The sequence below is a fragment of the Lampetra fluviatilis genome, chromosome 74, assembly GCF_964198595.1.
Source record: "Lampetra fluviatilis chromosome 74, kcLamFluv1.1, whole genome shotgun sequence".
NCBI classification, from domain to species: domain Eukaryota; kingdom Metazoa; phylum Chordata; class Hyperoartia; order Petromyzontiformes; family Petromyzontidae; genus Lampetra; species Lampetra fluviatilis.
The window spans coordinates 355640-427728 of NC_136348.1; the positions used below are offsets into that span (position 1 = coordinate 355640).

General features: G+C 48.8%; 1 long non-coding RNA gene across 1 annotated transcript; it reads left to right on the forward strand.

Annotated features, from left to right (window-relative positions):
* Positions 1 to 5491: 5491 nt before the first annotated feature.
* On the forward strand, positions 5492 to 45476 carry LOC144953317 (uncharacterized). The gene is made up of 3 exons (XR_013640798.1): positions 5492 to 5531; positions 12045 to 12246; positions 45385 to 45476. It is a non-coding gene; the product is annotated as an uncharacterized LOC144953317 (long non-coding RNA).
* The last annotated feature ends 26613 nt before the right edge of the window (positions 45477 to 72089 follow it).

Here is a 72089-nt window from a genome sequence, read left to right on the forward strand (position 1 = left end):
ACATCGGCAGGTTATCTGACAACAGAATAGCTCGGAGTAAGGGCCTGCGACGGTGCTCCTTTTCCGAAGATCGTTATCTTATCAAGTTTACTAATTGGGGACCAGATCACCTGATAAGGATCTGGTGGGCCACCACTCCCCACGTGAGCGTGGCTCGGCGGAAGGAGGTGCCAAGAATCAATTCGTATTGATGGATCTGTTGGGAATTTATGCGATTAAGAGTACAGCCCACTAAATATTAAAGATAAAAATTACGAATACTCTTATAAACGACGGATGGCCATCACTCGGTCTCGTTGATGATGCCTTCACAGCCACGGATGGCTTATGGGTTCGAGTGTGTTTGAGTGGTAAGAGTTGTCTTGAATAGTCAGTGTTAGGAGTCGGTTCTTTATGTCAAACAGACGCCTGGTGGTCGTGTGGTGAGGGGGCGGTGCGCGTCATACGTATCAGTCGCTCCCCTGTCGCCGTGGTGAATTGGTTGGATGCCTGTTGATACGCTGTCGTAGTTCGGAACCCGGTCGGTAGGTGGCGCCCACAGCTCGCTCGCAGCGTGCAGTGTTGGGTCGTCGCCTCGTCGCCAAACCGCGACCTTCAGCTGCAGAGACCTCCGACTCGGCAGAGATTGACCCACGCAGGCCGAGTTGAGCTGTCAAGCGGGTCTTGCCCGCCTGCAGAGGAGATGGGGAGCCGCTTGAGTCGAGCCCCGAGAGCCGGCTCCGGTGAGCCGATCGAACTCGGCTGAGTCTCAGACGAGCTGAAGATTCGAGCCGACACACTGGTCGAACTCCTGAACCGACCCTCCCGGTCGAGCTCCTGAGCCGACCCACTGGTCGAACTCGGCTGATGAGTTGACCCTCCTGGTCGAACTGGTTTCCAATGCTCAGGGTCCTTTCTTTTATGCCGAAAAACCCCTTTAGACCCTGCCCACAAGGCGGGGTTTCTTTTGATTTACTGTGTCAGGATCTGTCCGTGTGTAGGTGTGTCCATGTGTGTGTCCGTACGTCCGTGTGTCCTTGTGTGCATCACCCACGGTATATTCCGTTGTCATATTCCCTCCATAAAATCCACGAGCAAACAATCAGGTGTTACAAATTGCCTCGAGGTCGTCTCTCTGTCTGGGTGCGATATTATCTCTTGTTTGGCCTTCTTCATGAACCAAAACACAGACGTTACAAATCGTCTCATAGGCGTCTTTTGTCCGTGTTGCACCACCTGGAGGGAGGGGCACTCCCTCCGACCCTCACTGACGCACAAAGAAATGATTAAAAGTTTTAACATTTGTCCCTTACCATTTCACAGTTATGATTCTGTATGTAACCTAAGGTCTGTCATTTCCCATCGTGGTGCTTGACTCAAGTGGAGGTGTTTCCCCGAGCGTATACACACTCATATCCCGCGCTGCGGGGATACAAAGACGGCCGGGATCTCCCTTTCTCTCCGACCCTGGGTTTAACATCGCTCTTTTATTATGTATTTTATATTCGACCTGGTGGTGATTCATCCCGTTATGCTTCGGGTCGAGTTGTATATAAAGTATTAAGGTATGGAAATTACATTTCATATCGACAACTTTAGCCTACCCTGTTGTTAAATTCCGACTTTAACGTGACTTTAATAGCAATACAGAATAATTGAGCTTTTTGACTTAACTAGGCGAACACGAACTTCTGGTGACCCCCGCAGCCTCGCTGTTCAGCTGAGCCTGCCCTTGAGAGAGGCACAACACCCTTATTCTCGTCTCACTGTGGTCATCCAACCTTCTGCTCTGGGAGTGTGATTAATTTCAGGACAAGGCCCCCTCACGTTCAGACGGGCAGGGTTGTTAATCAGCTCCCTCCCCTGTGTACACAGCCTTGAGCTGGGTTTATCTTGGCTCCCTCAGCTGCAGGAGAACAAGGCGTATTTCTCCTCCCTGTGTGCACGTGTTCCATTTAGCTCGAAATCCCTAAACACACAATCAGTGATGACCCCCGGCCTTCTGTGGCCGTGATCCAGACAAAGGCGCCTCTGCTTCCTTTCATTGCCTTCGAGTCGACACTGCCCCATTATTCGCCCATGTGCTGAGGTCATAGATGGTTGGGCTTTTTGCCTTAACTCTGTCTGGCTGACTCTCCCACTGTCTCTGCCCTTGCACGGGCGACAGGTGCCCGTTCATCAGGCCTTATCTTTCCTTGAAGCAAGGTTGCAAATTCTGCCATCCTAGCCCTCCTCCCGTTCATTACTTAACAACACCTGGTGTTTTGCAGTTTGCTGCGCTTTGGTGTGTTTTCATTCATTATATATCAATGATGGAAGAAGGCTAGGACACAACAGGGGGCTCCAAAAGACATGCCTCATGGTTCCATGATCCGGCCCTAGCCTTGGGCCCCAAACTGTGTTTGGGCTTCCTCTTATATACCCTCCTTAGGCCTCGCCCTCAATCAGCTAGTGTCTCCACGTGGACTGGCCACCTGTTCCTAATTGACTCAACGTTTGGATTCCATAAAATTATCCTGGACAGTTTCCCACGCCTACGCGTCCATTGTACACAACATGTACCCCAACCATAACTCTGATATACAGTCCCCTACATCTGTACAGAGACATGTCTCAATTGTAGAAGGAGGTGACGTCTCTGTCTAAGTGTATCTGTCTGTAGAGAGATGTCTCGGGCGTAAAAGAAGGTTATGTTTCTGTCTGAACTCTACCTTATTCTATATAGAGAGCAGTCTCAGCAGTAGAGGGAGCTGACATAACTACCTGTGTCTGTGTCTCAGCTCTATCTGTGTCTGTAGAAAGATGTATCCGTTGTATAGGTAAGTGCAGAGGGAGCTGACGGATCTGTCTCTTTCTCAGCTCTGTCTGTCTGTAGAGAGATGTCTCACCTGTAGAGGGAGGTGTTCAAGGAATCATGTTTACATTACCACAATACCTGTAGTCAAAATGCAAAAAAACGGACTGATAATGTATGCACTGTCCTTGAAATTGATTGGTCCACACCAGAGGCAGCTTTTGTTAGAGCGCAGTCCCATATGGTGTTCGACCAGATGACGCCAAAAGGCGCACAACTCAAAGACAATGCACTATCAGAGTATTGAGGGTACGGGGTAAGCATTTACATCATGAGACCTCCTTTGCCAGTAGCAAAATATAATAATAGTTCTTTTACCCTTTTTTCTGGCAACAAAACTGACACCTTTTTACAAGGAATTATCTCTGTCACTGTCTCCGTGTCTATTTTTCTCAACTCTGTCTGTCGAGACCAATGTTTCAGTTATAGAGTGAGGTGCCATCTCTGTCTGTGTCTCTGTCTCAGCTCTGTCCGTGTCTATGGAAATGTCTGAACTATAGAGGTAGGTGACTTCACTCTGTCTGTGTCTGTGCTGTCTGTCTGTAGAGAAATATCTCTGCTGTTAAGGAAGTTGACGTATTTGTCTCTGCGTCTCTGTGTCTCAGCTCTGTCTTGTTGTATATACCGTTATATATTTTAAAAAAATATGATAAAATAATAAAAAAAAACGTTTAAATTATGTAAAATATGTTCATGTATGTGTTGTGTCAATGATTCGGAGACAAAGTTTGTAGGAGGCACCATTATTTAACACCGTTCATGATCTCGTCCGCACACTCTCCACAGTAGCTTAGCCTAGCCTGTACACAACGCTAGCCATCTAACACTGACGCTGCTGACTGAGATAGCAAACTACTATTTTTGTAGCGCAATATATAGCGGAGACGGCAGCGACGATGGTGACGAGACGAAAGCAACAACGAGACGAGTTTATTCCCAGAACTGGCAGCCTCAAGCTCCCGCTCTCAGCTCCTTTTATTCTACCAGCGTGGCCTGGCTCTGCCCTGACCGTACTTCCCTTCTCGAACCCGCTAGCAGGTTCCAGGGGCCTCCAGATGGGGTCCTCCGTGATCCTTGCGCTAGTTCCCCTCTCTGCCAACACACCGTGCTCACGCTCACCAGCGTGTGTACTGTCTATACACCACAGTTGCCGCTGCTGTCCACCAGTCGGCGCTATTACACTACATATGTAATTAAGTGTGACGAACTAAACATGTGTGTTAAGTGTAATTAAGAATGTATGTGTTGAAAAAAAGTAATGTGTGTGTTTGTGTGTATGTGATTATGTGTGTGATTATTATTAATAAAAACTGAATGTTGTCTAGGGGTATGTATATGCGATTATGTGTGTGTATGTCTGTTCTTATGTGGTGTGATTATTATTGGTTCTCTCGTTGTCTAGGAGTATTATATGTAATTATATGTAATTATGTGTGTGTGATTATGCGTGAGTGTGATTGGTGCGATTATTAATGTCTTGGGGCATGATTCAGTGATTATGTTTGTATAAATGTTTAGTTATTAGCTCTCTTGTTGTCTAGGAGTATGTGTGTGTGATTATGATTGTGGGTATGAGATAATGTGTGTGTGATTTATATGTGTTTGTGAGCTCGTTGTTGGCTCTTTCGTTGTCTAGGGGTTTGTATCACCAATCGTGATCATTTCAATGATTCTCGCTTGAACAATTATGTGTGCAATTATGTCACGTCTCGGGATTCAAATCTTATCGCAGGACACAGTTCGTCATTACGACAATAATGCACGAATTTAGGAAAGAAGCACTCGGAACCTTTTTTTAATCTAAGCAGCCTCGAATGGCTCCTGCCGGGCCCCCGCCGACTGAGTTATGGGGCCCCCCGTGCTTGCGCCCTCTCTGAGGGACATACTCGTGCTGCTAGCTTTGGAGCCACACGGAGTTAGACCACACACCCGTGCACACCACAATTATCGCTAAAACAGGGGGGTACGAACACGCTCGCACCTGCGATAAATTACCTCTTAACACGCGCGCACGCCGTGGCTGCTCGCACCGCAATGTAACCTGTCCTGTGAGGGTCGTCCAATCCCCTGGCACCGGGAAACCGTGGGACTTTCATCATCATCGGGACCCTTCGGATTAAAACCAAGCAAACGTGTGTGCACTGCGTGTGTGTACTCAGTCTGGGGGCCAGGAGAGGGTCGTGGCACTTGCAGAGTGGTTTCGAGGCCGTGGCACCACAATGTCACTGCGTCTGTGTCTCTGTGGCTCAGCTGTGTCTGTCTATAGAGAGAGACGTCTCAGATGTAGAGTAAAGTGGTGTCTCTGTCTCTCTGTGTCTCAGCTCTGTTAGTGTCTGTAAAGATGTCTCAGCAATATTTGGAGGTGATGTCTCTGTCTGTGTGTCTGTGTCTGACTCAGCTTTGTCTGTATCTGTAGAGAGATGTCTCAGCTACAGAGGCAGGTGACGTCTCTTTGTCTGTTTTTGTGTCTCTGTTCTCTGTGTCTGTAGAGACGTCTCCACTGTATAATGAGACGTCTCTGTCTCTGTGCCTCTGTCTCTGTGTCTCAGCTATGTCAGTGTCTGTAGAGAGAGATGTCTCAGCTGATGAGCGAGGTGATGTCACTCTGTGGTGCAACATCACGCGACCGGAGGATGAGGAGCGTGTGTGTGGTGTCATGTGGATGCTCCCCTCTACATCGGTGACCGTGAGCCTCAACGTGAGTGTCACAAATGGAATGGATATTTAGACTGTCACAAATTGGTATAACTGTGTGTATGTGTTAACAGTAAGTCACAGAAACGGCAGTTTTATACATTTAAACAGTGCTTCAGTTTGGGTCATTTCTAGAACTATATCCCCTCCCATAACCCAAGTCCTGGCTTAACTTCACTGGGTTCATATCCACAAGCATGTTGACTACAAGATAATAGTCCTTGAATTTAAATTAATCCATGGCCTTGCCTTTTCCTTGTACCTCTGCAAAGTTCTCCACCCCCATGTCTCAGCAGCCATCCTTATTTCTTTAAAAAAATACGCTTCCACCTGCGAGAGATTAACTCTTAACATGCACACCCGCGCACACCGCAGCCACACTAACAATAGAAGGATGTGAGTGCACTCACACCTGCGCGATTACCTCACTTGCGCAAACATGGTAGCGATCCTGCGATCACCACCCTGCGCTCACTCTCGCCGCATGTTCCCCCACCGCTACCCAGGACTCAGCTTGCACACGCAGTCGCTCCACACAGAAATCGCAGACACCACACCACCTATGCTCTGTGCTAACTTTTATTCTCGGCTTAAACCACAATCCCTTAAAGTAAGCTGCCCAGTCGGCACTACCTAGGGGGAGTATCTTTCGAGAAAAACCTAGCCTACTGCTGTCTATGCTCCCACTCACTCAAGCGTCCTATCACGTACCTCCTAGCTGTACTCACAGCATTGCACGGACGCTGTGAGAGGCAGAGAGAAGATGACGAGAAAGCCTTGACTAACACTGCCTCGTAGTGGCACTCGCTGGCATCACACAGATGCTGCGAGCGGCTGAAAAAGCCAGGATGGCAGAGGGGTCTTGATGGCCAAGATGTTGAAGATCAACTGTTCGAATGGCCCCCGGGCTCCCCTTTATACTCCTCTGACTTCAAAAACCTGGGGTCGCGTCGTACCATGCGGACAATCATGCGCCTACCTGTGATTACTGCTCGGGTTTTTCCTTTTTTTTTACCTTACATGGATGGCCGTGGCCGGTGCTCCTGCGATCCATTGTCAATACACGGGTGTGTATTTGGTATAAGGTTTCAGGGAGGGAGGGTCGTGGCGCTGCGCTCCCCTGACCTCATCGTCTGCCTTTCTCGTTTTTTCCACCCCGGCTTCTCCCGATGTCGTGAATGACTTATCGCGACTGGCCAGGTAACCTTTTTGTGCCCATACACTGTTAAGACAACTCAGGGGCACCGTGATGTGCATTATCCCGTGAGGGTCGACCAATTCCCTGGCACCGGGAAACCTATGGACCCTTCGGATTAAAACCTGGTGTGCCAAGCTATCCCACGCCAGGACACTACATGTGTGCGCTGCGTGTGTGTATTCAGTGTGGGGGCCAGGAGGGGGTCGCGGTGCTTGCAGAGTGGCTTTGAGGCCATTGCAACACATAGCCGCCCAAGGTGCCCGTCCCCGTCCTGGGCTGACTGGAGCAACTCACCTGGGTCGGTCTAACCTGGTAGCGCCGCAGAGTCCGCGGGACCCGCTCGGGCTCTCGTAGCTGGTCTCGCGGGTAGCAGCTCAGCTTCGCGAGGCCCCAGCAGCGGTCTCCGTCTCCATGACAGAGGCTTCTCCTGCCCTTCGGCGTCACCTGGGTGGGAAAAAAACTCATGGGCAGAGGGGTTTAGGTGGGCTCGAGGGGTGTGGGGCGTTTGGGGGGTTCGGGGTTTCGGGGTACCCGAGAGGCGGGCTCCTCTCCGGCAGGGGCCGCCCTCCAGGGTTTCAATCGGCGGACGTTAACCACCATCTCTCGACCCCTTTCCCTGCCTTGAATGAGCACCATCCGAGGGGAGATCTGCCACACCACGATCCAGGGTCCTCACCAGTAGGTTGTCAGCTTCCCCACCTGTCCGGCCTCTACACACGGGATATGCAGCCACACCTTAGAGCCTGCCAAGTAGAAGGGAGACTCCACACAGGGGAGGGGCACCCTGCTCTTGCCACTGGCCAGCGGCCTCCCCTTGCTGGTAGGCCTAGTCACGGGACACGCGCAGGGTCCTCATCAGGTGCTCCATGGGCTGCTTCCCCTTTTCCGGCTGTGGTGGGGGAACGCCGAACAACAGGCGAGACTCACGACTAAAATTATTCGGAACAGGGTCTGCCCAGTAGAAGTGTGTGCCATGGTGCTATAGGCAAACAGAGCATAGGGGAGGTGTTCATCCTAATCCGTCTGATTGGCGGCCGCCATGCATTTGAGCTTATTGGCCAAGGACTGGTTCATGCACTCCATCATACCATTCGTCTGGGTTGTTATGCTGTGGTTCGGTCCTTCTGGATTACGAACTCCCAATTACAACACCTGAAATAGCTCTGCCACGAACTTACTTCCCTGGTCTGTAAATACTCGTTCGGGAATCACATGTTTGAGCATGTAATGCTCAACAAACGCCTGGGTGACCACAAGGGCCATCTTATCGGGGATGGCCACTGCCACTGGGTAGCACGTAAAATACTCAACAGCCACGAGTATGTACCGGTTGCCTCGGTGGGACCACGGGAACGGCCCCTGTAGGTCGACCCCAATCAACTGGTTTGTCCGGCTGACGTGGAACGGCCTCAGGGGTCACCATGCTGCTGCCCTATATAAGAACAGGCGACACAGCAGAGCCTCACTATTCTGGCGAATTGCCCGATGATGCTGGATGCAATTACCAGCGAAACGTTGTACTCAAATTGTAAATGTTGTGGTTTCACGCTTCAATACACCGGTGGGCTAAAGCAGTGAACTATTTGTCTTTTGTCAACGTGACACTTTTTTACTGATTGGCCGTGTCGGGTGGTGGAGGGTTACGACACATTTATAAATAACGCGATCTAAACCCAAAAACGTTGATTATGGTATTTAATCCTCGTGCTTGTCTAGTGCGGGCGATCTGAGGACAGTCTCTCACGAAATGCGCCCATTGGTTGCACAGACAGCACGCATGGGTACAGGTGGTGGCTCCATAGGAGGTTTCTTGACCACTCCCTCTTCTCCTCCCAATGCGCATATGTCCGAGCTCTGTCTCTAATTGACACACTCACCTGGTTAGCCCCCCTACCGTGGAGCGTAGTCCTCCTACTTCGCCCTGGACTGCCTTCACTTTGGACTGCAGCTTGGTCATATTACCTGCAATATCTCCTATGCCGGTCTGTAACCCTGCCACCCATCACTGAGTCCCAGGGGCTCCCTTGTCCCCCTCCTCACCAACCTGGTGAGCTTCTCCTCTGGAAGGAGGCTTGTGCTGGCACACTCCCATACAAGCCCTCAGAACTGCGCACGTTCTGAAAAAGGAAACACACATCATCAAGTGATATTTCTGCTATACTCGTTGGTTCTTTCGGTAAAGTCACGTAGATAGAATATCAATAGATCACGACGTTTCGATCGCAATACAAGCGACCGTCTTCAGGTGAAAGAGAGAAAGCTACATATAGGCCTGTGGCCAGATGACGAACGTGTTATCTACGTATCTCTTCCACAAGGAAGGACGGAGGGTGGATGTCTGGATGGCATCTGTCTCAAATTTATCCATGAAAACATTCGCTACCACTGGCGATAAGGGAGAACCCGTTGGGGTATCCTCCTCTTATTTGTAGAATGTACAATTCCAGGGGAAGTATGTATTGCTAAGGCAGTGCCTCACCAAAGTTGGCACGTCATAATTCAGTCCCTGTTGGACCAATGATTGCAATGATGTCAGGCACAGTACCTTTGTGAACAGCGAGACTACATCGAAACTGACAAGCTAATCATCTGTAGACAGTAAGCTGTCTTTGATCAGAGAAACCAAGTGAGCTGAATTTCGATTTAAAGCTTTTGTGACTGCAGGGATTTATCTTCTTGGTTCTTTCGGTAAAGTCACGTAGAAGGGAAATAATAATATAATACAAATAAAGACAGCATCAGACGCTGTATTTCTGACAGCACTGTTCTTCACCTGAGGACGGCTGCTTGCGTTGCGGCCGAAACGTCGTGAGAATTGTATTTTATTATGTTTTATTTTTATTATTTTATTATTTCCCTTCTACGTGACTTTACCGAAAGAACCAAGAAGACAAGTGAGCTGACTTAAGTACAGCTGAGGTGGTCTTGTTAGTGAATGGAAGCAGGGTCTCAGACAGAAACCATGCCAGTTTGTGGGTGGGTGAGTTAATGGTGGAGACGATGGGACGGAGCGGTGTACCTTCTTTGTGAATTTTTGGAAGGCCATAAAATCGGGGTGGTCTAGCAACAGAAGGTTTTAGAGAGAGGCTTGGTTGGTTCGATTAGAGAAGTCGAGTTAGTGATGACATTGTTAGTTTTCGTAGCAAGCGATTTGTAGGATCTCAATTGATTTTGGTACAGCTACCATCCATAAGAAAGTCCTAAAATTTGTTGTTGTATATGGTTTTATCAATGATGACAGTGGCATTGCCCTTGTCAGCTGAGAGGGTGACAAAATCATCTCTCTTTTTAAATTGAGCAAGTTGAAAACGCTCGTCCTTGCTGATGTTGCTAACGGATTTCTTAGCGTTTTTGAGGATAGCAGCGATTTCAGATCTTGCTACGTGTGCCGGCATGTGTCCCAAGCCTTTGAGGGCTACATCGACCTGGGCAATGATATCATCCACTGGGATGTGTTTAGGGGTGACTGCGAAATTCAACTCTTTAGCTAATACCGATTTTTGGCTGTCGAATATATCCTACTGCTTCCATTTCCGACATTTATTACCCACAATTTACCACCGCAGTACATAATATAATCTGTCTAGTGGTCTTATTTACTTGACAAGAAGATGACAACCTGCTCATTGTCTTCCCTGCCACATGCGAAAGCACAATGAATGTTCTTAAATTGGTGGCCGAATGCCTCACAAGGCATCCCAGCTTGAAAAGCAGCTGTAAAAATTGTCATTTTCAGGGGCAAAGTAATGTGAATATCGACCCATTGCTGAGAATCATGCAGCTGAACTTTGAGCATGTCTGGTGCGAAATGCGTTTCACCATTAATCTTTGTGGGGCTGATAGCAGTCCACTAAGTTTGAACAATGGACTGCTGTGGGAATCTGTTCTTGCCCCAGTGCAATTCAAGCTCTAGACCGACGAGATTCCGGCGACATCCTCCCGTAAGTTCACATACGTGGACGACATCGCATTGGCAACCCAAGCCCGGGCAATAGAGGACACTGGAAAACTTATCTAAAAATATCTCAAAATCTTCGAAGCACACTTCACAAATTGGTGCCTAAAACCAAATGCTTCCAAGAGGGTCGTCTCCATCTTCCACCTGAACAACAGGCAAGCCACGAAAACATTAAATATCAATTTCTGTGTAACACCACGAACACACAACCTCCACCCCAGATACCCTAGACCGGATGCTCAACTACAAGCACCACCTTGAATAAGCCAAAATGAAAAAAAAGTATAGGTAAATGTTTTCCATAAACTCACGGGAACAACGTGGGGAAGCTACGCCCCGCACATTGAAGAAATCAATGAAGCCCCCAGTCCACTCTCTAGCAGAGTATTGTGCTGCAGTGTGGGGTGCCAGCCCTCACACAAACCTCGTCAATCTTGAAATCAACACTGCACTTCATGTAATCAGCGGCACCTTCAAGTCCACTCCACTACCATGGCTTTCCATGCTGGGGACATCGCTCCAGTCAACATCCACCATTATGCCGCAACTATTCAGGGAGTGCAACAAAATTGTGGAAAAATTCGCCTACCAAGACATAAGGTACCCCCACGCCCTAGGCTTAAATCCAGGAAGCCATTCTGGATACGCACCAACTCTCTGGCAACCGAATATAAAGACACTGGATGAGTGGCTATGAACGTGACAAACAAAAACATCATTGAGGACCCAACCGTGGAAGTACTGGGATTATCTCTCTCGATGACTGTAAATCACGCTGAACCGCGCTCGGGCCCAGAGCAGGAGATGTGCGGTATACGCGTTGTTCCAAGAAAGGAAAATCAAAGAGTCACCAAACTGCGACTGTGGTGAAGCCCAAACAATGAAATGCATCACGGACGAGTGCGCCATCAACGCACACCATGATAGTATCGCTGCAATCCATACAGCATCTAGTGCCACCTTGGATTAGTGACTTGCTTACCTTACTCTCTTTTTTGCACTCTATTTGTGTTTTGCGTATTGTGTTTGTTGTTGTAACTTGCTGACCCACCCATACTGGACACATGTGAAAATTCCTTTATAGCTCATCAGATTCCTCCTGTAGTATAAATATGCTAATTCTGATATATCCACTTCTGAAACTCATATCTGGGCTTGCCTGAATAAAATAAAGTCAAGGGAAACCATACTAAGACATCGAACTGAATACCTGCAAAAATCTGTTTTAATAGTGGAATGCTGAAGCACAGTAACCCTCTTAGAGGGATGTAGCTGAACTATATTCCTATAAAGATAATGTTGCGATTCTAATGGATCATTAATACGCACGTGTTCTGTTCATTTGGAATGCACGATTCAAGTACTCACAAGTCTCTAGCGGAGTGCAACAGCTGGGCCACGTGATGTACGAGGGACACTTAGACCTTAGGGATGGCTCCAGCTATGTGACACTCTATAACGTTACACGAGCACACGGTGGAAATTACTCCTGTGTTATCAACACCAACGGCTCGAGAGGAACCGCAACTGGACGTCTTTGGATTACTTCATCCAGCACTACTGGTAAGAAGCCATCAACACGGCGTCGAAATTAATAGAAATTAAACTTAATGGAAGTTACTGGTGCAACTCTTGCGCAATACTATTTCTTCTATATTTTTTATCGCATGTGGTCAAGCAATTCACTGTGGCTACCTTAATTGCTTTTACTCTCTCTCTCTGCTGTACATACATTTTTCTTCGCCCCGGTCATCGGAAATGCACGCACATTGAGGCAATGGGGCTATTCCCATGTTTAAAGGCCGGAAACGGCAGTGGAAATTCCACAGCATGACGGAAAAGAGTCTATTTTATAAGATAACCACTGGCGATTCGCCCACAAAGTGGTACTCAATTTATCGTCACCAAATCTCAAAATATAACAAAATTTACATTTGTCCAGATTAAATAATTATTGCTCAAAGATGCCTGCATATTTTATTTGTTGTGATTAATTTGTGGATTGGTCACGTTCAGGAAAGAGAGAGCCGAGGGTATTTTCTCACACCCCTCCCAGCCGAAACCGTGCAAACGAGTAACGATGTAGAAAGGAGGGATTTGAAATGTTGTGCGATCCGAAGAAACACATTGATTCAAATCTGTTGAAATATGACGTCACTGTGAGTTATGGCACTAGCATGGCGTCACGTCTGTGCATTTCCCTCAAACGGTGGTGTCATGTGCCTTTGGGTGGCGTGTGGATTTGTCTCCGGTCCCCCGGTTTTTCCCTCCACATTTAGAAACAACGTCACATGTTTAGAGTGCTTGTCTGCTGATATAAATTTCCACGTGATAAGCCATTTCGTGGAGCTATCATTTGTGGCCAGGTCGCTTCTGAAAAAGCGCTAAATAGCTCAGTAGGCCTTACCTAAATGCGTGATGCTGATTCTAAATGTGGAGGGAAAAGTCCAGGCGACCACGGGGAAAGATAGAGACACACATACTCCAAATATACAGCAGGCATCGTCAGGGTCGGGATAGAACCCACGACCTCCTGTATGCAAGTCAATGGAGATAACATCCCCGAGCCACTTTGGCGCCCCACACATTCAAATTCCATTCGGGAATTTGATCAGCTCTTTATGTTCACTAATTTAATAATACAATAACTAGATTAAAATGTATTGATTTGAAGCTTTCGTGACTGCAGGGATCCATACTCTTTGGTTCTTTCGGTAAAGTCACGTAGGCATAACTTTACCGAAATAACCAAAGAGTATAGATTAAAATAGCATTTTTCATACACATTTCATCTTAAAACGACGTTGAAAATGTCGCACAGTTTCCACAAAGAATTGCAGGAAACCAAAGTAATCCACTTGCTATACCACTGTACCCTTGAAAGTCAAGAAATTGCGATTGCGATGCCCACGGATAACAACGAAGTTTCACGAATTTGTGTGATTCACCCAACTGCCATAGTACTGCTTTACAGGCATCAGAATCTGTATTTATACTGCAGGAGGAGTCCAATGAGCTATGAAGATCTTTTCAACAGATGTCCAGTAGGGGGCACGGGGTAAAAACGTTACAACAACAAACAGTACAAAAGCACGACAGTAGTGCAAATTAAAAGAAAGGTAAACAAATCACACAAACACAACTACAACTAAACCATCCCATCCTACCAGGCAAAGCCCACTGTGGTATTCACTTATTTTTCAGAAAAAGTGGCTTATCATGTGGAAATTGACAGCAGAAAAATAATCACGCATAGCCATAATAGGAAATCAACAGATCGTCCTAAGGGAGGAATGCAAAAAATCCCACCATGGAAACATGGCATTTCCACCACTGCAATAGAACGGAGTGACATGCATTGCTCGCTTGAGCTGGGATGCACGGAGACTGTGAGCCAGTTTAACACGTAGGCTTTCGCGACCAATATCATCCATATTACAGTTATTTTGGGTTAGATCTCGTAAATATATACAAATGTGCAGTTAAACCCGCCACCACCCGACACAACTAGCCAAATCTGGCTGTTGCCTGATGAAGCTAGTTGTGCATAGGCATTTACAAGTAGAACCGTGTTGATCTTAGTCCAGGTGAATAACGTGCTCCGTGTAAATACATGCCTCCAGCAATTAATTTATGTTTTGATTGCTTCAATTCTTTGCCTAATTTCCCCTGCTTGGCTTGGGTGAGTACTTTGAGCTGCTCATAGAAAGTAGTAGGTGTGTTCTCGCAGATATTCTAGCTCATGCTGTGTTAACGTTTAATGATGTAGGAAGTATATCTGACATATCAAACAACATTATCGAGGTAAATACTAGAAATCTTGGCTTGCACAATTTTGACAGCTCAGATATATGAAAGAGTGCTTATAATTTGGCCGTGAAAGAAAAACAAAACTTGCACTTGACGACCACAGGATACCAGCTCTGCCGTCACATGGGTCAACAAGGTACGTGTCCCCAATCGCGCACCCGGTATTGGGTCAAACAATTTGCTACTGTAATGTAGCAGCAGCTATGATAACGTCAGGAAACAAAGCAGCCAAAACAACGAAAGTTCTGAGAATGGTGAATGAGATCACAGTAGGGACATAGAATGTGAGAACACTATGGGCAACAGGACAGTTAGAGCTGCTAAGAAAGGGAATATAAAGATACAGGTACGGCATCCTAGGACTCACAGAAATGGATGGACAGGAATAGGGGAGCTAAATTGGGGGTGAAGCGATCTGGTTAGGGGAAGATAAAGTGCACACTTGAGGGGTTCTTGTTGAATGGAAAACTCAAAGCCTCATCATTGGGAAATAGTCCAAGAGTTTTTGTAGCGAGATTTAATGGACAAGCCCTAAATGTCGGTCACCCAAATATATGCACTGTCAGTGCAGTGGAGGATATTGAAGAGTTCTATGAAATGCTGTAAAGCACGTTAAAGGAACTGCCCAAAAACAATATTAAGATAATTGTGGGAGACTTTATTGCAAAAATTGGGAAGGATAACACCGGATGGGAACGCATCAAGCGAATGTATGGACGTGGAGAAATACATGAAATAGGCAAAAAAACGCCAGAATTTGCTTCAAAACATGAGATGCTCATATATAATACGAATACATGCAAAAATACTGGAGAAAATGGACATGCAGGGCACCAGATAGAAAACATAGGAATGTTATCGATCTGATAATGATCGATAGACGCTGGAAAACATCAGATCGACTATACAGAACATTCCAAGGAGCTGATGTGTCTTTGAACCACAGCTTGGTACTATGCAACTTACGACTAAAACTGAAAAGGTATATCTATAATGCAATATGATACGAAGAGGAACACAGAGTCACTCAAACTAGGAGATAAGGAGGAAATATGAAGACGAAATATCGAGTAGAATCAGGGGGCAGAAATAGAAGACCTTAGCATAGACATCAAGGCATTATCACAAATGAAGATAGTGGAGAAAGCTGTAGAAGCATGAATACCCTTAGTAGTAAAACCCAAAGAAAATGTAAATAGCACAAGAATAGAGCAAAAATAAGGCTAAAGATAAAGGAATAGCAGGAGATGGTGACGAAGTACAAAAAGCTATGCAATAAAAGACATTAGCAATGAAGGGTGAACAGGAATGGTGGGAAAAGCAATGTAGCGTCTTTGAATGCTATGCTGGAAAATACAAGACCAGAGAGGTCTACAAACTCGTCAAGAGCACAAATAGGAAGTGGTAACCAAGGCAAACAGCGATAAAAGGTGGTAAGATCTTGATGGACAAAAAAATAATACATGGACTGAGAATTGCAGCGATTTGTATAGAGAATAGAGTTGGTGGATGAACTAGAAATTATAGCCCGACCACCAGGGGATGAAGAAAACGATCAATTATCGTATGAAGAAATTGAAAAGAAATTGAAAATTTGAAGATTGAAAAACCTCTTTTTCACTGTACAACTGAGCCAAACTGGGGCCATGCTGAGCCAGCCTGACACAGCTCAGGAGGCACCAGGTCTTTTAAACTGCAGAATCTGAGCCGTGTTACCAACATCACATGCAATTAATGGGTTGCCACTCATCTCAATGGCCTGGTAAAGCTGTTTGACTTAAACTGACTCGTGTCATATGCAAGGAATACATCAATAACTTGCCAGTGGCCATGCGTGCCAGATTCGGACCTTTTTTAGGATAGTGTAAGCATGGTTTGATATCAGCTCGGTACAGGAAATAGCCAGAGGACAAACACTCATAATTGGAGGGCCCTACACTGAATGGCTCAGATGTCTGAGTCGGAAGGCGGTAACAGTGTAGTTGTTGGTGGGTTCCACAAGTGACCTCTGACCCTGATCCTTGATCCTCCCCTCCCTATGCAGGACTTTCAGGCTGCATCGTGTCTACTCTGGCCTTGCTCTGTATTTCTTTGTTCATCCTTGGTGCCTCCATCCTGAGTACACTGCGGTTTTTACGGCAGCAGCCGAATAAAGTGAAGGCTCAGGATTGTGTCGATTGAACGGGGACAGGAACAAAGATACACCTCGGAGTCTCAACACTCGGCTGTTGGAGACCACTGACGCAATTCAAGAAAGATGAATTTGACATCATATATCACCTTTAGGAAACATGATGGCCACGTTCGTTAAAAAAATTTCCGAGTTAAACTGAGAATAAATGCATTGCAAATATTCCCTTCTATTTAAAATGAATCGGTCTACGACGGATGCTGTGCTTGGACTCCACTGACTTGCAGAACTGCACCATGTTCGATCGCCCACCACATGTCGCTTACATTGATTTGAAGGCGGCCTTTGACTCTGAACCATTTACACTGTAGTCCTCTAACATTTACCAAACAATGCAATAAAAATTGAACAATGATTCATGGCAGAAAACAAAAGTCTCTAACTTGGGCTCTGGACCTCCAGAAGCACCCTGTATAATGAACGGCAATGCTGCCAAAGCAGTGGAGGAATTTATCTACCTATCATCTGCACATTGACTGGCAATGGACGATGTAGACCAGATGTCATGCGCCGGATCGGACTGGCCGTAAGAATAATGAATGGTCTGAAACCGCATCTTGTCCCAGAAACGTTTAAATCTGGGCAACAAATAGAGAGTTTACTAGTGCCGTGTTGTGTCAGTTTTGTTGTATGGTGCCGAGCCCTGGACAATGCTTCAAGCTGATTGGATCAGCTGCAGTCATTCCACATGCAATATCAAAGACACTTTCTTGACATCTGATTGTTCCACTTCGTCAGCAATGTCACCATTGTCTGTGACCGGTCTTTTAATGGCCTCAATGTATGTGTAATGTGAGGATATATCCGGGTCGTTGACGGATCACAACTCGTCACGATTATTGGCTCTGCCGGTCCTGGTCCATAGCCAATGGGGGGAAGCCTAGGGGCGTGGTCCTGACGTAATGGAAAGGTGACAGCTGTAAGTAGAGGATTGGTTCTGCTGGCTTTAGCCACAGCCAATGGGGAGACGAGTCAGGTTCATGGTCCTGGGAGCCTACGGTGGAGTCTGGAAGATTCCATAGAGGCTAACCAGGATTGGTGGAAACGTACCACGTGACCCAGGTATTAAATAGGGGTGGAGACAAACAACACGTGGTCAGAACTGGAACGAACGAAGGGGAGAGGCCACGCGAGAGTGGGGGTCCAGGCTGCCACGTGGCTGTGCGCGTCTCTCTCTTTCTATCCCTCTCACGCTGTCTGTCAGCAGCGTGAAGGAGTGTTGTAATGAAAGATGAATAAAGACCGGATTCCAGAAGTCGCTTCAATGACCTTTATTACATATGCACATAGCCTGACACAAGCGCCATGGTGATGCCACCGCCACTTAGTGGCGAATGGCGGTTGTTGTTGTTAGTGATTGAGATCTTAGTTCGAGGGAGACAGTTGTCACTTTTTGGACACCTCGCCCGTCTTGATGCGCATTCCAGAAAATTGCGGACTTCAGTTGGTGGTTGACGTTTGAAGTGGACTGCGACCCTTAAAGGAATGGCATCGCCCCTGTGATAAGTGAATCAAACAAATCACGTGAGACACTGGTATTGGCAGCAAGAGCACTTCTTGAAAATGCCGTCGCAAGAGGTCACACGTTTTGGTGCAATGGTCCTTCGCTGACTCTGCGTGATGAATGCATGGATTCAAATCATTCCGTCTACGGGAAGTTAAATGTCCGAGCCTGTCAGAGCTTTATTGAGGGGTCCTCTGAAAAAAACTGAACCCATAAGTAAATAACAAAACGCATATCGGATTCAATTTAAGATTTAAACATATGTAATGCGAGCGTAAATGGGCAGGCCGGATGTGACGATCCGAGAGGGAGGAGTCAGGGTCACGTGGGAGAGAGGTTATAGGAAAGAGACCGGAAGACATCTGGAGGAGTCGAGGGAGTGAAGAGGCGAGATCACGTCGGGTGGCCGCCGTGCCATCAGCCGCGAGGCTGATAGGGCTTGGCACACCGCACGCTAGCGGTGTGCAGAGAGAGAGCGGAGTGTGCGGGGCACACAGGGCATGCGAGGTTGCACGGGGCTAGCAGAGTGGCTAGCGGGACCGTGCGGGTTGCACGGGGCTAGCGGAGGGCTAGCAGAGGGTGCGAGGTTGCACAGGCAGCAGAGTAGCTGCAGCGCTAGCGGAGGGCTAGCAGAGGGTGCGAGGTTGCACAGGCAGCAGAGTAGCTGCAGGGCTAGCGGAGGGCTAGCAGAGGGTGCGAGGTTGCACAGGCAGCAGAGTAGCTGCAGAGTGTGCGGGAGCACACGGAGCAGCGGGGTAGCTGCAGAGTGCGCGGGGCGCGAGGAGAGACGACGCTGGGCTGAGGAGGAGGCTAGCGGGGTGCGGAGGAGAAGAACATCAATTAAGGACCAACATAGAGTGACATCGTGTGAAGGAGTCATTTATTACACATATACTTTTGATACTTTTATCATTATAACATCTCCTCACAGATGGTTGCCCAGTGACCTTAATCACTTTTATCCACTGAATCCAAATACTGCACAAAAAGCCAACTACCATCTGAACAGTTTGTAGATTAAAACTTTTACTAGGACAGTCCATAATTCAGCTGTTATTATTGAAACGAGCTTCGAGTTCTATGGCAATTCCAGCAAGGCGTCACCTCTGTGTGGCAATTATAACCAACATAGCACCAAATTATCGTAAACTGTCTAATGCACATTAGTCACAAATGGTGCGGGTATGAATTAATAAAAATAGTAAACATAGAGCAAAAAAACTTGTATGAACATGAATAAAATGATTAGCACGGTTGGCTACATACGATTTGAAAGAAGTTCAACATGCAAAACGTCCGTAATTTATAAAAAACAGTTGTCACCTGGGTTTTTTATTCAGTCTATAAAATGCTATCTTGCTACAGGCTTGTATATCGATGAACAGTCATAATCAATCATTCGAATTTAATATTATGCTCATTGGTCTATATATATTTGCGTAATGTTTGCCAAAATACATAGTCATGGTTAATATCTTTTTTAATTTGTATTGGTTACTCCTGTGAGATCATGACACCTATTTAGGAATCCAGGTCAGGTGACAGTTATTTCGTTTTCCTGACTCTTGTCCTGATGACGTTTAAACTGCAAACTAAACGTTGTAAATTACCACGTTTTGTTGGGAGAATTGTTTTTCAACTTACAAGTGAGCTCAAAGCATAATAATTGGTGCATTAAACGTTCATGCACGTGACACAATTTCATTTGTTTAGCTGTGTCAGATGGTGGACGGTCCTTACGATTGTGCAAATTATTGCGTGGCTTACGCCAATCAACCATTTTGCACCGTATTGGCTGTGACTAGCTACATGTTATGTATGCATATTGTCACGACTTCTGGAGAAAAAATGAGTAAAAAGAAAGCTCCTTCCTTATTCAATGGTGCATATTATTTTCATGGCAGCATCCCCATGTGGTGAGATTTTATAATGTGTCTGAAATAATACAGCATTTCGCTCTCGTATGCGTTTTGGGTTGAACTGACTGTTACTGGATATGATGTCCAATGTTTCACTCATTTTCTGCAGAAGCTCCGAGCACTTGGAGAGAAATGTGGACATCATGCCCGACAAAACACTGTACAGCCCTAAAAACACATCACCCATATCGACAGCACAGTCACGAAAACCTACGCAGTCATATATAATTTATTTTTTATTTGAGTATTTCTTCTGCCAGTTTTATTATTGAATGACAAGATTCATCATTTGCACAGTTATGAATGTAAATACTTTCGACCATTACCTTTTTTGATGACGGTTGCTGAGCATTGGCCCTAAACGCCAGGCAGCCTGCAATAAACAACACTATTAAAGGTGCAATGGTTATCACGTTTATTGAATTAAACTTGGGTAAGGGTCAATAGGATGGCATTCCAAATTCGAGCAGTGTGTGGGAAGACGCAGAGATGGAGGTAAGTGTTGCGAACCTGCAGCGTGAGTGGAACAGGTTAGTGCTGTTTTCACAGGGTTCGTTAAATTTGTGATTCAAGCATGGAGCTGGCCAGAGATAGTCACAATGGTGAATCTTTTCAGAAAAAAAAGTTAACCACTTGGAAATCCAAGTTGGCAGCCATTTTTCAAGATGGCCGACAATTTATTTTTTGCGTAAAAGACATTGTGACCGAGTTGTCCAATATTGGATGATTTAAGAGTCGATTTCTATGTTCATGAGCATGCAATAAAATATTTCACAATTTTTACAACTCATCAGATAGGTTGTATGCATAATTTTTTGGACAACGTGATGATGTGCAAACAAGTGAATGCCAATGTCTTTAAAAAAAATGTTATATTAAATGTGATATTGTCTATTTGTGGATTCAGTGCTTCTTGAGCGTAAAAAACACCGCATATGAATATTCTTAAACATCATGAAATTAAACGTTAATTTGATAATAGCATGTACCGTTATATGACATTACAGCTTAGGGTCATGACTATGTTACATGTCCTCATTAACAATTACTGTCATGAAACACGGTCTGGATTAAGCATGTGAAACTGAATAATAATGAAATTATGGAAGCTCAGGTTGAAGGGTTGAACTTAAGGATCATTCAGGACCAGAATAGGTATTTTTAGATCTATATTATAATTGTCAATTTACGTGACCAACGTAATGTATTCAGAGGGTACAAACAAAGCAGCGTCTGACTGCTTTGTCTATCCAGTGGCTATCATTGCATGCTCCAGCAGGTATTAACTTTAAGGCTAAGTCGACTTTCAGGTTGAGTCGACCTAAACTCGTGCTACACACACACCACATCAAGGGGCCCACCTATATGAGTCGATAGACATTCCAAGGGGCAATCAAGTAGGTCTGTGTCCACACAAGTTTTGGGATGACCTCCGGAGGAAGGGAGTTTTATAGGGGGGCAAAGGCTCTGAGTAGTTGAGAGTTGAGTTCTTGCTAAGGCAGATTAAGTATTGCTGACATTTTAATTTTACGTTTTTCTTCATATTTTGAATCACTTGTAGAGTCAAGGACTTCGAGAAGTTGTATTGTAATAAGCTAAAAGTTGGAATTTTCATATAATTTCTGTGATGAGCTAAGACACGTGAGAAGTTAAGTGGAGACGAGTTAAACACCAATATCAGGTATGCGTGAAATATTGTCCAAGCTCTCGGATGTAAACGTTCTGTTGGTCGAGCCCAGTGACTGACATTAGATGAAGTCAAGAGGCTGAGAGCGTGTTAGAGTGAGTGGACACGTGCAGGCCGCTGCACGGCGTGGGATCTCTTGAGGGTGAGCGACCAAAGGTGCTCGCGTACAAAGCCACTCCCAAGCCTGCTGACAGGCAGCATGCTGGACCACCGTGGAAACAGGATGCTCCAGCTGCAGATCGAGCCTTGCGTGCAGACAATCTGTGAGCGTGCAACGCAGCAGCTGACGGCTGACTGGCAGCGTGCTGACTCTAGAGTCGGGAGCGCACTGCAGCTGTGAACCACGCCTGAGGGACTGGATGTATTTTCCGTAAGAGCGAAGACAGAAGATGGAACATTCACTTACATTCACTTAGCATTTTTCAACTGTACCTTGTACAGATTGTGGGCCAAGATGAATCTCAGCTTGCATGTGTAGTGTTGCTCCGGAGACACTTTGTAGGGGGCACGTCTTTATTATACACACGCGCCCTAACTACTAAACATCAACTCCTCGTACAGTTTATCTCGAGTACTTCCACTCGGTATATTATACGCCTCCTACGTAGCGTGCCTACCCCGGCTGCGCTCCAGTTCCTCTGGCTACAATATCCTATGGGAGACCCAGGGTCCACCACTGGCCTCACAGAGCTTCGGCCCTTAAAAGGACGGCGAAGCTTGGGGTCCAGGGTCCTATTCTAGCAGGTCTTCTTGCTTCAATTGGTCGTCTTCAACTGCCCGGACCTCTCCAGAGGTCCGCCTTATATACGTTTCTCAGCCGAGGTGCGGACCTCCGTGAGGGACACGGGTGACCCCAGAGTCCCTCACAGAGGTCCGTATGTCTGCCGTTGCAGGCCAGTGCATCCGCAGCCCTCCCGGCCGTTGGGAGTGTTCGCGAGGGATCGTAGAACCCCTCACAACCCCCAACCGCTTCTGGGATCTGTTGTTGCCTGCAAGTGCAGCCCATCCATGGCACTACACATGTGTAATAAAAGACTTGACCACGATATCTGGCTCAGTGTCCTTTATTCGGTCCGTACTGTGTCCCCACACGGCTGTCTCTCTTATTCTCTCTGTGCTGGTTCCGATGTCACTCCAGTCCACATCAGCAGCCCCGCTGCTGTTCTTGTCGCTCTTGCAGCCCCACAGCAGCTCCGCTGCTGTACTCTCACACAGCTCCCTTGGCTGTTCCTGCTGCAGCTCTGACGGCCTCGTGCTGTCTCGCCTTCTCGTCGCTCCTGCGACTCCTGGCAGCCACCCCGCTGCTCCTCACACACAGCCTTACTGCCTATCTCTATCTGCAGCTTTACACCTCCCAGTAGCTCCCTACTGTTCCCAGGGTTGGCTCCCGCTTCTGACGGTGCCCCCTCGGCTCGTACGCCCGCGTGGCCCCACACCTTTCCATTCACACCCCGACTGCCTTCTCCTTCCGGTTTACCCGCTTAAGGACCCCCTACCTTTCACCCACGTCACCTGGCTCCGCCTCCTCGTGACGTCACATCCGGAAGGTCGCTTTCGCCCGCATTACACCACCCTCCCCCATAGAAAAAACCCAGCCGACCTCGGCTGAACAACACCAAAGCGTAATGCGGTGAACCGACCTTCCCCCTAAAAGGACACTAAGCATGCAATATAACAACAAGAACAACACACAAGTAACATCGACGAACGTACGAAAGCATGCGATAAATACGACGGCAAGAACAAGAACAATAACAACATACAATCAACGAAACGTAAGCGATTTGGAACGAGTGCGGGTCGCCGGCCCGTCCCGGACGGTCGGCGGCCCACTTGTAGAACGGGGACGCGATGGAACACGAGAAATGACAGGGGGTAATTCCCCTGCTGCGATTGGAAGTCCACCGACATCTCGTGTCCCTGACGAATCAGTCTTGGTCATATTCGGCGAATGCGCCTGCAGCGGGGTCGGAAGGGTCGCCGGGCTTGAAGGTCCCGCAGCCTTGGCAGGCGCCCTCCGAGCAGGCCCACTCCTCCCCCGCGGTGTCACGGTCGGCCTGTCTGGAACAGGTACGACAGGCGCTCTAGCAAGATCAATGGACGCAGGCGGGGAAGAGTCAGAGTCAGCAGCAACAGACCCCGGCAAGGCAACATTGGGAGATGACGCATCACGTAGGGGAGCAATATATGGTTTCAACCGCGACGTATGAACAAACCAACGGCGAGAACCAAACTGAACGCGCGCCGACTGTGGATTGGGAACCTCAATGAGGCGCACAGGACCATGCCAAGGTTTGTGCAATTTAGGAGAGGTCCCCGGCCGCACCTGCGGGCAATGGAGCCAGGCCAGGTCTCCCACCTTCCAGGGGCACTCCCCCTCAGACCGCCGAGCATACCGCTCGTTCCGGGCCTGGGCTTTGGCCGTAGCCACGCGGGCGTTTTCCCGCGCCTCCGTAACCCGGCGAACCGTGTCCTGAATGTATTCAGGGAGTGGTTTACGAGGTCCCTTCACCCCAGTACCCAATTGCACATCCACCGGAGGCACGTTTTCCCGACCATACATAAGGTAAAACGGCGAATATCCTGTAGCCGCATGGGGCGTCATCCTGTACGCCGAAAGCACTCCGGGGATGTGCAGATCCCAATCCGATTGCTGTTCACTCACAGTATGGCAAAGCATGGCAGACAATGTCCTGTTCAGCCGCTCAACCATACCATCCGTCTGCGGATGGTATGGAGATGTCCGTATCTTCTTAGTCCCAAGGCCTGCGCACACTTCAGCCAATAATTTAGAAGAGAAATTTCGGCCCTGGTCCGTGAGGAGTCTCTCCGGCGCCCCCTTGTCCATAATGTACCCAAACAAAAAGGCGTCGGTGATGGCCGCGGCCGACTGATCGGGCAACGGCCAGGCCATCGGCCAACGGGAGAGATACTCGACCCCTACCAGCAAATATTTATTTCCCCTCGCCGATGGTGGGAAGGGCCCCAATATGTCCAGTGCCACCAATTCATTGACTCGAGACACCTGAATCGACTGGAGAGGCGGCACGTAAGGATGTTTAGGCGGCTTACGCCGGGCGCATTCAGGGCACGCGCGCACGTGCCCTACGACATCTGTCGCCATGCCGTGCCAAAAATAATGACGTTGTAACGTCAACAAGGTCTTCTGCACCCCTAAGTGCAATAGCGTGTCACAATGGAGAGTTCTAATCAACTCAAATCGCAAGGACGTTGGTACCACCACACGCCAGCTTTCCTGGAACCTTTCTTGCCACATAAGCAGACCATCTCGGAGAGCGGTTCGCGGCCCCACAGCCGAACTCGGACTCCCCTTGTCCCTCATAGACCGCTTCCGCATGGACAACAACGACTCGTCCATCATCTGTTCCCGAATCCAGACAGACCGCGGCAGATTCAAAACCCCATCAGTCGGTCCCGGTTCCATCGGAGTATCCGACTTCCAGACGGCCAACGTGAGCGGCTGAGGGGGGTTGAGAATCGGCGAACACCTATGCGTCCCCGACGCACATTTACAAGCGGCGCGCCCTGGTAATCTGGAAAGTGCGTCAGCGTTCGCATGGCGCACTCCCTTCCGATGTTGAATTTGGAAGGAAAACTCCTGCAGCGTGTCCAACCAACGTGCCCACTGTCCCGATGGCTGGTCCATTTTAAGTGCATATTGCAAGGCCGCATGATCCGTACGCACAATAAAAGAACGACCGTAAAGGTACGGTCGAAATTGCCGTAGGAAAAAAACAACCGCCAAAAGTTCTCTACGAGTGACACAGTAGCGTGTTTCCGCAGGCGACAAGACTCGGCTACCATACGCCACGACGCGCTCTACGCCCCCTTTAGACTGTGATAATACCGCCCCAATACCTGTGTCACTCGCGTCCGTATCGAGAATGAAAGGGCGATCAAAATCGGGATAATCCAATGTCGGGGCCGTAGCCAATAGATCGCGCAGACTCCGAAAGGCCGCCTCTTCCGGCTCTCCCCAAACAAATTTCCGTCCTTTACCCGTAAGGAGATGCAAGGGCCTCGCAATCGTCGCAAACCCCGGCACAAATCTTCGGTAATACGAGGCAAATCCCAAAAACCGTCGAACATCCCCCACAGAGGCCGGAGTCGGCCAATCCCGGACACACGCCGTCTTTTCCGGATCCGTGGACACCCCCTCGGCACTCACAATGTGCCCCAAATAACGGACGGACCGTTGCAGTAGGTGGCATTTCTTTGGTTTGAATTTCAAATTGGCAGAGCGCATCCTCGTGAACACTGTCTCCAGCCGCGTTAAATGTTCCTCAAATGTGCGGCTGAACACAATAATATCGTCCAAATATATAAGACACGTCTCCCACTGCAACCCCGTCAAAACGAGCTCCATCAATCTTTGAAACGTAGCAGGGGCCGCATTCAATCCCATCGGGAGGCAGTTGAATTGAAATAACCCCTGCGGCGTACAGAATGCGGTTTTCTCCCGTGAGGACTCGTCAAGGGGAAGCTGCCAAAATCCCGAAGAGAGGTCCAGTGTGGAAAAGAACTTAGCCCCCGACAATGCGTCAAGGGAGTCGTCCATACGCGGCAGGGGGTACGCATCTGCCACCGATATCTTATTCAATTTCCGGAAATCGACACAAAATCTCAAGTTGCCATCCTTTTTCTTAACCAAGACCACAGGAGCGCCCCATGGGCTGTTAGATGGCGATATAATGTCCGCAGCCAACATGTCTTCCACCGCCCCCCGAACGTGTTCTCGCTCCGCTGGACTCATGCGATGCGAATTTAACCGAATAGGGGCAGCGTCGCCCGTCTCAATGTGATGGGAAAGCAACGATGTGCGTCCCAAATCCAAATCGTCGGAGCTGAATACATCCGAATACGTCAGCAACAATTTACGCAGCGCATCACGTTGCCCCACGGACAGGGAAGAATTTTCGTCACATAAGGTAGCGATCCAACGATTATCCGAACTCCTTGGCTCGGAAACACCAGCGACCACTCCTCGGCGATGCGGACAATCGTGCGTCGCAAACGCCGTAGTGGCATGTGCCACAACCGTACCGGCCGGAACACGGATGTTTTCCACCCCCGCATTAAGCACCTGTAAAACCGGTAATTGATCCGGCCGGACGATGGTCTGTGCCCCAACTAACGCCAATCCCGTTGTTATCGTGGCGGATGGTGACAACAAGACCCCTAATGCTCCTAGCCGATTGGGCAGGGGCTTCCGATACCACAAGGGTATAAGCATCTGTGAACCAGGTGGGATGTCCACAGATGCGACGGACAGCGCCTGCACCTGTACGGCCGAAGCAGGTCGCCCCCAGGGCGACGGCAGAAACGAGATTCGACGGCCCCCCGGCAATTCAATACAATTCTCATTGATTTTAATCAAAATGGGCATCTTAGCCAAAAAATCCGTGCCTAGTAAGCAAGGAACCGCCAAAGATCTCGATATTAACACAACGCCCGAAGCCGACACATCCCCTATAGATATCTTAGCATCCACCTGGCCCACAATCCCCATACTACCCCCGTTTGCAGCGACGCAAGACCCATAAACCGGACGCACAGCCCCCGGCGGAATGCCCAACAGATGGAAAATGACATCCGATATAATAGTCGCAGACGCTCCCGAGTCGACCAAAATGCGCACGTCCACACCTTGTATGGACCCCGGTACAGTGGACGAACCCGTAGCGGCCGCGACAACTCTCCGTGCCAATTTGCGCCACTGCGTAACTGAATGACAAGGCCCCGTCGATGGCCTTTCTTTAACAACAATAGGATCGCGCAACACAGGTGGTGGGTGAGGTGTAAAGCCTTGCCGAGTGTCTGGTGCGTGCCGACATGCCTGTTTCGGAGGTTCCTTGGTCGGCTTGTCCGGTGTTGTGGGCTCCTGCTGCGGCGGACCCGGGAAGCGGGCCCAGCAATCTTTGGCGTAATGGCCCCTACGGCCGCAGCGGAAGCAATCGGCCTCGTTGCGCCGAAGCGCAGGTCCTGCGTCCCGGCGGCCCCGTCCCGATGGCGTAGCGCGCGGCCCCGGCCTTCCGCGTCCCGGCCATGGAGAGGAGGCAGCCGTCAGCTCCTGTGGACCCCGCTCATCCGGCACATAGATCGCCCTTGTGGGGTCCCACCCCATCGCGCCTCCTTCCTTGACGGGCCCACCCGTCCATGCCGCCACTTGCTTCCAGCGACGGAGATTAAACTGCGCGTCCAGACACTTTGCTGCCGCCCGGGACGTGAGCTTCTCATGCCCACACACAGGCATGGGGATCCCCAGATCCCGAGACAGCTCCAGCATTTTTCCCAATATGAGGGGCTCGAGCAGATCCTGTGGCGTGTCAGGATATGCTGCCATGGCCAGCTCCAACACCGCACCCCTGAACGCCACGGGCGATTCTTCGGGTGCTCGTTGTCGTTGAGCGAATCGCCGATGCGCGTCGTCAGGTGGCTCATAGGCGTCGGCCATTTCCTCAAAAACTCCACATAACGTCTTCTTCTTATCGGCCGTTATGGAACGGAAAAATCGCACAGATTCGTCGTCCAGTAGAGTCGGCAACACTTCCAAGGCCTCCGCATCGGTCCATCTTGCTGAACGAACCGCCGCCAAAAATCGGCAGGCGAAAGCGCTCCAATCGCCCCCGATAGAGAATTCCTTAACCGTAGTAAGGTGGCGACTCCGACTCCTCTTCACGCCGTCTTCCAATGATGGTTGTTGTGGAGGTAAATTCAAAATGGCGTCGGCCCGCGGCGTGGCCAAGATGGCGGTTTGGCGCCGCGGAGCGCGCAAGATGGCGTCTTCTTGCCGCGTGGCCAATGGCGGCGGCAGGGCAGGCAACGTGGCGGCCCGTGGAGCACCTTCTCGTTCCATCGTCGTCCTTGGCGTAACGAGGTGACACAGATGCGCCAGGACGTCCTTGAGTGTCTCCAGTTGTTCTGCCACCTGTTGCCATCTTTGCTCAGCGTCCGATGTTGTTGACGGACCCGCCATCGCGCCGACATCTTCCACGCCCGTCCCCGTGCTCGCCTCAGCAGGGCTCTCCTCCACCACCCCAGCAAAATCCGTGGTCGGAGGGAATTCGTCGTCGTCGGACGAAGAAGCCGATGCTGGCGCCGGGGGAATTTTCTTCCTTACTTGCTTAGACATGCCGTTTCACTTCTGACCCCAGTGTAATAAAAGACTTGACTACGATATCTGGCTCAGTGTCCTTTATTCGGTCCGTACTGCGTCCCCACACGGCTGTCTCTCTTATTCTCTCTGTGCTGGTTCCGATGTCACTCCAGTCCACATCAGCAGCCCCGCTGCTGTTCTTGTCGCTCTTGCAGCCCCACAGCAGCTCCGCTGCTGTACTCTCACACAGCTCCCTTGGCTGTTCCTGCTGCAGCTCTGACGGCCTCGTGCTGTCTCGCCTTCTCGTCGCTCCTGCGACTCCTGGCAGCCACCCCGCTGCTCCTCACACACAGCCTTACTGCCTATCTCTATCTGCAGCTTTACACCTCCCAGTAGCTCCCTACTGTTCCCAGGGTTGGCTCCCGCTTCTGACGGTGCCCCCTCGGCTCGTACGCCCGCGTGGCCCCACACCTTTCCATTCACACCCCGACTGCCTTCTCCTTCCGGTTTACCCGCTTAAGGACCCCCTACCTTTCACCCACGTCACCTGGCTCCGCCTCCTCGTGACGTCACATCCGGAAGGTCGCTTTCGCCCGCATTACACATGCATCGCAAACCATCACAAGCTAATTGTTGCGTTACCATGAGACATTAGCCGGGTTTTTTTTTATCATGTGATCGTGAGACACGATCGTTGATACTTTCTAACCATTTGACACGCATTTATGAGCATTCAATCCATACGAATATTGCCATATTGAGGTGTTTGCTGTTGTATATGTTGGTTATCAAAATTTTGATGTGTTGTATGCGTGCGTGGGTGAAATTATTATTAAATTTGGCCAAATGTATAATTATCCGGAAATATGTTAATTTATGTAATTATGCACATTTAATTATGCCAATTCGAGAGGTAATCGTAGTAATTATGCGAGTGGGTGTAATTATGATAATGCAAGTCGTTATGATAACCAGACCCCGCCTTGGTGACGAGGGTGGGTTATCGATCGGAATAAGGCAATTAATCGTATGCAGTTATGCAGGTGTGGTGTAAGTATGCAAGATTAACTTAGATTAACTCGGCATCGTTGTCTAGGTTCGTCTCATTCTCGCTTTAACATTCCCAGAGTGGGTATTCGTGGTTATATTTTAGGTCCCCGGTTCACCCCGTTATCGCTTTAACATTTACTGAGTATGTATTAGTGTGTTTATTAAGGTCACCAAGTTCAGATCTCAACGCAGAAGCAGATCTTATGCATAGATTTCAGGAAAGAATCACACAACCACTTCTGTATTAATCAATTTATTACTAATTCAACCTCAACTATGATATAGTATGCGAACTCTCAATCCCGGAACGTCAACACGGCATCAATACAGTATCATCAACGATTGTCTGATTTCACTTTGACAACGGCACATGGATCCCGCATAACGCGATGGTTGTTAGTGAGAGAGAGAGAGTCGTTAAAATATGCAAATACTATGCTAAGAAAAACCTTAACGTTAATGAATGATTATACTCAATATTGTTCACGCAGTACCGCACTCCTTATTGATCATACGCAACCCTTATCACGTTGTTAGCACCTTGGGTCACGGGACAGTTGAATATTTTGTAGAGGATGCGAGTACGTGCGGCGATTATGACTGAAAGATACTTGAAAGATTATACGGCGATAAAAAAAAACACAATCAAAAACAGTTATTATTCTTAAAGGCACCAATCTCAACAGATACATCGGCAGGTTATCTGACAACAGAATGGCTCGGAGTAAGGGCCTGCGACGGTGCTCCTTTTCCGAAGATCGTTATCTTATACCGAGTTTACTAATTGGGGACCAGATCACCTGATAAGGATCTGGTGGGCCACCACTCCCCACGTGAGCGTGGCTCGGCGGAAGGAGGTGCCAAGAATCAATTCGTATTGATGGATCTGTTGGGAATTTATGCGATTAAGAGTACAGCCCACTAAATATTAAAGATAAAAATTACGAATACTCTTATAAACGACGGATGGCCATCACTCGGTCTCGTTGTGATGCCTTCACAGCCACGGATGGCTTATGGGTTCGAGTGTGTTTGAGTGGTAAGAGTTGTCTTGAATAGTCAGTGTTCGGAGTCGGTTCTTTATGTCAAACAGACGCCTGGTGGTCGTGTGGTGAGGGGGCGGTGCGCGTCATACGTATCAGTCGCTCCCCTGTCACCGTGATGAATTGGTTCGGATGCCCGTTGATACGCTGTCGCAGTTCGGAACCCGGTCGGTAGGTGGCGCCCACAGCTCGCTCGCAGCGTGCAGTGTTGGGTCGTCGACCAGGGTGAGCACGAAGCCTCGTCGCCAAACCGCGACCGTCACCACTCTGGCGGCAGCAGAGACCTCCGACTCGGCAGAGGTTGACCCACGCAGGCCGAGTTGAGCTGTCAAGCGGGTCTTGCCCGCCTGCAGAGGAGATGGGGAGCCGCTTGAGTCGAGCCCCGAGAGCCGGCTCCGGTGAGCCGATCGAACTCGGCTGAGTCCCAGATGAGCTGAAGATGAGTCGAGCCGACCCGCTGGTCGAGCTCGCTCCTGAGTCGACCCTCCCGGTCGAGCTGAAGATGAGTCGAGCCGACCCGCTGGTCGCAGCTCGCTCCTGAGTCGACCCTCCCGGTCGAACTGAAGATGAGTCGAGCCGACCCGCTGGTCGCAGCTCGCTCCTGAGTCGACCCTCCCGGTCGAACTGAAGATGAGTCGAGCCGACCCGCTGGTCGCAGCTCGCTCCTGAGTCGACCCTCCCGGTCGAACTGAAGATGAGTCGAGCCGACCCGCTGGTCGCAGCTCGCTCCTGAGTCGACCCTCCCGGTCGAACTGGTTTCCAATGCTCAGGGTCCTTTCTTTTATGCCGAAAAATCCCTTTGGGCCCTGCCCACAAGGCGGGGTTTCTTTCGATTTACTGTGTCAGGATCTGTCCGTAGGTAGGTGTGTCCATGTGTGTGTCCGTACGTCCGTATGTCCTTGTGTGCATCACCCACGGTATATTCCGTTGTCATACTCCCTCCATAAAATCCACGAGCAAACAATCAGGTGTTACAAATTGCCTCGAGGTCGTCTCTCTGTCTGGGTGCGATATTATCTCTTGTTTGGCCTTCTTCATGAACCAAAACACAGACGTTACAAATCGTCTCATAGGCGTCTTTGTCTGTGTTGCACCACCTGGAGGGAGGGGCAACACTCCCTCCGAGACTCACCGACGCACAAAGAAATGGTTAAAAGTTTTAAGTTAACATTTGTCCCTTACCATTTCACAGTTATGTTTCTGTATGTAACCTAAGGTCTGTCGTTTCCCATCGTGGTGCTTGACTCAAGTGGAGGTGTTTCCCCGAGCGTATACACACTCCTATCCCGCGCTGCGGGGATACAAAGACGGCCGGGATCTCCCTTTCTCTCCGACCCTGGGTTTAACATCGCTCTTTTATTATGTATTTATATTCGATCTGGTGGTGATTCATCCCGCATATGCTTCGGGTCGAGTTGTATAGAAATTATTAAATATGGAAATAACATTTCATATCAATAACTTTAGCCTACCCTGTTGTTAAATTCCGACTTTAACGTTACTTTAATAGCAATACAGAATAATTGAGCTTTTTGTCTTAACTAGGCGAACACGAACTTCTGGTGACCCCCGCAGCCTGGTTGTTCAGCTGAGTCTGCATCCTTGAGAGATACACAACACCCTTATTCTCGTCTCACTGTGGTCATCCAACCTTCTGCTCTGGGAGTGTTATTAATTTCAGGACAAAGGCCCCCTCACGTTCAGACGTGCAGGGTTGTTTAAATCAGCTCCCTCCCCTGTGCACACAGCCTTGAGCTGGGTTTATCTTTGCTCCCTCAGCTGCAGGAGGACAAGGCGTATTTCTCCCTCCTCCCTGTGTGCACGTGTTCCAATTAGCTTGGAATCCTTAAACACACAATCAGTGATGATTCCTGGCTTTCTGTGGTTGTGATTTAGACAAAGGCGCCTCTGAGTTGACACTGCCCTATTATTCGCCCATGTGCTGAGGTCATAGAATTCGTTTTGACTTCAGTAATGTTAACATTCAGTATTGGATTAGCAAATGGGCAATGGTTCATTGATGTAGCTCGCAGCCTGGTCTCCAATTTGAGCGAGCGCGAGGATCGATAATTTAGCCTACTCTGTTGTTGAATTTCGAATTCTGACGTTACTTTAAAACCATGCAGGATGGTTGGGCTTTTTGCCTTAACTATGTCTGGCTGACTCTCCCACTGTCTCTGCCGCCTGCACGGGTGACGTGTGCCCGTTTATCAGGCCTTATCTTTCCTTGAAGCAAGGTTGCAAATTCTGCCATCCTAGCCCTCCTCCAGTTCATTACTTAACAACACCTGGTGTTTTGCAGTTTACTGCGCTTTGGTGTGTTTTCATTCATTATATATCAATGATGGAAGCAGGGTTAGGATACAACATTCCGCCCTTTTAAAAATGACCAGTGGTCAAATGGCCACGGGTTATTTTTAAAAAAAATGTATACCCTTCTTCCATCATGAACCATCGATTGTCCTCAAGTTTTGCTGCTATTTCCTTACAACGCGCGCGTACGTGTCACAACTTAACATGGTTATATGTGACAAGAGAGAGGAAAAAAATATATTCTAAAGGAAGGTAACACGATAAGGGAGGGAGAAATTATTCTATTGACTACGTGTTATAGGAGATATCGTTAAAAAGATAGTTTCTACGGTTATTCTTGGGTGGCATCATCAGGCCTTGGCTCCCTTCTAGCTTGGCAAGGTACGTTAGCAGGAGCGTGAGCAGGAGGGCTGCCATTTCCTGGAAAACATGTTATATATTATTGTAGTGTGATATGCCCATTAGTTTAGTTCCCCCCCCCCCTTTTTCCACCTTTATTCCTCATCTTGCTCCACCAGCACAGGGTACGGTTTGATTTGGTTGATGTGCACCCACTTGTATTGCTGCTCTCTTCCTGTCTTTGTGATTTTAGCTGATATACGATTGGGGACATTTTGTCAACAACCTCGTGTGGTCCTGTCCAGGAAGGCAGGAATTTCCTGCACTTCTGTTTTCTTTTCTCGTAATTGAGGTACCACACCTGGTCTGTTAGCTGGTATTCTGCGTGGCTGGCTTTTTGGTCATAGTATGCTTTGCTCCTGAGCCTCTACTTGCAACTGGTCCCTGACCATAGCGAATGTGCTCTGTAGGTGACTATTGAGTCCCGTCAGGTATTCAGTTGGCGTCATTGCCGTCGGGGTCTCGTCCTCCGCTGGGACATATAACAGGTGTACTGGGAGGGTCATTAGCCTCCCTGTCATGATCTCGAAGGGTGTCCTGCCTGTAGCTCGGTTGGGTGTGGCTCGCATGGCCATCAAGACTAGGGGTAGTTTCGTATCCCAGTCGCGGCCCGTGGTAGACACATTTCTTTAGGAGGCTCACGATGGTCCTGTTGTTACATTTATTCTTTAATTATATTTTATGAGTTCCTTCGGTCTTAGTATCGTGGTAATCATTCGTCTATGTTTAATGAATATTCGTAATGATTCTCGTCACATTATTATTTGGCTTCGCCAAGTTTAGTTCTCCAGAGATTGGTGTTTATTCTGAGTTATATTTTAAGGTCCTGAGGTTAAGCGTTATTATGTTTCCACTTAAGCTTTCTGGAATTCGTACTCTTTAGTTTTTATTTTTATTTTTTTTGGAAGGTCGTGTAGGTAGGAAACATATAATAATAGAAAAAAAAATATTACTGTTTGTTGGTTAATTATCTTTGTTAAGTTTCTACTTTTCGGTAAGGAAAACGTTAAGAAAACGCGAAGTTTCAACCGTTATTTATTCTGCCCTTATCTGTATATCTCCAGATGTCTTGGGAGGCTAGTCCATACATCTTTTGTCCATTTGGATGTCCATGACCTCTTTGTGACCGAACTCTCAACATTTTAACCGCCCTCCATGTTTCATGGATTCCTGGTGTTCTTGTGAGGAGAAGTGAGTTTTTTTCATTAATTAATTAAAAAAAGGTATATATATAGATTAAAAAAAATTATTATATTTTTTTGAATTGTTCTTAATTAAAAAAAGGATAGACACAACAATCCGCCCGTTTGAAAATTATCAGGGGTCGATTTGGCCACTGGCGAATTTTCAAACCAAGTAAATGCCCTTTTTTTGTGTTATGAATCTATAAGCCGCCCTCACTCTCGGCGGTTATTTCTTACGACGCGCGCATATGTATCACAATCGTAACATGGTTACATTTGAAATAAGCAAAAGAAATAAAACACAACGTTAAACATCGGTACTAATCCATAACGCATTCCTTCCAAAGCGCGCGCATATGTATCACAATCTTAACAAGGTTACATTTGAAATAAGCAAGGAAAATACAACAAAACTTTAACATCGATATCACCAGTTACATGGTTCTCATCCCTCATAACTCCGACGGATATTATTTTTTTTTGTTTTTGTTAAATCCTGGGAAACGCTAGGTAGCGGTTTCGAACGCATTTTTGTGTTAATTTCCTCCTGTTACATCCTTGCAATCTTTTTACCAAGTTCCGAGTGTCTGGTTTACCACTTATCACTTTGATCATTCGATCACGGTTTTCCGGTTCGTTTTTGTAATTTCCCCTCTCACTCTCTCGCGTCGTGGGAGTGTGTGGTGTAAAATTGTGCTGCACATAATCAGAATTCGCGCACACAACCAACTTCTGTACTCCGTCATCACTGGCATTCGCTCTCTCTGCGATTACATGCACATTTGCCGAGTCAGTGTGTCGATTTAATTCTGTCCCTCGTAATGTTGCCCTCTTTGTTTTTACGAGTGTGTTGGATTTCAACACCATTCCCGATACGTCATGGACATTCGTCTCCATTTTAGCACTCCGATCCACATAAATTTTGGTTTCCCTTGGATATTTTCCATTCAAAGGCTCATGCCTGCGCTCCTCAGGGCGTGTCCCTGCTGTCGGTTTTTGTACTGTCCGATCACGCTTCAATGCAACCCTGTCCTTGTATTCGATCCGCGCGTCATTTACGGGAGTACTGTCCACGTTTTTGCCCGCCCTGTCACTTGCAGCCTGCCTGTATTTCTCATTGAGCTTCGGGTTTAATACCTCGGCGGGTGGGGCGCGTGTTGGCCGCTCGCTCGCGCTCACTGTGGGTTGTTTATCATGTCTTTGGACCGCATTCTGTGTTATTCCTCTATTCCCTCCTGGTATAGCCGGTGGAGGAATTGGTCGGAATTGGATCGATTGTGTTTGACCTCCCATCCTGCGATTCCTCTGAATGTTCGCATCCATACCTCCGCGGTCTGTGTAACACCTTCCCGCTAGGTGGTTATCTTGCCATCTCTGTGCGTAATTTGAACCTTGCGTGTGTCGTGGGATGGGGTGTTGATATGGTTCTGCTCTGAACCTCTCCCTCCTACGATTCCTCTGAATGTTCGGCTTTGTGCCGCTCTCATTCTCGTGCCAACCTCTCTCTGGGTTATTTTGCCATGTGTGCGTGCGTGTTTGCTCCGTCCTGCATTGTGGGACTGCTCGGTGATTTTTATTCCTCTCTGAGAGGCTGGGTTCTTTATCCCTCTCCCTGTGTTCTGGATCCGAATTATGATTCTTAGCTCTGTATAACCATGCCATGTACGCCTTTCTCTCTATGCGGCGTAAGGATGCGGTTTCTGGATTCAAAACCATTCTCACCCTTTCTGTAATCTCTGGGCTCAAGGATTCAAAAAACATAATTTTGAACATTTTATCTCCTTCGTGGTATTGATTCACATCGCCTGCGTAATACGCTCTTTTAAATTGTACGAGGTAGTCACGTGGATCTTGGTCCATGCCCTGGGTCATCGATTTTACAGCATAAAACCCCTCAGTGAGTGTCGAATATTCTCCAAACTTCCGAATCACTGCCAGGCTCAGTTGTTTAAAATAATTTCTAACCTTGTGTGGTAGTGACTTTACCCATGGGATAGAATCTTTATTTAAGCTTCGTTTCAACAAACTCGCTTTTTCATCCCGTCTCATCAACCCTCTAATCATTGCCTCCTCTTCCACTGTTGCGACATGTGTGTGGATATCCATAGTCTTATTGTGGGGGTCAAAATCGGGAATTCTGACTAGAGCCTTGTCCATCAATTTAAGGGTTTTACTGTTGAATAAGTATTCCGAAAGTTGATCGCCGTCAGCGTCATCATCAAACAAGTTATCATCAGGCAATCTGTCACTTTTATCTGTTCTGTGTGGGGCGTGATTAAGCGGTGTGCATTTTCTGTGTGCGCGCCCAGTGCCGTGTCGCTCGTGTTGCCATTTCCCTTCAGTTTTTGCCTCTGCCCTTAGTGGAGCACGTCCTGTCGACTTTACTTTTTTTTCCGATCAGTCCCTTGACTCTGTCCACGTACCCAAGAGTGTGATTTAATGTTACTTCCATATTTATCCTGTGGATCCACGTCTGTGAGTTTCGCTGGTGTCGCGAGCCCTGATTTCTCCTCCCTTACGATGGTGTGAGGACATTTTTCCTCGTTTATTAGAGACGATTTCTCTCCTGTTTCCTTTCCGAATTTTCCTTTATTCCACCATCCCTGTCTGTATGCCTGTGTGAGGAGGAATGAGTCCTGTCCTGCCTTCTCTGCAGCTTTTGCATCGTGTTCGCCTTCGTTACATTTTATCCAGTCAATTAGTTTCCCCCGAGGTGTGTTCGTGTTATCGATACAGCTCCCTTCCCATATGTCTCTCTGACTGTACTGCTTTGTAACAGATTGGTCGGTACGTTTTAATACGAGTTCCCCGTACCCCGTCACCCATTCAAAAATTATTCTTAATCCTATCATCTCAAGTGGCAGGAGTTACTTTGACCTTTCCTTTCAGAGTGCATATAAAACAATTATCTCACAGAGTGTGGTCAGTTTGGCTCGAGCTATTCTTTACTTTTCCGATTCAGAGTGCGTACCTCTAACACCATTTATCACAGGATGCAATCGGTTTGATACGGTATTATCTTAATTCCACTGTCTTTTGGGTTTTAACCTCAGAGGGCGTTTTGTTTGTATACCCCCGTTTACAATCACAAGGCAACGTTAGTTCACAACACTTTGATTAACACAACAGTGATTCGTTCCTGAATTCATGCACAAACTGTCTGCGAGAAATCCCGGGCGACGCCCCCATTATGTTGTATATGTTGGTTATCAAAATTTTGATGTGTTGTATGCGTGCGTGGGTGAAATTATTATGTTGTATATGTGGGTTATGAATATTCAGTGAAAATAATAATAATCAAATGAAATTTGGCCAAATGTATAATTATCCGGAAATATGTTAATTTATGTAATTATGCACATTTAATTATGCCAATTCGAGAGGTAATCGTAGTAATTATGCGAGTGGGTGTAATTATGATAATGCAAGTCGTTATGATAACCAGACCCCGCCTCGGTGACGAGGGTGGGTTATCGATCGGAATAAGGCAATTTATCGTATGCAGTTATGCAGGTGTGGTGTAAGTATGCAAGATTAACTTAGATTAACTCGGCATCGTTGTCTAGGTTCGTCTCATTCTCGCTTTAACATTCCCAGAGTGGGTATTCGTGGTTATATTTTAGGTCCCCGGTTCACCCCGTTATCGCTTTAACATTTACTGAGTATGTATTAGTGTGTTTATTAAGGTCACCAAGTTCAGATCTCAACGCAGAAGCAGATCTTATGCATAGATTTCAGGAAAGAATCACACAACCACTTCTGTATTAATCAATTTATTACTAATTCAACCTCAACTATGATATAGTATGCGAACTCTCAATCCCGGAACGTCAACACGGCATCAATACAGTATCATCAACGATTGTCTGATTTCACTTTGACAACGGCACATGGATCCCGCATAACGCGATGGTTGTTAGTGAGAGAGAGAGTCGTTAAAATATGCAAATACTATGCTAAGAAAAACCTTAACGTTAATGAATGATTATACTCAATATTGTTCACGCAGTACCGCACTCCTTATTGATCATACGCAACCCTTATCACGTTGTTAGCACCTTGGGTCACGGGACAGTTGAATATTCTGTAGAGGATGCGAGTACGTGCGGCGATTATGACTGAAAGATACTTGAAAGATTATACGGCGATAAAAAAAAACACAATCAAAAACAGTTATTATTCTTAAAGGCACCAATCTCAACAGATACATCGGCAGGTTATCTGACAACAGAATGGCTCGGAGTAAGGGCCTGCGGCGGTGCTCCTTTTCCGAAGATCGTTATCTTATACCGAGTTTACTAATTGGGGACCAGATCACCTGATAAGGATCTGGTGGGCCACCACTCCCCACGTGAGCGTGGCTCGGCGGAAGGAGGTGCCAAGAATCAATTCGTATTGATGGATCTGTTGGGAATTTATGCGATTAAGAGTACAGCCCACTAAATATTAAAGATAAAAATTACGAATACTCTTATAAACGACGGATGGCCATCACTCGGTCTCGTTGTGATGCCTTCACAGCCACGGATGGCTTATGGGTTCGAGTGTGTTTGAGTGGTAAGAGTTGTCTTGAATAGTCAGTGTTTGGAGTCAGTTCTTTATGTCAAACAGACGCCTGGTGGTCGTGTGGTGAGGGGGCGGTGCGCGTCATACGTATCAGTCGCTCCCCTGTCACCGTGATGAATTGGTTCGGATGCCCGTTGATACGCTGTCGCAGTTCAGAACCCGGTCGGTAGGTGGCGCCCACAGCTCGCTCGCAGCGTGCAGTGTTGGGTCGTCGACCAGGGTGAGCACGAAGCCTCGTCGCCAAACCGCGACCGTCACCACTCTGGCGGCAGCAGAGACCTCCGACTCGGCAGAGGTTGACCCACGCAGGCCGAGTTGAGCTGTCAAGCGGGTCTTGCCCGCCTGCAGAGGAGATGGGGAGCCGCTTGAGTCGAGCCCCGAGAGCCGGCTCCGGTGAGCCGATCGAACTCGGCTGAGTCCCAGATGAGCTGAAGATGAGTCGAGCCGACCCGCTGGTCGAGCTCGCTCCTGAGTCGACCCTCCCGGTCGAGCTGAAGATGAGTCGAGCCGACCCGCTGGTCGCAGCTCGCTCCTGAGTCGACCCTCCCGGTCGAACTGAAGATGAGTCGAGCCGACCCGCTGGTCGCAGCTCGCTCCTGAGTCGACCCTCCCGGTCGAACTGAAGATGAGTCGAGCCGACCCGCTGGTCGCAGCTCGCTCCTGAGTCGACCCTCCCGGTCGAACTGAAGATGAGTCGAGCCGACCCGCTGGTCGCAGCTCGCTCCTGAGTCGACCCTCCCGGTCGAACTGAAGATGAGTCGAGCCGACCCGCTGGTCGCAGCTCGCTCCTGAGTCGACCCTCCCGGTCGAATTGAAGATGAGTCGAGCCGACCCGCTGGTCGCAGCTCGCTCCTGAGTCGACCCTCCCGGTCGAACTGAAGATGAGTCGAGCCGACCCGCTGGTCGCAGCTCGCTCCTGAGTCGACCCTCCTGGTCGAACTGGTTTCCAATGCTCAGGGTCCTTTCTTTTATGCCGAAAAATCCCTTTGGGCCCTGCCCACAAGGCGGGGTTTCTTTCGATTTACTGTGTCAGGATCTGTCCGTAGGTAGGTGTGTCCATGTGTGTGTCCGTACGTCCGTATGTCCTTGTGTGCATCACCCACGGTATATTCCGTTGTCATACTCCCTCCATAAAATCCACGAGCAAACAATCAGGTGTTACAAATTGCCTCGAGGTCGTCTCTCTGTCTGGGTGCGATATTATCTCTTGTTTGGCCTTCTTCATGAACCAAAACACAGACGTTACAAATCGTCTCATAGGCGTCTTTGTCTGTGTTGCACCACCTGGAGGGAGGGGCAACACTCCCTCCGAGACTCACCGACGCACAAAGAAATGGTTAAAAGTTTTAAGTTAACATTTGTCCCTTACCATTTCACAGTTATGATTCTGTATGTAACCTAAGGTCTGTCGTTTCCCATCGTGGTGCTTGACTCAAGTGGAGGTGTTTCCCCGAGCGTATACACACTCCTATCCCGCGCTGCGGGGATACAAAGACGGCCGGGATCTCCCTTTCTCTCCGACCCTGAGTTTAACATCGCTCTTTTATTATGTATTTATATTCGATCTGGTGGTGATTCATCCCGCATATGCTTCGGGTCGAGTTGTATAGAAATTATTAAATATGGAAATAACATTTCATATCAATAACTTTAGCCTACCCTGTTGTTAAATTCCGACTTTAACGTTACTTTAATAGCAATACAGAATAATTGAGCTTTTTGTCTTAACTAGGCGAACACGAACTTCTGGTGACCCCCGCAGCCTGGTTGTTCAGCTGAGTCTGCATCCTTGAGAGATACACAACACCCTTATTCTCGTCTCACTGTGGTCATCCAACCTTCTGCTCTGGGAGTGTTATTAATTTCAGGACAAAGGCCTCCTCACGTTCAGACGTGCAGGGTTGTTTAAATCAGCTCCCTCCCCTGTGCACACAGCCTTGAGCTGGGTTTATCTTTGCTCCCTCAGCTGCAGGAGGACAAGGCGTATTTCTCCCTCCTCCTTGTGTGCACGTGTTCCAATTAGCTTGGAATCCTTAAACACACAATCAGTGATGATTCCTGGCTTTCTGTGGTTGTGATTTAGACAAAGGCGCCTCTGAGTTGACACTGCCCTATTATTCGCCCATGTGCTGAGGTCATAGAATTCGTTTTGACTTCAGTAATGTTAACATTCAGTATTGGATTAGCAAATGGGCAATGGTTCATTGATGTAGCTCGCAGCCTGGTCTCCAATTTGAGCGAGCGCGAGGATCGATAATTTAGCCTACTCTGTTGTTGAATTTCGAATTTTGACGTTACTTTAAAACCATACAGGATGGTTGGGCTTTTTGCCTTAACTATGTCTGGCTGACTCTCCCACTGTCTCTGCCGCCTGCACGGGTGACGTGTGCCCGTTTATCAGGCCTTATCTTTCCTTGAAGCAAGGTTGCAAATTCTGCCATCCTAGCCCTCCTCCAGTTCATTACTTAACAACACCTGGTGTTTTGCAGTTTACTGCGCTTTGGTGTGTTTTCATTCATTATATATCAATGATGGAAGCAGGGTTAGGATACAACATTGCCTATTGTTCTCTTTTAATAACGTGATCGTGAGATTTGACCGTTAATGCTTTTATAATCATTCAGAACGGATTTATGAGTACGTATATTTTGCATGTTCTCTGTTATTGCTATTCTAGTGATAAGTGTTTTTGGATATTAGAGTAAATTTATATTAAAGTTTGTCATATAAAGCAGGGTCCGAGTGCTCCTTTCCTAACTCACGCATTGTTTCAATTTCGAAAATGTTAATCCTGCGGTGAGATCTGAATCCTGAGACCTAACATAATTACGTATAATTGATGAAGCGAGAATCAGTTAATGTTAAAGCGATAATCATTGAAATTATCACAATTGATAATACACACCCCTAGATAACGAGAGCCAATAATAATAAGAACTTGTGATAACTTTATGCATAAACGCGTCCCAATTATATACATCAATATTAATCACTCAATCTTTTTTTTTCGTAATTACAATCATGATTCATTACACTAAACAACACACACACATTCTTAATAACACTCAACCACACACAAACATATTAACATTATACAATTTAAAAACATTTAAACAAATTTTTCATAATTTTTATTGTAAAAAATACAATATATTTAACAGCACCACCCGATACACTGCAAATATCAGTGCGTTGCAACTCAGCGTGGAGTTTAGTGTCAGATAATGAATTGTTTCTCAGCATGCAGTTACCGTCCCAAATGCTCCCTGATAAGCCGCCACAATAAGTAGTCGTCCCTGAATTTACAGGATGTGCCAGCAAGGCAAAGCCAAACCAAGGATGATGGGACGTATTTTATCTGTATGGTGTGCAGTCAGTCAGTAGTCCATCAGTCAGTAACTCATTACCCCTCTAACTCGGGATGGTTACAGGAAGGTGAAATGTGGAGGATCGTCTGGGCTGTGCTTCCATCTGTTTCAAACAGTTTCCAAAAACTGACTAATCGATGCTTTAAGACAGTGTAATGGAAGATGCAAATGTTATCACTTGGGTCTGAGATGCACAGCACTATGCCGATGTGCCAGGATGAGCTGGATTATAGTAAATCTGTTAAATTCACCAAACTGGTGTATACATATGTAATGAGAGCCTATGTCCGGCTCACGTGGTGATTGGCTCTGCCGGTCCTGCTCTACAGCAAATGGGGGGAGAGCCTGGGAGCATGGCCCTGGTGTGATCGAGGGAAGTCAGCTAGGATGATTGGTTCTGCTACTCTTAGCCTCAGCCAATGGGAAGACAAGTCAGGGGCGTGATGGAGGAATCTGGAACATTCAGCGCAGGCTATTAAGGATTGGCTGGAGCGTACCACGTCACCCAGGCATTAAATAAGGAAAGAGCCGAGGGACACGTGGTCAGACAAGGAACGAAGAGAGAGAGGGGCCACACGCGAGCGGGGCTCCGAGTGCCACGTGGCGGTGCGTCTCTTGCAATCTGTCTGCCCACTTCCCGTTGCCTGCCAGCAACGGGTAGTGCTTGTGAACTGAGGAAAGTAAATAAAAGGACCGATTCCACAAGCCGTCTCCAGAGTGTTATTACCAGAGGTGGGACAAAGTCATTGTTATGCAAGTCCAAGTCGAGTCGCAAGTCATCAAATTCATGACTCGAGTCTGACTCGAGTCCAAGTCACATGACTCGAGTCCACATCTCATAGGTGGGACAAAGTCATTGTTATGCAAGTCCAAGTCGAGTCGCAAGTCATCAAATTCATGACTCGAGTCTGACTCGAGTCCAAGTCACATGACTCGAGTCCACACCTCTGGTTATTACACATATGAGTGAAAAGACAATCACATGGCTCTATTGATCTGTATTTAAAAATAGTATTTTTTTGACGGAAAATTTAGGCCATGTTGAATTTTGTTAATTATTTAATACTTAGCATTTTTTTATTCATCAATTATATCATAAGCAGATATATAGACACTAAGATCAAAGTGATGAAATATCTGCCCAAAATGTATAAAAAATGTATGTCTTTTTTAAATGATCCCAGGAGAAAATACCAATTTAGTGAATGTTCCTGTTATCTGCTCCAACTATATGGTGGTTGATAACAATATATATGAAGCGAATGAGACGATGTGTTAGATCGAGTTTTCAACATGTGTAGAGGGATCAATGAGTGAATGTCATGGGAACAGTAACCATTGTCGTCAAGAAGCACGCCAGCACATGTGGGTTTGCGTTTATGACACACCGTCTACGCCATTCTTAAAAGAGCCTCGATCAATGGTCCCTCACTCCTTTTCCCCCAACCCCGCAATTCAAATTCTAATACCCTCCCCTTCCACTGTCATTCGAGTGGCTAATCTCGCTGCTGCACTGGTCGAACAGCTCAATTTCTCCGCTCAGCCTGGCCAATCAATTCCGGTGTTTCAGCACTTGGCCAATCGGGAGGCTCTTGCCGCAAGATTTGAATTTGCGAGCTCGTCTACTGAAAGCAGCCCAGATCGTATTTGACAAAATAATACAGATTGCCTTTTCAGCGCCTTTCACAGTCACAGTGAGAGAAGAGTGGAGGCGACTGACAGTCAGTGACCTGGATCATCACCTCACAGCTTTACGTTAGATTATATTAGGTGCTGTGAGATAGTAACTGGGTACTTCAACTTTTATAAGTTTGCTTCATCATCATTGTCATAATCAATAATCCTTCACTGGATGAAGCCCTCTCGAAGCCATGTCTGTCGTAGAGGTTGGTTGACTATACTTCACCACGCTGGTCAGTAAGTGTTGGTGAAGGAGGGGGCCCTAGACTGGTTCAGCTATCACTCGCCACTGACTAGTCATTGTCGGGAACAGATTATATATTGCTGGGTTTATAGCAGCGTCTATGAACCACTGTGCCAAGGCTCCCCTACTTTGTTTATGTGACTGTCATGGGATCAATAACCACTCCCTCAATACAGGATTAAACTGTATCTACATGTTTGACCAAGGATGGAATAACTAGTCGGGACAGATCTACCACTTATACAATTATCAGCCAGTATTGTCAGAGGTATTGATCAGGGCTGATTATGCATGGTGGGGGTAATTGAAGCCCCAAATAGAAGCAGGTGACCCACCTCTAATAATGAATAAGGCCGATGAGCCAATGGCAAGGCGGCAGGGGTTAGCTGGACCGCATATCGGAAGGGCTGAGCCAGACTAAAAAAATAGTGGACCACAGAGGTGTAAGTGCAGAGGAGCGCAACATCAATCCAGCAGCATCCGGAGACAGGTAATTTGACAAGAATCAGTATGTGATGCTGTAAGTTAAACATTACACTCACTATAGTATGTCAAGACAGGTAATTTGTTGGTGGAGGAGAAAGTGTATAAAGGTGATGTTTACAAGAGGCCTTGTGGGAGTGTAGGCTAGAAAACAGAGGTGCCAAGAAGACGAGGAGGCTACGGGACAAGAGGTTGCAGCGACGGGAGTTTCGGCAGAGAGGAAACCAACAGCCTTCCAGCAGGCCAACAGGTGACCGGGAGATGAAGCGACCAGTAGTTGCACTTGTCTCGAGGACTGAGGCCCGGTGGGGGATCCTGTGGCAACACAGTGGACCGGGTGGAGGACAGAGCGTAAGGGCATTGCCAGGAGCCCGAACGCCCACCTTGGCATTCTCTGATGCCAACAGCAGGCTAAAAACAATGAGGCTTTGTTGTTGAACTTGTTGAACGATATTGATGATCAGCACCTCAACTTCCTGTTCCGGACTGAGACCTGGCTTCATCAATCTAACTTTCTCTTGTTGAACCTGACCACCCCCGCTTGAGTACACCTATTTTGATTAGCCATGTTCCACTAGCAGAGGAGGTGTTTTGGAAATGATATACCGTGAGTGCCAATCCGCGGCCTGTGGCCATGCCTGCTATCCAAAAATGTAGCTTTTGAGTGGAGAAGTGTTCGCCCCTTGCTTTTGGCACTTGTATACCGTTTTCCAAAGCCAATAGTTTTCCGAGCTCCTCACAGTGCTGTCGCCAACCTATGACCGGATGCTTATGGTGGGCGACTTTAATATCCATGTCGATTACCAGAAATGCTCCTTGTCTGGGGACGTTTTGGCTCTACTAGACTGGTTTGGTCTCACCCAAAATGTGAATATACCCACTCACAGTCATGGTCACGTGGGCTTGGCATTTTAGATATGCAGCCTGTTGATCCTGGCCTTTCTAATCATCTGGCTGTGCTTTTCACTCTGGCATTGCCTCCACCTAATCTCATCAGAAAGAGGCCAATCATGTTTCGTCCGATCAAGGCTATCATCCCAGATTTATTTTAAATGCAGTAGCACAGACTTCTGAAGTTGATTACTTACCCGCTAGATGACATGAAGGTTTACTATGACACTCTCGGATTCATCCTTGATACCTTGGCCCACTTAAATCCAAGGAAATGTCTGCTACTCAACGTGTGCCTTGGTTTTGTGATGGGCTTCACTCCTTAAAGGCAATCATGTGAAAATTCGAGAGACTTGGAGAAAACCCGTTAATACAGTGCATTTACAGATTTTTAGACATCAATCAATATATAGAGTTGCCTTACACCATGCTCGAGCTTGTTTCTTCTCAAATCTCATTGCAAACAATGTTATAAACCCCAGAGCACTTTTTGCTACGATTGATCGGATGTTAAAGCCACCATCTCAGCCATCATCTTCCCAATCCAATGATGAATGCGAGAAATTTCAGATTTTTCTTGGATAAAATTTACAACATACAACTGCGACTTACCTCATCTTTTCCCCCTGCCCCTGTGCCAAAAATTCCCCCCGTCATTCCTGGGGACTCCGTTATCGGAATTTTCCGAGGTTGCCCCATCAACCAATTCTAATTTGGTCTCTCTGTCCCGACCGACCTTTTGCTAACTGGATTCCATCCCTACCAAATTTATTCAAGAACATTTACATTTTCTCTGCCCATTTGTCTCCAACGTTTTAATCAATCTCTCAGCTCTGGTATGGTCCCTTCCAATTTCAATCTTGCAGCTATCACTCGTCTCCTGAAAAAGACTAGAATTTACTCAGAGGTTCCGAATAATTATCGCCCACTCGCTAATCGACACTTCATATATAAGGTCCTTGAAGGCCTGGTTACCTTGCAGATGAACAATCGTCTGTCCTAAATGAATTGCTGAATCCATTCTAGTCCTAGTTCAGGGCCAGACATAGCACTGGTACAGCTCTGGTTAAAGTGGTGAACTACCTTTTTGTTGCTGCTGACTGGCTCACCCAGTATTCTCACTTTGCTGAATATGAGTCCAGCCTTTGACACCATCGATCATTCGATCTTGATGATCATAAGGGTTTCAGTTACTGTTCTCCGTTGGTTGAGATGTTATCTCGCTAAATGGGAACAGCTCGCATACCAAGGGAGATTTTAAATCTCCCAGCCCTGTTTCATTTACAGTTTCTCGGGATTCAGTTTCTGGCCCCTTTGCTCTTTCGTATTTATTTGGTAGCACTAGGTCATATGCTCTGAAATATCGGCCTAAAGCGTCATTGCTATGAGGAAAGCACTAAAATTTACTTGCATACTGAATCCGATATCCCTTCATCTGTCTCCAACCTATTTCAGCGCTGGCTTCCATCAAAAGTTGGCAACAACAAGATTGTGCGAACGAGGTGCAGCAATGCCCTTCTCTGTCCAGGAACAGTGTCAGCACCATCGTGCGAATCTTGCGTGGGTCCTCGTTGCCAGACCGATGTACTCTGCAGGGTCCCGTGGTGAGCTGTCCTGCATTACTCTTGGTTCTGTGGGTGGCACAGGATCATGCACATGTGACATGAGTGCTGCTGACGGCTGTAGTGGCTTGTCGGACAATAGCGGAATAGAGAATGGAGATGAGGTGCATGGGTGATGATAAAGATCAGGCTTTAGGCACGATGGGTGAACATACCAACGGTAAATGTGATGACTACATACATACGCATTGCGGCCACTTTACCTCGACAGTGTCGACTTGGCCCTGCCATGCCCGCTGCAATTTAGGAGAGGTACGTAATAGGACCTGCGGGCAATGCAGACATGCTTTGTCGCTAACTGCCCAGGGAAGTGTATGAACCCATCGCATTGTATTTTGCTCGTTAGTGGCCTGACCTTTCGTGGTTTTCGCCATTGCCGCTGTCTCTGCTTTGAGGAGTCGGTCGAGTGTGACCTGTAAGGATGCCGGTCGATTGGACACTCCTGTTAGTCTAACCCAGCTGCATTTCTATGGGAGATTCAAGTTCCCTGCCATGCATGAGGTAGAAGGGAGAAAATCCCGTGGAGGCATGTGGGGCCAGCCTATATGCTGCCACGACTGCAGAATATGGAGATCTCGGTCAGTTTGCGTCATATCTACGACTTGGCAGAGCATTGATATACTATGGTTATGTTTAGCCATTCCACCATACCATACGTATGAGGAAGTGCATATATTCTTTGCGCCCAGTGCCTCGCACACCTCTCCTAGGAGTTTTGTCAAAAAATGTCATCCCTGATTGGTGAGGAGCTGCTCAGGAGGGCCTTTGTCAATCACATACCCGTGAAGAAACACATCAGTAATTGATGCTGCTATCTGGTCAGGCAGTGGCCAGGCCATCGGTCACCTTATGAAATATTCAACCCTCACCAGGATAAATGCGTTACGCCTTGGTGAGCATGGAAAAGCCCTGAGAATAAAGAGAGCGACCAATTCAATGACTCGAGACAACAATGGGCTGTAAGGGAGGCTGTGACCTGTGTGCTGGTGGTTTCTGACGTGCACACTCCGTGGCACCTGCAACCAAGTCATTTACATCAGCAGACATACGCAGCCAGTAATAATCACATTGCAGGGTCAACAGCGTCTTTCAGCACCCCAGATGCAGTAGTTTGTTTGCATGAATTTCCCGTGTCAACCTGCCTCGCACGGATATGGAGCAATCCAATCCCACCACATCAACAACCCCTTGTGCAGTACGACCTGAGACCTCATTGGAGAGGTTGACATGGATAGTTCTGCCTTTATCCAGCAGCGCAGGAATAGCAGAATGGCGTCGTCAACCCGCAGTTGTCCCCACTCTGTGTATGTCAGACCTAAAAGCAGTCCCTGCAGGGTTCCTTTGCTCGTAGTTCAACGGGCTGAACTGCTGCTATCATCACCAGCGTTTCCAGGATCGTAGACTTACATCGCCCAGCACCCGATGTACACAAACACACGGGTCCCCTTGGGGCAGCTTTGACAATGCGTCGGCAATTCTGTATTTTAGGCCCTTCCTATGTACAATTTGGTTTGAGTACTCCTGCAATTTCTCTAGCCAGCACGCCAGCTGACCCGACGGTCGGTCTATGCCCCAAAATAACTGTAGGGCGGCGTGATCGGTGTGGATTGCAAATTTTCTGCCGTATATGTAGGGTCTGTGTAGCAGTACAAAGTACACAATTGCCACCAATTCTCGGCGAGTTACACGCGACTACCATAGGCAATGACCACTTCCACCCCGCCCTTCACCTGAGACAAAACAGACCCTATCCCCAGATCACCGGCATCTGTGTCTAGGATGAAGGGCAGGGAGAAATTCGGGTATGCCAGGGACTGAGCATCTGTGAGCAAATCGCGCAGCGTGACAAAGGCAGTTTCCTCATCTATCCCCCAGTGAAACTTGTGGTTCTTGGCTGTCAAAGCGTCCAGGGGCTTCACAATTGTGGACATTTTTAGGACAATAAGATGGGAAGCCAACAACACTGTGTATATCACCCACGGATTTGGGGGTCAGCCAATTTCGCACGCATGCAGTTTTCTCGGCATCCGCAGCAACACCCGACTCGCTCACCAGGTGACTCCGATATCGCACTGATGTTTGCATCAAATTACATTTTGACGGTTTTTGTTTTAAGTTGGCTGCGCGTAGCCTGGATAATACCGCATGCAATCGGCATAACTGTTCGTCCAACGAGCGACTGAAAACGATGACTTAATCCAGGTATATTAGGCACGAGTCCCATTTTAGTCCTACTAAAACCAGTTCCATTAGCCTATGGAATGTAGCAGGAGCAGTTTGAAGACAGATCGGGACGATTACATTGATATAGCATTTGAAGTGGACGGAACGCTGTTTTCGGGCTTCAAGGCCTCTTTCAAGGGCAGTTGCCAAAATCCCGAGAGCAAGACCAGTCTGGATTTTTTTTTTACCCCTGACAATGCGTCTAATCATTTATCAATGCGCGGGAGTGGACATGCATCAGCCAATGTAACCTTATTTAGACGGCGAAAATCGACACTAAAATGTACAATGGCATCTGCCTTTTTCACCAGCACAACCGGAGCCTCCATAGGGCTGGTGGACGGAGAAATTATCTCCGCTGCTTACATGTCATCCACAGCTCACATGTCATCCACAGCCTGTTGCACGTGTAGTTTCTCTTTGGGGCTCATGCGATACGAAGTTAGCCGAATAGGGGGCGAATTTCCCGTGTCAATGTGTTGCGCTGCCAAGAACGTGCGGCCTATGCCATACTGTCCCCTGGTGAATACATCCAAGAATTGCAGGAGTAATTATCTTAGTTTGTTCCTTTGTGTTTCTGACAACTCCTCATTTTCATCACACAGCCTGTCTAAACAATTTTCCTCAGCTGATGGAACATCGTTAGCGACTCCAGCTACCACCGTTTCCATTGGGTCCTCCGTTTTGAGAGCTATAGGGATCGCTCACGTGCTCGCACCGTCCCCATCTGAAGAGAATTGGATGCTCCCCGATATTCAATACTCGTTGAAACGGTTTTTGGTTCGTTCTCTGAACCGGTTGCACCCCTGCTAATGTCAACCTGTGGGTCGCCACATTTGACGGAGGAATTACAATTGGCAAAACGACCTGCGTTTGACTATTTGTTTTCGGTACTGCAACGTTAGCAACATTTGCACTCACAGACTCATTGACCAGCGCATTTACTGGCACCTCCTTCTCAGTACACTTTTTCACTCACTGACCCTGGTCCGTGAGTTTCCAGAGAAGGCAATTTTTTTAAAGAAATCGATTCTCAACAGGGCATGGAACCCCCCGCGTGTTTGAAACTAATATGGGTCCCGTCAAGGCGAGCTCCCCAATGTTTTTCCTGCGCCTCGATTTGGCCCATGATTTCCATGTTACCCCCATTCGCCACGACACAGAGCACCATTAGAGCACTGCGCTTGGCGAGGGGCAACTCGGCTTCCTGTCGCCTGCACTGCTGAAATTTTGTCTTGACGTTTGATGGCGGATCGAAGACCTCTACCATCTCGCGACAAGCCGTTTGCAGTGAGATCCTCCACTCTGCCAGTATCACCTTGAAGAAGGCGAGGGCCTCATCGTTCAAGGACATCGGCAATGCTTTCAGTGCTTCAGCCTCGGACCAGTCCAAGACCTGATAAGCGACCTCAACCGTCGGATAAAGGCCCCCCACACCGCCCACCACCACGATCTCCTTCACCGGCTCCAGCCGGAACGGTCGGCCAGCCATTCTCTCTCTCGCCGCCGGCGCTGTCTCCGGCGATGGTGCCTTTGTCGTTGCCGCTGCTTGAGGTGTCCCTGTGTCCCCAGTCTCCACAGCAGTCGGTCGGATGGCTCCAAACGCCGGTTCTCCCATCGGCATCACCGCCGCTCCTGGTTTCGTCATGCATCCCCCTTGTTGAGCGCGTCGGCTTCGTACATCGTCATCCCTCATCGTGTTACGGCGCGCGTGCGACAGACTTTGGTGTTGAACGGGTGGCCGCGGTTCGCGGGGCAGTGGAACGCGTTGGCGCACCGTGTCGTGGCGGCGGCGGTGAGGTCGTCTGCGGTAGTTTGCCATGTTCAGGGGATAGAGTTCAGGGTGCTGATTGACACAGGAGCATCGGCTAGTATGATTTATGAGCTTATTTTTAAGTCTTTGCCGCTGAGATCCTGTTGTCTTTGCCAGGTCAATAGTGCATGTGTCGCCGCGAATGGCAGGAGTTTGGACATTATAGGCCAAATATTGGCGAAGGTCCTCGTTGGGAACATTGAGTTGACAGGGCTGGTGTTGGTTTCTAGGACATTGGCTGTGCCCTGTCTTTTGGGCACCGATTTTCTTTGGAGGATGCCCCTTAAGGTCATAAATTGGGACAGCTGGGATATCCTTGGTCTATAAAGGGTGAAGGACCTATTATCTTTGAAGAGTTGTGAATGAAATATGATATCTCACACTCTCAATTCTTCAGATACCTACAAATTATGGATGCAAGAGTGAAATATCCGGAAAAGAACCTCGGGATTTTAGCTCACTCAATTATTAGGTGGCTGGAGACTCTTAAACATAAATATAGTTTATCCGAGGCCTACTGGCTTCCGAGAGAGGGGGACCCAGTCTTGAAACTGGCCACCACGAAATTGTGGGAAAGGTCTCTGCCCCAGGAAATGACACCGCAGACTTGGGACAGGATATGGCAATTCTCTAAGGCCAGTCCAAGCGCTCATTCACTCCAAATAATTAAAATAAAGTTTGTGCATGGGGCATACTTCACCAATGAGAGCAGGGTGAAATTTATGAAGATTTATTCAGACTTCCCCAGATATCCTCCAGGCTAAGTGCAGAATTATATCTGCCTTCAGGTGTTGCCCGGATGTTGCAAAGCTTTACAGCGAGCCCACAAGGTTATTTAATGACCGTTGTGGCACAGATTTGTCCCCAACAATATAGGAGACCTTATGTAGATTACTGCCTCCCGCAGCCTCAAGACACTACACCTTCACTACCACCAAACCTTCAATACCATAGTTCAAATATATATTTTGACTAACTGCAAGAACCATGAACCACCCACCTGGAAACAATAATACAATACGTTTATGGCATATTATGGAATGGAACACCTGAGCCATAAGCTCAAGGGAAAGGAGGGGGGATTCAGGGCCAGATTTCTCACATCAGACAACACCTGAAATAAGTTATCAGAATGGGAAGTCGGGAGACAGGGGCCGATGTTGAGGGGCATAACCACTGCAAATTAGATGGGGAAAAAATGCTCGTTAAGGTCGCCTCATATTTTCATTTTCTTTATGTCAGGTGTGTTTCGATTATATCCATTTCTCCCCTTGTGATCCCTTCCCCCTTTTATACTCGGGTTGGCTTATGTTGACGGTGTATATGTGGAATACAACTTGATGTATCGGGCCACACAATGCCTCAATAAAATTTTTATTAAAAAAGAACCACGGGTCCAAGTACCAAACGACTTGCGCAATTACAAATTTGCTTTGACCACGATTTTTTGTATTTCCGATAACAGTCATTTCACGGAATTTTATGAGCCCCACTGTGCTTTGTAGCTATTTTTCAAGCACAACCTGGACAAAAATGATAGCTCAACGAAGTGGTTTATCACTTGGAAAACTACATACTCTAAAAGCATGTTTATAAATGTGGACGGAAAAACCGGAGGACCCGGAGAAAATCCACGCGACCACAGAGAGAACATGTAAACCCCGCATTCGAATCCACGACCTCATGTATACCAGGCGAGGCAGTTTAACAGCAGATGGCGCTGGAGCATTTTCTGAAGCTACCATGGCACAGCTGCCGGAAGCCAGCACCACGCCAGGCTGCATTTGTCTCCCCAATTCTGTTGTTTACACGATGCACCATCAACTCGATTGTGGTTGAGTCGACTTACAAAATGTATACCAATTATTTGGTACTGCGTTGGCAATGGTTCAAAAGAATAAAGCAACGCAAATGTGTACTTGACATGATTTGAGATTTCAGAGAACGTATAGGTAACGGCACTTTACTCGTAGGCAGAATTCATGCTTTGTCTCCTCATTTGAATACACATTAAAAACATGTTTTAGTCAATCAGCCTCTTTACATTTCAAACCAATATTATTTACTTACGCAAATTAACTCTGGACCAGTTTCAGCCTTTTGGTTCATGCTGTAATACGGTGGTACTAATCTCTGTAATCCAACACTGTGGGGGTGGATCGCACACAAATGTTGTGAAACTCTCTTCCAGTGGGCGTCGAGGAGGTGCCCGTTCCCTGGCTCGTGAGGAGAGGGCAGTACATAAAAACATTTTCTCCACATTTTCGTTTCTATTAAATAAAGTGTTTCCCCCTCGCATACGTGGGTTTTCTCTAGGTGCTCCGGTTTTCTACCACTTATGAATTGGCTGATAGAAACTTCTCATACAGAAGACCGCAGAGCTTGGGGAATTGTTGGTTCCACTTTATTGCGTGGCTGTCTGCTTGTTTGTGGTTACTGGCACCTCTGAATCGTCCTCTCTCTCTTCAAGAGGAGTGAGCGATTGCTGTGCGGCGCGTTACAAGTGGAAATCATCATTGTTACACCAATGCTGCTGTATTACGAGATGTTAACAAGTGTGCTAGATCGTGAACAAAATCTACACTCGTGAATATGCAGAATCTGCAGTGGTGTAAGTATGTCTTAGGTTGGTCCTCATTTAAAACATAGTATCATGATTGGGATTGTTTATTGTTGTTGAATTATGCTTACTGTGAACATTTAGACAAATTGAAGGATGTTTATGGGTCACTTTCATTGTCGTTATTTAAAAACAAGACCACCCTGATATGTACATAGATATATAAAAGCTGTGATACCACAGTCGTGGGAATGTGATCTACAGTAGCGAACGTCTACAGTCGGCTCGTGCAGCTGTATGAGATAAACGAGAGGGGTGAGGCCGAGTTTATCTAGGAATGTCCTTTGAAAACCGAGAGGGTAAAATGCAACATGAGCCAGGCAGCAGGAAGTTGGAATTAATGCTGACCAGCTGGCTGGATGAAGGTGGCGTTAATGCTGACCAGGGAGAAACCAGGGAAGGAGGCGCTGGTGAGTAGTAGGAAATTGACGATAGAAACGTAAAAAAGGTGACAAAGAACGCAGCTCGGGCACTGCAGCCCAAGGATTTTGCGGAGCCAGGTGAAGATGGGACCTCTTAGGCGTATGTGCGTGCTCTCTTATTAGGGTATGGTCTGTGTGTGTGCCCTGTTCTACGTTATCAGGTGGTCTACAAGAGGGGTGTGCAGCATGGACTCAACCCATAGGTGGGTCATTCCATTCCCAATCACCCAGATATCCGGATCCTTCCAGCATTACCATCACCACCACCATGTGTGATTTCTCCTTTTTATCGGAGGCTTAAGTTCGACAAAAATAGGCCGTATGCAGTTCTATGGGCCAATTATATACGTCAAGAATTATAATTTAAACACAGCAGTGGCCAATCTATATTCAAAAATGACAGAAAACTCAACGCCCGCGTCGTTAACACTGTGGGGTTGGCCTTAACATGAAGAATATAATAGGCGACGTTTCTGGCAATTACCCTTCTTCACAGCATATACATAGAGAGGCCAGAGAGACAAAATGGATAAGAGCCGGAGACTCCACGTTTCACAGTGGGGCTTGATGAACTTATAGCCAATATGGTCGTGTATATGATTTCTGAGTTAACTTGATGTACAGACTTGGTAGAGGCGCAGAGATAAAAAAAAACAATATATGCTGAGTCTCTTCTGGATCATTTAATCCCCCAGGTAAATTTATTTTCTTACAACGTCCACCCTGTTTCTATTCAGTCCCCCCCGTGTAAGAGCCAAATATTGCCTATTTTTTTATGTGTGGTGGCCCCTAGTGTTTAGAATAAAAACCTTACCATCCTCATCCTCCTTTAAATAACGTTTGGAACTCAGATTTTCATTCAAGTGAACATGCAAACCACCAAGCTACTTTGCAGACTTTAATTTATAAATGTTTTTTTTTGGATGAGGTACATTCTAATAGCATTGTTGTATTCTTTGTGCTGGTTGGACCATGCTGATACATGCCCTCGCGTGGCTGAGAGCCCTGGTGCCACGGGCTCCGTCTGCCACTTTGTTCTCAGGGGACAATCTCGATCCCACGATGCACGTGTAGTGTATGTCGACTGAGGCGCACACACAGTGTTGAGGAGGCAACGTGTTAATTAAACAATCCGAGTCAGATTTGGCATGATACATAATATCTTGTACTAAAATGTGTAATGTAGCTCTCAGAAATATCGTCTTGTCTTTCTGTATAAAGTCCGCTGACATATCAACGAGTAACCACGAGTGACTATATACACTTGGGAAGTTAGACGACTCTATTCTGAGATAACATAGCTCTAGTCTCAAGACAACTCGAAGACGATGGAGACGATCCGTTCCAAGGTGACGATGCCGACGATGATTCCACACCAACAGCCCCCAGGTCCAATTCACGCCGACTCTTATGCCTCGCCCGATCCGGCCACGCCCCTATTCCCGAACTCTCGCTCACCGCACCTGGATCTGTCAATCTCCGCCCTGAGATCCCGTGCTTCCCCTCACGTGACCCTGTCAACGCTTGTCCCATAAATCATCATTATCACGTCCATTAGGAACCATGGTCCCGGGGAACCATACTGTCCCTCTATCGCTCCGTACTGTCTTTACAGATGTATTACCGAGGCTATCAACAGAAGGTGTCTACCGGATTAATTGCACTTGTGGAAAATGCTATGTTTGACTGACAGGACCAATGAGCAGCACAAGACTAAAAGAACACCAAATAAATGTTAAATGCTCTCAAGTACAAATGTTGGCAGTGGCAGAACGCACGTATCAACAACGACACTAAATTGATTTTGATAATGTTGAAGTTCTGTGCCAAAATAGTTACTACTGTTCAAGATTAATTAGTTAATCTATTGAAATTGTGAGAAATCTAAATTATTTTAACCGTTCGGATAGCTACAGGGTTAGTGCTGCTTGAAAGCGAATCATCATATAATGAATTGCTTAAATGCATGCCTATACAGTACATTGCTTACATGAATGGGAATTACCTATGTAGCGACATCGCTGCATGTCACTGTTTGTGGCCGGCCTGGGAAATGCATGCCATGCGATGTATTGACATCGTGGACACCACTGAATGGGGATGCAGTACCGGCCCTAGCAGGGCTCAGGGGAGCACTGACTGACTGACAGTGAGTGATGGCACCCCGCTCTACATGCAGTGCCGACCTTTACAGGATGGGGTGCGAGAGTGATAACTTCGGAATGGGGTTGCAGGGAGCCATGACACTCTGGTTGAACCCGAAGGACACGTGACCGGAGGCGTCTACCCGGGGACCCCCAAACGGGGGCTGGCGGTGATCATGTGTCGGGGTGGAGATCCTCTTTGAATATTCGAGAAGGGGGTCGTGGCCAGGGGCGGAGCGAGCCCCGCCACGGGGATATAAGCCGGTTCCCCAGTGGGACCGGCTGCTGTTGTCTTCCTGAAGAAATCTACGTTCTATGCCTGAAGAGGAGTTTCCAACACACAGACCCGGACCCGAGTTGGGGTCCGGTCCGTCGTAGCTTACTCTGAGTGTTAGAGTAGCTAGCCTGGTGGTCTACCACCATAGGTTATCTAGTAAAGGGGCAGTTACCCCTTTGTGTTAGGTGTTGGTGTTAATAAGTAAAAAAATGTGTTGCCTCAAACGTTAAGCCTGAGTCGCCGTTTGAGCCCACTACACCTGTATGCACACCATAACTGGTACTGCTATTTTATTGAATGCAAACAACAGGGAGGTACAAGAAAAATGTGCATGCATAATGTACATTGATTACTATATGAATAACCCAAACGGCAATGGATACCCACTGTAAAAGGCTCACAAGTCACATCTATCCCTTTTTTAAAGAAACAAAACAGGAGTGTTTTTCCACAAATCTGGCTGTTGTATGATGAAGCTAGTTATAATTACTGGCGAAACATACTCAGATTGTAAATGTTGTGGATTTGCTCTCCAAACACTCCGGTGTGCTGTACTAGTAACGAATTGGCATGTTCTGTTTACATGACAAACCTTACTAATTGGCTGTGTCGGGTGGTGGCGGGTGTAACTACACATTTATATTTACATGATCTCACCCAAACAACCTATATTATGGATGTCCGATGGTGATGAAATTCGTCACTAAACACAGCTTCGCAGATCACCAAAAAGTCGGGTTTTGTCTCTTCCTCGAGCAATCGGTTGCAGAGACGTTGACATATCTAGTGACATCACGGATGTCACTGTGTGGTGCCGGCCCTAGTGGGGCACGGCATGCGATGTACTCACATCGTGGACATCATGTATGTAGCAGCACTCTGGTTGACCCCGAAGGCACGTGACTGGTAAAGTCTACATGGGGCCGCCAGGTGGGGGCTAAGGGGTGGTCACCTGTCCAGGGAAAGTTGTCTCAAGAAGAGTCGAGAGGGAGCCAGAGCCCTCTCTCGAAGGTGGATTGGGCCAAGGGCGGAGCCGGCCCCGACCCGGGAACAAATAAACCAGATCCAGACAGGGACCGGAGTTCAGCATTGCTACCATCATCTGAAGATCTACGTTCTACGTCAAGAAGAGTCTCCAACACGTGGTCCGGGACCCGAGCCGGGGTCCGGTCCGTTGTAGCTAACTCCCAGTGTGTTAGTGTAGTTAGCTGGGTGGTCCACCACCCTAGGCTGTTATCTGGTAAAGGGGCAGCTACTCCTTTGTGTATTCGTGTTGGTGTAATAAATGTGTTGCCTCTAAGAAGTATGTCTGCGTCTCAGTTGGATCCACTACACATATAAGGGATTCGGCTGCATTGACCCAGCTTCATGCTCGTGGTGAAGGCTCTAATTTCGTAATGGAAATATTTGATTGAAATATAGGGCTGAGTTTCAGGAAAAAATTGCTTTCACAGGAAGGTTATGCTTTCAATAAAATGTCTTTTTAAACAAAAACAATTGTAATATAACCATTTCCAAAGTTAGACCAAGTGGATAATTTAAGTAAAATTAGCTTCACATTATGGGATGTTATCTTATCAAAGGAATCAACATATAGGATGGGGGTGTATCCCCCAAACAGGACAGATTTTTATTTTCAGCATATGATAGGCTGTGCTATGATAGCCATTCTCAATATTTCGTTTCAGACACTATTTTGACGTGTCTTGTCAACATGGTGTTGGGAAGAAGGCATGTGTTTTATGTTGTGTATTAGTGTGTGATGTTAAGAAAGCATGTGTTTCCTCTTGTGTATTAGCGTGTTCTGTGTTAGTAAGGCATGTGTTTCATGTTGTGGATCAGTGTGTCTTGTCTGTATGCTCGTTGTACACATCAAAATCCCTGTAAGGATTTCAGATCCACAGGTTTTCAGAACCGCTGGGCGTGACTAACTCTTGGCAAGGGTTGCCAAGTGCAACCATACGTGGGGCATTTAAGGCCATGCCTCCACACTTCCAATTGCTCAACCTTCCTAAATCTCATGTTGCCGCGTGTGTACGAATTCAATGGTGTTTTGAGTTTACATACACGAGCTTACATATCATTGAGAGTATGTACAGGGTGGTCCAGATGTCTTGTGACCCACATTTAATTCTATGAAACTTCATATTTTCGCATACCAATGGGTGTGTAATATAAGCAACATAAAAATGACATGCAATAATTTTCTTAAATATCATCATTATTGTACATTTCGTACACGATGATTAGGCACATGTCCTTTGGAGAACATTGTCCATTCGAGCAAATGTATTCAAATGAATAAGCAAAGGAAAGGTTATAGCCCAATTCATTGGGTGTCATAAGAAATCTGGACCGCCCTGTACAGTTGAGTTCACATGTGTGGTGACAAAGCGCCGACTGTTGTCCAGCAGCAGCAACTGCGGTGGACAGTTTGCGCACACGCCGTCGAGCATATACACACGTGTGCCGGCAGGGTGGAGGAACTGGGACAAGTGTCACGGAAGACATCATTGGGAAGTCCCTGGAACCCGCTAGTGGTTTCGAGAAGGGAGGTGCGTCCAGGGCAGAGCCAGGCCACGCCGAGTAAAATAAAAGCAGATGAGAGCGAGAGCTCGGGCTGCCGATTCAGGGAGTGGACTCGTGTCGCTGTCGTTTTCGCCGCCTTCATCGCTGCCGCCTTCACTCGATAATTGCATGGCCGGACACTTGTTTACTGTCTCAGTTGACGCCGTCTTTGCAACGCGTTTAGGGTTGTGTCAAGGCTGGGCTGTACGGCAACGAGAGCGAAGAAGGCGATCCTGTGTGTGAACGGCCGAAGGGTGTTACAATAAAGAAGGTGCCTTCTACAACTACCTCATCTCGAACTTGTGCTACACTACACATACACACGAGTTTACGTATCATTGAGTATGTACAATTGAGTTTAAATACACGAATTTACGTATAATTGAGTGTATGTAAAAATGTAGTGTACATACACATTAGTTTCTGTATAATTGAGTATGCACAATTGAGTTTGCGTATCATTGTTAATTTATCTGCGTAACTTCCTCTGTAATTTTCCACTATTGCCGAACCACGTTTGTGACTGGACACCTGTGAAATGGAGCTCATAGCTCATCGGGTCTGTCCGTCTGTAAAAACACGTCCATTGTTCGATATCTAAATCCTAATTTGATCTTGTACAACCCTTTTTTGTCCCCATCGTCGTTTAGATCCCGGTCCACATTTGCTGTCTGCTCACATTACACGCATTCTGAGATGTTGTACAGCTGAGTCTTATCCGAAGGGATATCCAACATTGTTGAGGGCAATTGGTCTACCTGACTTTTGTGTCACCCTGCTCGGACTCCACTCTGAATCTCTATTGCGATAGTTAACTCCATGCAATGAGAGTGTGGCGGTTTCGTTCTTGTAAAATGGCTTTGACATCACAATTCACCAATCGTCTCACTCCCTACACCCCAGGCAAATGTTTCCTGTTGCCTGTCCTGGCTGTGCGAGACCCCCCCCCTCGACTGTACGTACAGTGTAAACAGTAAGTAGATCACACCTGTTCTGCGTGGTCAGAACCACGAAGCCAGCGGAGCTTTATCGGGAACGTACCATCTCACGACTAAAATAGTTCCATGCTCATAACCACAGAGCCACTGCACACACACACATGCAGTTAATTAATTACTGAATGTTCCATGAGTCTTGAGAAGAGTAATATTTGCCTACTTTGAGATATGGTTCAGGGAGCATGGACATTGACTAAGCAAATGTAACAATAAGTTGATGGGCATTGTAGCGAGAAGACAGAAAGAGAAAGACGGGGATTCAGGAACATTCGCATGTCTGAGACGTCGTAATGACTGTGAATAAAAGTGGCTGTGCTTGGGCACTGGCCCGAGAATAACGACTGAGTGGTAGCCAGAGGAAGAAAGATGCCCAAGAGTCAGTCCATCGTTCAGATGGCGTGATGAAGTAAATTAAAACAGATTAATTGTTTTTCATGAAAAAAATAACGGGCTAAGTCCGGGAGGGTGGGGGGATGCCCTGTTGCATCCATAATCACCACATTTAGCCTAATTTAAAGAGCTACCTTAGACATCCCTACTCTAAGTGACACTGGTCCGCAGAGGTTAGAGGGCAGCACTTCCCCACCCGTAAGAGTGCAATACTCATCGCGTGAACATCCAACTGATATGTTAATTCTCACAGCTGGAATTTAACCAAATAACGTGCAGAACGAAATTAGCTAGACGGGTTTTTTTGTGTGGTAATTGTTGACTGGGCTGTAGCTTTCGATTATGTGATGACGGCTTTTCTGGAGGAAAATCAAGTCTTTCCCCTCCGTACCCGATTGAACCGCTATCCAAGAAGTGTCCATTCATGACCTACGGACGAACCACTTAATGTGCACCTGGTCCGAGCATGCCTGTAAATATCGCCGATTGATTACCTCTGACAAATGAAGGGACAAGAGCTTCATGGAGAAATATGGGACCCTAGTAAAGAACGCCTTGTGCAAATCGACAAATCGTGTAAGCTAAGCATGAATTATACTGTTGGAGACTACTTCCTTCAGTCTCATCACCACCACTTCGCTTTTTCTCTTCCCCTTTTCACAGTGGCTCGCGTTAGCTAACTTAAAGCCATGCTATTTTGTTAATGTTTTTACTACAATAAATGCAAGCCCGACATACCCCACTGAAAAGTTCCGGCAACAGGTCACAGAAAATCCACAGTCTTCCATTCTCGCACAACGGAATCACACGAAATTGGAAGAAAAAAAGGGGAATAGGGTGTGCTGACCCAGCAAAGTGGGGACCTCACGTTAGGGGGAACGATGACATTTAAATGGGGAGGGAAAACGGGGCGGTGGGGGGGGAGAGAATAACAACCAGCTGGAGGGGGGAAGGGGGGAAATGGGAGGGGGGAGACAAAGAAAGACCCTAAGAAGCAAGTTAACTTGCATGTGTAATGTAGTAACTCCACGGGAGACGACTTCACGGGTAACACACTCTTTATTTTATCAAACTTGGTTACAGGTGACTAACACCTACTTTGTATCTCGGGTGACAAACACCCACTTCGCTACTTGGCGACTAACGCCCACTGAGTTACTCGGATGACCAACATCCACTTAGTACTCGGGTGACAAACACCCACTTAGCTACTTGGCGACTAACGCCCACTGAGTTACTCGGATGACCAACATCCACTTAGTACTCGGGTGACAAACACCCACTTAGCTACTTGGCGACTAACGCCCACTGAGCTACTCGGATGACCAACATCCTCTTAGCTACTTGGCGACTAACGCCACTGAGCTACTCGGATGACCAACATCCACTTAGTACTCGGGTGACAAACACCCACTTAGCTACTTGGCGACTAACGCCCACTGAGCTACTCGGATGACCAACATCCACTTAGCTACTCGGCGACTAACGCCACTGAGCTACTCGGATGACCAACATCCACTTAGCTACTCGGCGACTAACGCCACTGAGCTACTCGGCTTCACTAGGTCTTCAGCTCCGTCTTCGGGTCTTCAACTGGGTAACTCTCCCCGAGTGCTCTCGCGCGTCCCCCTTTATACCCCACCTGCGGACGTCGCTGCGAGCACCCACTTATTCGACCAATCGCCGGGTGCTGGCTACGATCCTCTTTTCCCACATCTCATCGTGCCTCACCACTCACTCTGCGCCGCCTCGTCATCTGTCACTCCCGGCGCGCGCGTCCACACCACGCCCACAACGCGTGCCCAACCCCGCACCCCGCGCCGCCCCGTGATCCATCACTGTCACAGTCGGCGCACGTCAATACCACCACTACATCACCCCCTACCACATAGCTCGCAGCCGCCCCGGCTGCTACAAAAATTACAAACCCTCCCTGTGTGCCCCGTAACACAACACAACAACAAGAACAACAACTAAGCTAACAACACAACACGACGCGAACACCACCATCCGCAACCCTCAACCAATGCCACCGCGACAACAGAACAATATATACAAACCGGCGAGTGACAATAGCAATGTGTATACAAAAAAAATAAATGGAAAAATTTTTTTTTTCTTTCGACTCGTGCAGTGTCCCCTTTTCTTCCGAGCGTCCCTACAACGGGACATTATCCCGGCAGAGGGGAACACCGGGCGAGCTCGGTGTAGAGCACAAAAAAAACCCGTCCTCATGAAAATTGTTGAGACCTAGCCCGAGTCCGCCTTGCCGGTCCGTCGTACGGCACCAGACGCGGTTGAACGTCCGGTGGTGCCGGCGGTTCAGGAAGACATCGGCCAGGCATCGAGGACTCGTGCGTGCCCCGGGGTTCAGGCTCTCGATGGTCAGCAGCCGTCAAGCCCGAGGCACCTGGGGGTGGGTCAGGTGGAGACACGCGAGGATCAGCCTGCGACACCTCCCTCCCCGAGTCGACGGTCACATCACACGCCCGGTCGTCACGGCACAGAACGGGGTCACACGGTGCCGCATAGGGCTTCAGTCGGGAGGGGTGCACATACCAACGGCGTTTCCCCCATTTAATCTGTATACTCTGGGGCCGTGCAACCCGCACAATTTCCACCGGTCCCCTCCAAGGTCTCAACAACTTGGGGGACGTAGCCAACGGTGCATGTGGACAATGCAGCCAGGCCTTATCGCCTGGTTTCCAATCATGCGTATGCACCCTCCGCTCATGCAATTTCTCGTTTGCAATTTGCCGCGACCGCGAATTCAACCTTGCCCCCTCCCGCGCTTCAGTCAATTTGGCGATATTAAATTTGATGTGGTCTGCCAATTTAGATTTTGCACGTGGCTGGGAAATCCCCAGTTGGACGTCCATGGCCGGATCGGCCTCCCGCCCATACATAAGAAAAAATGGGGAAAACCCTGTCGCCGCATGAGGGGCCATTCGATAGGCTGCGAGTACCCCCGGCACCTGTAAGTCCCAATCAACCTGATCGTCGCAGACCTGTTGGCACAACATAGACGTAATCGTTCTGTTCAGACGCTCAACCATCCCGTCAGTCTGCGGGTGGTAGGGGGAAGTACGCACTTTCTTTGTACCCAACAGGTCGCACACCTCGCGCAACAAAACGCTCGAAAAATTCTTCCCTTGATCCGTCAGCAAGCGTTCGGGGGCGCCCTTGTCCAACACATAACCCTGGACAAAGGCGTCCGCCACCGCCGCAGCCGACTGGTTGGCGAGCGGCCATGCCATAGGCCATCGGGTGAAGTATTCCACGCCAACCAGCAGGAACCTATTTCCCCTTGGTGTAACCGGAAAGGGCCCCAAGATGTCCAACGCTACCAATTCGTTTATACGCGAAACCTGAATGGATTGCAGCGGTGGATTAGCCGCCAATGGTGGCGGTTTCCTTTTGGCGCACTCTACGCATCCCTTAAGAATATTCGCCACGTCGTTACCCATCCCCGGCCAATAATAGTCTCGCTGGATTAGGGCGAGCGTTTTGTGAAAACCCAGATGCATGAGCCGTTCATGAGCTGCCAGAACAATCCTACCCCGCATAGCAACAGGCACCACGAGCACGTGACGCCGGGACATGTTGTCCCACCTCATCAACAGGCCCTGTCTGCACACCCAGGAACCGACCCGCGCCTCCCCTTGTTCGGGAGCGCCAACTTTCCGACGCAGCGTAAGTAGGGAGCTGTCGGACATCTGGAGGCGGCCCCACTCAATGAGGGGCAACGACAACAGCGAATTCCTCCCCGTGGGGGCGTCCTCTCCCGGCGTGTCAGTGGCGGCGAGCGCAACTCCCGGGGCGCCGGCGACCGGGGGTTTGCACCGCGCTGATCCCAACAAACATGTGCAGTCCGTGCACGGCGGCAACCGCGACAAGGCGTCCGCGTTTGAGTGCCGCAACCCTTTTCGGTAAATCGTCGTGAATTGGTAGTCTTGAAGGACCTCCAACCATCGGGACAATTGGCCCGATGGCTGCGCCACGCGCATAGCGTATTGTAGAGCCGCATGGTCCGTCCGGACCGTAAAATGACGGCCGTAAAGATACGGCCTGAATTGCTGTGTAAAAAACACAATGGCTAACAATTCACGACGAGTTACGCAATAGCGTTGTTCTGCGGGGGAAAGAACCCTACTACCGTAGGCGACCACCCGTTCAACCCCCCCGACCAACTGTGAGAGCACCCCCCCGATACCCGTATTGCTGGCGTCCGTGTCAAGCAAAAACGGTTGTGTGAAATCGGGGTAACACAAGGGGGGAGCCTGCACCAAAGCGTCACGGAGGGAGCGGAACGCATCCTCCTCCTCTGCCCCCCAGTGAAACCTCACACCCTTAGCCGTCAAAGCGTGCAGGGGCTTGGCTATGGTGGCAAATTGCTTGACAAAACGACGGTAATAGGAGGCAAAACCAATGAAACTACGAACCTCCGTGACCGAGGTTGGCGTTGGCCATGAGCTGACGCAATGCGTCTTAGCAGGGTCCGTCGAGATCCCTGAACGACTCACGATATGGCCCAAATACCTGACAGATTCCCGAAGCAGAAAACATTTAGCCGGTTTAAATTTTAGCTTAGCGGAACGCATCCTGAGGAACACCGCTCTCAGTCGCTGGAGGTGCTCCTCGAAAGTCCGACTAAAGACGATAATATCGTCAAGATAAATCAAACAGGTATCCCATTGGAGGCCTGACAAAACCAATTCCATGAGTCTCTGGAACGTGGCGGGGGCGGAATGTAAGCCCATGGGCAAACGGTTGAATTCAAAAAGGCCCCCAGGTGTGCGGAAAGCAGTTTTAGGTTTAGACTCGTTATCGAGTGGCAATTGCCAAAATCCAGAAAGCAGATCGAGTGTGGAAAAAAACTGCGCTCCCGCCAAGGCATCCAGCGACTCATCCATCCTGGGGAGCGGATACGCATCCGCCATCGAGATTTTGTTTAAGCGGCGGAAATCGACACAAAACCGCAAGGACCCGTCCTGTTTCTTTACTAGGACAATAGGAGCACCCCACGGACTAGAAGAGGGCGAAATGATATCGGCCGCCAACATATCATTAACCGCCGATTGCACATGTTCCTTCTCGGCCGGGCTGAGCCGGAAAGGATTCTGACGAATAGGGGCCGCGTCCCCTGTAGCTATGTGGTGGCGCAACAGGTCAGTGCAGCCGATATCGTACTTATGTTTGCTGAACACGTCAGCAAACTCGATGAGCAAACCCCTCAATGCTCCCAATTGCACCCCGGACAAGTTAGCAGAACCCGCACACAGCGAGTCCAACCACTCAGTCCCCTCATCACTTTGAGGATGCGACTCGACAGTAAAATCTGCTTGAGCCACGAGCCGTTCCTCAACGGGCAGCGGCGCGGCGTGAGCCAGCACCGTTCCCTGCGCAATTACGGCCGGCCGCGACCCTGTATTCAGGACCATTACGAACGGCTCACTGTCCCCTCTCACCATGGTTTGAGCAACCGCTAAGTCGAGGCCCTTACTGGCTCTGTTTGACGGCCCCAACAGCACCCCCTGTGCCTCCGCACCCACCTCGAGTGGCTTCCTGAACCGAAGGGGTACTAACATTTGCGATCCCGGGGGTACCCGTACAGTGTGAGTCGCCAGCGCCTGCACCGTCGCACAAACCGTGCGCACTTTGATAGGGCTCGACAAGAAGGCAACCCGCCGACCTGACGGAAGCTCTATGCAGGCCTGATCAATAAGAATTTTGATGGGCATTTTTGACAAAAAGTCCGTACCTAGCAAACAGGGAACGGCCAGCGATGATGATACAAAAATAGGGCCCGCTAATTTAATGTCCCCAATGCAAATAGTCGCCCGAATCTGGCCGATGATCCCCAGGGATCCCCCATTCGCCGCATAAAATGGCACGTCTACCGGCAGAAGGGGTCTACTTTGGACGGGAAGGATGTTATAAATAAGGTCCGAGATGATGGTGGCCGACGCACCCGTGTCAACAAGCACCCGGACCTCAACCCCGTCAATGAACCCCGTTACCACGGACGACCCGGCTGACGCAGCCACGATCCTGTGGGCCAATTCGGACCACTCGACTGCTTGCGGCCCGCGTACGGACCCCCCCCGCCGAATTGAACCCCCGGCACCCAGCCGCGAACCCCCCACCGCGAAGCGGCGACCCGAATGTGCCGTGTTTGTGGACCGAACGTGTGAGGTGCCGCGACTTGCCGGGTTTTGTTGGGATGACTTGTGGCCCTGGTCGTCGTCCCGACGTGGTCCTGCGGTGCGCGGACGCGGGGCCCGGCACCCGGCTGCGACGTGACCCCGAAGGCCGCAGTTGTAGCAGACGACGGACGTCGTAGGTTTCGGTTGCTCCAGCTTGCGGGGCGAACGTGTGGGCGAACGACCTCCCGTTCTCCACTCCCCCGGACACGGTGCAGCGAAGGCCCGCTCCTGCACCGCAGCTGGCTGAGGTTCGGCGATCGTGGCGGCCAGTGCCGCATTCCCCGGCCATTTGCAGACGACCCCCGGCTTGCGTTTGAGGACCTCGTACGCGTGAATGCTCGTGGCGATCGCCAGGGAGCAGATCTCCATCTCGTCTGCCACGTTGATGGGGACCCCCAACTCGTGGGCCAACACCAGCAGCTGCTCCGTCACCATGGCGTCCTTCCCCTCCTTATCCATGCGGGGAAAAGCCGCGTCCGCCAAGGCGAGCAGTGCCGTGCGGTAGGCTAGCGTCGTTTCCCCAGCCACCTTCCGCCGATCGTAGAACTGGTGGCGGCACGTGGAGGGCGGCCCGAACACCTTCGCCATCAGGTGTAGTGCGGCCTGGAGCGTAGAGCGGGACGACCTTGCAGCAGATGTGAAGGCTGCAAGCGCGTCGTCGTCAAGCATCGCTGGCAACGCACGCAGGGCAGTGGTGTCGGACCACCCCGACATCTCCTGATGAGCGAGGAACCTTCGTTGGAAGGCTCCCCAGTCGCCCCCATCCGCCTTGAACGCCGACAGCGCGGGCAATCTTTGCTGGAGGACCCGATCGTCGTCGACGTCGGAGAGATTTTCCCGCGCTCCGCTGGAGTTGTGTAAAATGTCGGCTCGGTTGTCAGGCGCAAAATGGAGGGCTCCGGCGCGCGCCGATGACGTGGGCTGCGCTGCGCGGAGGTGTCCGGCCACGTGGCGTCCGTCTTTCCCGCCAATCGGTGGCGGCCCCCCAAAAACGGCGGCAACTTCCAGGCTTTTGGCGCGAAGCGCCCTTTGGCGGGAATCCTCCACCGTCGCTTCCTCCACGACCCCCGCAGCCGTTTTTCCGCTCGCCGGAACGGAGATGTCGGCCAAGACAGCGGCGGCGGCGAGTAACAACTCCGCCAAGCGGGCGTGCGCGTCCTGGAGGCCGGTGTCGGAGGCAAGCGGAGCGTCGGCCATCACCGCGAAGTGCTGCATCGGCGGCAACTCCTCGTCCTCTACTCCCGAGGTCGGTGTCCCCGGTACGCCGTCGTCATCCCGACCTCGCTCGTGGGTACGGGTAGTCTTCCTTGTGTCCATACTTCTTGAAGACAGGTTTACTTCTGACGCCAGTTGTAATGTAGTAACTCCACGGGAGACGACTTCACGGGTAACACACTCTTTATTTTATCAAACTTGGTTACAGGTGACTAACACCTACTTTGTATCTCGGGTGACAAACACCCACTTCGCTACTTGGCGACTAACGCCCACTGAGTTACTCGGATGACCAACATCCACTTAGTACTCGGGTGACAAACACCCACTTAGCTACTTGGCGACTAACGCCCACTGAGTTACTCGGATGACCAACATCCACTTAGTACTCGGGTGACAAACACCCACTTAGCTACTTGGCGACTAACGCCCACTGAGCTACTCGGATGACCAACATCCTCTTAGCTACTTGGCGACTAACGCCACTGAGCTACTCGGATGACCAACATCCACTTAGTACTCGGGTGACAAACACCCACTTAGCTACTTGGCGACTAACGCCCACTGAGCTACTCGGATGACCAACATCCACTTAGCTACTCGGCGACTAACGCCACTGAGCTACTCGGATGACCAACATCCACTTAGCTACTCGGCGACTAACGCCACTGAGCTACTCGGCTTCACTAGGTCTTCAGCTCCGTCTTCGGGTCTTCAACTGGGTAACTCTCCCCGAGTGCTCTCGCGCGTCCCCCTTTATACCCCACCTGCGGACGTCGCTGCGAGCACCCACTTATTCGACCAATCGCCGGGTGCTGGCTACGATCCTCTTTTCCCACATCTCATCGTGCCTCACCACTCACTCTGCGCCGCCTCGTCATCTGTCACTCCCGGCGCGCGCGTCCACACCACGCCCACAACGCGTGCCCAACCCCGCACCCCGCGCCGCCCCGTGATCCATCACTGTCACAGTCGGCGCACGTCAATACCACCACTACATCACCCCCTACCACATAGCTCGCAGCCGCCCCGGCTGCTACAAAAATTACAAACCCTCCCTGTGTGCCCCGTAACACAACACAACAACAAGAACAACAACTAAGCTAACAACACAACACGACGCGAACACCACCATCCGCAACCCTCAACCAATGCCACCGCGACAACAGAACAATATATACAAACCGGCGAGTGACAATAGCAATGTGTATACAAAAAAAATAAATGGAAAATTTTTTTTTTTCTTTCGACTCGTGCAGTGTCCCCTTTTCTTCCGAGCGTCCCTACAACGGGACATTATCCCGGCAGAGGGGAACACCGGGCGAGCTCGGTGTAGAGCACAAAAAAAACCCGTCCTCATGAAAATTGTTGAGACCTAGCCCGAGTCCGCCTTGCCGGTCCGTCGTACGGCACCAGACGCGGTTGAACGTCCGGTGGTGCCGGCGGTTCAGGAAGACATCGGCCAGGCATCGAGGACTCGTGCGTGCCCCGGGGTTCAGGCTCTCGATGGTCAGCAGCCGTCAAGCCCGAGGCACCTGGGGGTGGGTCAGGTGGAGACACGTGAGGATCAGCCTGCGACACCTCCCTCCCCGAGTCGACGGTCACATCACACGCCCGGTCGTCACGGCACAGAACGGGGTCACACGGTGCCGCATAGGGCTTCAGTCGGGAGGGGTGCACATACCAACGGCGTTTCCCCCATTTAATCTGTATACTCTGGGGCCGTGCAACCCGCACAATTTCCACCGGTCCCCTCCAAGGTCTCAACAACTTGGGGGACGTAGCCAACGGTGCATGTGGACAATGCAGCCAGGCCTTATCGCCTGGTTTCCAATCATGCGTATGCACCCTCCGCTCATGCAATTTCTCGTTTGCAATTTGCCGCGACCGCGAATTCAACCTTGCCCCCTCCCGCGCTTCAGTCAATTTGGCGATATTAAATTTGATGTGGTCTGCCAATTTAGATTTTGCACGTGGCTGGGAAATCCCCAGTTGGACGTCCATGGCCGGATCGGCCTCCCGCCCATACATAAGAAAAAATGGGGAAAACCCTGTCGCCGCATGAGGGGCCATTCGATAGGCCGCGAGTACCCCCGGCACCTGTAAGTCCCAATCAACCTGATCGTCGCAGACCTGTTGGCACAACATAGACGTAATCGTTCTGTTCAGACGCTCAACCATCCCGTCAGTCTGCGGGTGGTAGGGGGAAGTACGCACTTTCTTTGTACCCAACAGGTCGCACACCTCGCGCAACAAAACGCTCGAAAAATTCTTCCCTTGATCCGTCAGCAAGCGTTCGGGGGCGCCCTTGTCCAACACATAACCCTGGACAAAGGCGTCCGCCACCGCCGCAGCCGACTGGTTGGCGAGCGGCCATGCCATAGGCCATCGGGTGAAGTATTCCACGCCAACCAGCAGGAACCTATTTCCCCTTGGTGTAACCGGAAAGGGCCCCAAGATGTCCAACGCTACCAATTCGTTTATACGCGAAACCTGAATGGATTGCAGCGGTGGATTAGCCGCCAATGGTGGCGGTTTCCTTTTGGCGCACTCTACGCATCCCTTAAGAATATTCGCCACGTCGTTACCCATCCCCGGCCAATAATAGTCTCGCTGGATTAGGGCGAGCGTTTTGTGAAAACCCAGATGCATGAGCCGTTCATGAGCTGCCAGAACAATCCTACCCCGCATAGCAACAGGCACCACGAGCACGTGACGCCGGGACATGTTGTCCCACCTCATCAACAGGCCCTGTCTGCACACCCAGGAACCGACCCGCGCCTCCCCTTGTTCGGGAGCGCCAACTTTCCGACGCAGCGTAAGTAGGGAGCTGTCGGACATCTGGAGGCGGCCCCACTCAATGAGGGGCAACGACAACAGCGAATTCCTCCCCGTGGGGGCGTCCTCTCCCGGCGTGTCAGTGGCGGCGAGCGCAACTCCCGGGGCGCCGGCGACCGGGGGTTTGCACCGCGCTGATCCCAACAAACATGTGCAGTCCGTGCACGGCGGCAACCGCGACAAGGCGTCCGCGTTTGAGTGCCGCAACCCTTTTCGGTAAATCGTCGTGAATTGGTAGTCTTGAAGGACCTCCAACCATCGGGACAATTGGCCCGATGGCTGCGCCACGCGCATAGCGTATTGTAGAGCCGCATGGTCCGTCCGGACCGTAAAATGACGGCCGTAAAGATACGGCCTGAATTGCTGTGTAAAAAACACAATGGCTAACAATTCACGACGAGTTACGCAATAGCGTTGTTCTGCGGGGGAAAGAACCCTACTACCGTAGGCGACCACCCGTTCAACCCCCCCGACCAACTGTGAGAGCACCCCCCCGATACCCGTATTGCTGGCGTCCGTGTCAAGCAAAAACGGTTGTGTGAAATCGGGGTAACACAAGGGGGGAGCCTGCACCAAAGCGTCACGGAGGGAGCGGAACGCATCCTCCTCCTCTGCCCCCCA